Raw genomic sequence first — 60,948 nt, forward strand, 5'->3', positions numbered from 1 at the left:
CATTGGTGCAGGAGCCGTACTCTGTAGGCGGAAATCTGCCAGGCCTGACAGGAAGAAAGGTCTTTATGGGAGAACACCCCCAGGCAGCGATTATAGTCTGGAATGAATCCTTAGACATTCTGGTATGTGGCCACCTCTCGGGTAAATATCATATTGTGGTGCAGTTGACTGGGGCTGCACGAGAAGAGATATACCTGGTCTCCTCCTACTTTAAGTTCTCAGACGATGTCCAAGTTCACCTGGACCACTGGGACAGGATACTTAGAAGTATCGGAAATAAGCGAGTAATACTATGTGCAGATGCCAATGCTAAATCAGAGTTGTGGCACTCACCTGTAGTAGATCGGAATGGAGAGGAGGTAGACAGGTTTCTCTTGGTACATGGTTTGCATATCGTAAACCAGCCGGGTAGGATGGCCACATATGTCTCGGCCCAAGGAAGCGAGACATTTATTGATATTACAGCATGCACGGAACGTGCCTGGGGAGTGATTACAAATTGGGAGGTAACAGACCATACCTCAAGCGATCATAGAATGATTCAATTCTATGTAGACCTTCTTCCTACTAATATTGCTACTGTCACTGTCCCTAGGACCTGTTACATTCATAAGGACACAAATTGGAAACAATTTGATGAAGTACTCCTGCAGAAGGTGCAGGAATATCAGGAGAGGCTTGAATCTGACTCAGTCGATGTGAGAGCACAAGCAATTACAAAGATAATACAGGAGACTTGTGAAGCTGTGCTGAGGAAACGCAAAAATAACCGCGTTGGAAATCCCTGGTGGACGAGCGAACTCGAAGATGCACGTAAACGATTGAGGGCAGCTAGGTGTCGGCTGTCCTCTCTGCAAGGAGCAGATCGTGAGGAGGGTTCGCGGCGGTATCGTCAGCTCCGCCATGAATATAACCACCGAGTAAGGGAAGTCAGACTGGAGTCATGGAGAAGTTTTGTGGAAACTGAAGGTAACAAGGACCCCTGGGGAATAGTGTACAGAATAGCTGCTCAGAGACGGCGAGTGGCCAGTGCGATGCATGGATTGAACATAGGCAACCAGTTCAGCACGGATATAGTGGAGAGTTCTGTCGAGATGATGGGAATGCTTCTCCCTGATGACTCCCTTGTCGGAGAGAGCAACTCGCATGCGCACACCAGAATGAACATCTTAGAACCATACCATGCGGAGGACACTCCTCCCTTTAACAGGGAAGAGCTTACGGATGCAGTCAATAGTATGAAAAACAAAAAAGCCCCTGGTCACGATAAAATAACGGCAGAAATACTTAAGAGAGTCTACCCCAGGATTTCAGAACAACTATTGCAGTTATACAATAAATCCCTCGAGGAGGGAAAATTTCCGAAGACCTGGAAAAAGGGCATCCTTAGAGCCCTATATAAAGGTGATGGGAAGGACCCGGCTAATGCGAAATCTTACCGGCCTCTCACACTACTGCCAGTCCTGGGGAAAGTTCTCGAAAAGTTAGTTAACAGGAGGCTTACCAACCACCTTGATCAAGTGGGGGGATTGCACATCCGTCAGTACGGCTTTCGATCGGGTGTTGGAACGGAAACCGCTCTGCATGACCTCCTCAGCAGTGTGGGGCGATGTACGGAAAAATACCTGATGGGGATTTTCCTGGACATCGCCAGTGCCTTTGACACTGCGTGGTGGCCGGGGGTCCTCAGCCGGCTGAGAGAGCTGGAGTGTCCTCAGAACCTCTACTCCTTGTTGTGTGACTACTTTCGCAACCGCATAGCTGTGGTGGAATTGCGGAATGCGGAAGTAGAAAAGACCTTGTCAAAGGGCTGCCCCCAGGGCTCCGTGCTTGGACCCTTGTTGTGGAACATACTGTTCGATGGATTCCTCCGGACTCGGCTGCCTGAGGGTTGCGAGATCTTTGGGTATGCTGATGATGGACTTATTCTCGTCTCAGGTTGTTCCAGGGCTGCTCTAGAGTGGCGGTGTAATGAGATCTTGGTGCAGATTTCATCCTGGGCTGACTCGGTGAAACTTCGGTTCTCATCGGGAAAGTCCAGATGTATGATGCTAAAGGGCAAGTTTAGCGGAGCCTGGGCTCACTACCCACAAGTGAGCCTTGGGGGTGAGCGCCTAAAATTTACCACCACTCATAAGTATCTGGGAGTCTTACTGGATGATCGGCTCTTATTTGCTAAGCATTTAGAGTACGTTTCCCAAAAGGCTGTGGTGATGTTTCATCGCCTCCGAGGATTGTCCCCGACCAACCGGGGCCTATCGTCGCCCACGCTGGCATGTCTGTATAGGGGGGTGTTCATCCCAATCATGACTTACGGTGCAGTTGCATGGTGGCATCGTTCAGGACTGGTACACATGAGGAGGAAACTGCAGTCGGCGCAGCGTGCTGCCCTTCTCGCGGTTACCGGGGCCTACCGTACCGTATCCAATGACGCTCTGCAGGTTCTCGCTGGGGTGATCCCACTGGATCTGCTTGTGGCTGAAAAAGGGCAGCTTGCTGCCCTGAAAGCTGCGGGCACCCTCAGGCCGGAGGACCACATAAGGCTCAGAGAAGGGACCATGGGGCAGTGGCAGCGCAAGTGGGAAGCAAGTGAAAAAGGTAGGCATACCTATGAGATCTTCCCGAATGTACAAGATCGAATTCAGTGCAAACATATAGAACTGACGCGGGCCACGGTTCAACTTCTAACTGGGCATGGTAACTTCAAGGCCAAACTACACCAATTTGGTCTAGCAGAGAATCCGCTGTGTGGGCACTGCCACACAGTGGATGATGTCAGGCATGTGCTGCATGATTGTGAAAAAGTTGAGGATCTTCGAGAACAGCTGAAGTTCCACCTGGGTCTGATTGGGTGTGACTACGACCTTGCAAATGTGGTGGCACGGAAAGAGAGTTGGGTTCTCTTCCGTGAATTTGCTCGGAGAGTCATAGTGAGACTTCAAGTGGCAGACGAAACTGAGCCACTGGCTCCGTGAGCATTCTCCCTTGCAACTGTCAGCGGAGTAGTATTCAACTACTACTGAGGTACTTGGACTATGTACTCCTGGATAAAGCACGCACAGGATTATTGACTACCTACTGGTTAGTCAGGGCCCTAATGGGACCTGGCCCCAGTGGATGGTCCTCAAATTATGGCAAAACCTGGATGGCTGATGGGTAGCAGGCGCTGAAGCATGTCTGGTAATTTGTATAGGGGTGTATAATAATATATAATCTAAATAAGGAATATAATCAATATATATAACATGTAATGGATACATAATCAATATATGGCATATAAAGGACATGTAATGGACTTATATATATATATACTATGGTGTTGGTTTTGCTGGACTGTGAATGCGCCTGACTTGAACCCTTACCTGCATATTGCCCCATGTGGGGATTTCAGTCTACAGGTTCCTAAGAAGCCACTATGGGTTCCATAGTGGTGGAGGGGACATGTTTTCTGGATCTGATAGTTCAGTAGGAAGGGGCCCTGGACTATACAGATATGTAAGCAGACTCCCAATCTACCCTTAAAGGGCGCACATTTGGGAGGGGCGGAAGGCGGGTGCGTTGGCCTTCGGGCCTCCGAAAACATGTTCTTCCTGTCTTTATTGAGTACTAGCTAATGCTCGGCGTGCGTTGCAATGCCTCAATCGATTATTGTTATTTTTTTGTATTTTTTTTTAAGTAGGTACACATATACAAAGCACCTACCTCTCTTTCTAATTCTTTATATCCCTCTCTTTATGTACATCTCTCTATATAGCTCTATATCTCCCTATAGATCTCTCTATAACTCTCCTTTATATACCTATATATATAGTGTGACGTGTCTATATATATAGACATGTCACACTATAAAAATGAAGACATTACAAATCTGTTTTTACCTATCTATATTATTAATCTGTCACAAGTGTGACATGTGTATAAAAAACACGCGGGTGTTTGAATGAAACGTTTTTTTTCAAAACTTCAAAGCAATCGGTGAAGAACTTTCGGAGATTTAAGATTTTGAAAGAACGGATAATTTATAGTTTTATTTGTATAGATTAAAACATGGTAAAGAAGCATTATACGTAGAGACTAGCATATCTCGTGAATTCGTTTGGCGTCGGGTTATAATTCAAAGCCCTAACCAACTTTTGCTTTTTCTGTTGGTTGATTTCTGAGCGAGAAACCTTTTGATCCTGTTAATCTGCGCTAACTGATTCGCTTACTTCTGTCCTTGCTGGTCATAGTTCGTGAAGGGGCGTGAAGAAGCGTGTGCAGATAACTGCGGTCCAAACATGAACACAGTGGAAGAATATGAAGGGTTTGCCTTCAAGCTTGCGACCAAATGAATCCATGAAATTTCTTTAGCTCTAGCTAGATACCTGGAAATTTCGCGGATTCGTCTGGCCTCGGGGTATAATTCAAAATCATTGGTGTGCCTAACACATGTTTGCTTTCCCATTTATTGATTTCTTAGCAATAACTTTTTTTATTCTTGTTGATTTGCGCTACCTGATTCGTTTACTTCTCTCCTAGCTGGACATCGTTGGCTCACGGTCGTAGAGGGTCGTGTCCAAATAACTGCGGTCCAATCATGAACACAGTGCGATAATGCGAAGGTTTGCATTCTAACTTGCAACTTGATGAAGGCACGGAATTTCCGTATCTCTAACCATATGCAAATATCGGAATAATGTGCGTTATTTCCTGGTACCAGAATAGGTTCCGCACGCTCGTACACAAATAAGTCTGTGTCTTTTGTCCACTGGCTGCTGCAACTTTGTCCCTCCCGGCCGGATTGCATGCGATTGGGTCGTTTGAATTGTGTAATGTTATTTATTGTTCGCCTGTCTTTGGAGGTGAGTAAAAAAAACTACAGGTAGTTCAATGTTGACGCAATTCAAGTGTATTATGATATGCAGAGCAGCCCCTCTTCAAATAATAACGCGAATTTTTCAATTCTCCAACAAAACATGGAAACATGCTAGAAGAGTTGGAATGAGTTTTCACAAATCAAGGAGCAAATAGCTGCAGTTGCAATTTTGTTACTGATCCTTGCAAAGAAAGTGTTCATTTTTTAAAAATAAATTATTTTTTTAATGTATCTTATTTAATGACAACATGGATCCTTCTTCACCATGAAAGAGGTGTAATTCCGAACAAGGTCCCACCTTTATTTTTGAGCTGGATACGTCTTTGCTTCCGTTGCTCAGAACCTGGTTAGGCTAGAATTAGTAATTTAGAATAAAAAAAAATTTTTCGCGAAAACAATTTGACCGCAATAAGATATACCCGTACGAGCGTTTTCTTCCTTGTAATTTTTTTCCGTCTGCAAGCCACTCAGAGGACGAGTTTACTCCCGCACTGAATGGCTGTAATTAGTGTACTGACAGTACTGAAAGAAACTCATCCAATCACGAAACACAGGCAATGCTACATTGTTTTAATTCTCAGCTAGTCTCAAAATAGGCCAAACAAATAATTGAATCCTCAAATACCATCAACTCTTTAATCATTCCGAAGCTTTGATGTTCGAGGAAAAATATTCGAAGAAAAATATACAACTTATGGGGAATTCAACAATTTGAACACCAACAACTCTATCCAGTTGGCGAGGCTTGTACTATTTTAATCTAAAAGAACATTTCTTTAAGAATATTTGTTCATCACTTCAGGAAACATACGTGTGACAAAAAATATTTGTTTATATTAATTGGTAGAACATCAAATTTCTGTTGATTTTTTTTGCTCGTTAATTATTAGCTATTGACGAAGAAGGTCTTGTGGTTCGGAGACGTCTAGCCTATAGGTCTGACAATGTACATAACCTAGTCTCGTGGTCCAAAGACACTTGGCCTATACATATAGCATTGTACACGGGGCGACGGAAGACTACCATACTGGAAAACTACCATAATGACTGTATTCCGCCTGGCCTCTTCGAAAAAGGCGGAAAAGTACCATAACGGAAAACTGCCATAATTTCAAAGGACTAGGTGGAATTCTGCCATATTTTCTTATACACTCCATGGAATGAGTACAGCTGCTTTTCTCTCGAAGTACAGTACCGGTCAAAAGTTTAAGACCACTGTGTAAAATAATAAAATAGCACATAGAACCTAAAGTTTTGCCGAGAAATATATATATATATATTTTAAATATTCTTTTACATATAAGTAAAGAACACCTACAGCTGCGACGATACGCTATGTTTAGTTTAGGTGTCATTAATTTTTAAAGATTTTCTTGTAACTACAAAATTACCCCATTTTGTGACATACAACAATTTTTGTGTCCTATACTGTTAAAGTTACATCTACATGGAATTTTTTGTTTTCACAATAAAGTGTGGTTGTCAGTTTGATTAAATAAAAAAAAATCCAAAGAAAAGCCAGGCACATTTACTGAAAAAAAAAAAAAACAATTAAAAAAAGAGCACTCTTTTACATGATTTTTAAAAATTCACAACTTAACTATCGAGTGAGCTTCAGAAGCCTACTTTCTTCCTGCACGGAGAAACCGTAAAAATATTGCCATGAATCATCAGGAGCCCACAGAGAAAACTAATGCACTTTTCTTAAATCAAGATAAGCAAATCACAATAAAAAATAAAACATTAAAAATAAAATAAATACAAAAAATAATAATAATTTCTGGTTTGTGCTAGAACTCTATTCCTGCTGAAGAAAGAAGTTCACAAGCTGGCAGAAGCTGTTTGTCTATTATGGTGTTCTATAACAGGTTAAAAACTTTCAGTGTCAAAGTTAAGTAAATATTTTGCACCGTATAAAAATAGTAAACTAGCTTAATGTTGCTGGGTTTTTGTTTGATTACAAATAATTAATTTAAATTTTATATGTTTTTTTTCTCTGAGTAGCAGTATAAATAACTCCACGTTAATCAATGTATAAAGACCGCACTATTAACAAGACCAAAGACTACCGTTAAAAAAAATCTAGTACAGCGCGTATCAATCGATGGAGGGAACAAGTTTGTATTCGACCGGTCCGCGCGCGTATATGACGTCACAGTTTTCACTACGGCTGGAGGAACTTTCACTGTGCGGGGAGCGGGTGCGGACGATAACGGTAACATTTCGAGCAGGACTTACACTGCTAGTGCTTGCGTACTAGATCCACAACTTTTAATAGATTATTGGTGTGTTTTAGCACGGTTATCCAAGCATCTAGTACATTTCTTAAAGTGAAAAACACTGTACGAGAGCAAATCTTACATCTTTTAACAATTCTAGGTAAACCTGTTCTATGCCTCCAATTTTGGCAGCAGCAACTGTGCGAATATTTTTTTTTACAATAACAATACAAAAAAATAATTACGAAATAAACCTAAATGTGGACAATATTTACAGAAAAATAAATTAAAACATTCACCAACTACAGGTTCCTCTGTTTCAGAACTAATTAAAATAGCAAGTATTCAAAAAATATGTTTTTCTCATGAGTTAGAACCCTGTAAACATTAAATAAATGAGAGTTTGTAGGTTTAATGTCAGTTATTTTAAATACTATAAAATTACTATTTTAAATATTAAAGATTACATACCGAATTAATTAACGTGTCATGTGCAAGAATTACATTTGGGATTTGGAACATTGTTTTCTTTGATACTGCAAGCAGATCATAGACGTTTACAATACGTAAGATGAGTTTTGACTTTTTACTTTTAACCTGTTGTTGGTTTAGTATCTTTACATTTGGAGTTATTTATAAGAGCGTAGCAATATCAAAAAATTGTTCAACTAGTGTAAAACAATATCTAGTCATTATTCCCTGCTAAAGTTGGCCCTACAAGGCCCCTACAAGGAGGAAACAAGGTCGCGTTCACTGCAAATCAATTCCACGTGATATGCGTGCGAGAACTTTGTATGATTTCTAGGGGTGGAACCAACCATTTGAAAAATGGAAAGCGCGAAAAGGGGGGGGGGGGGGCATAGGCATAGGTACCTATCTCGCTTAATTGTATGTATATACATAGCGGTGAGGTCAAATCCCATTTTTATCGAATCAAAATCTCGAATTTGAATCATAAAGAGTACCTCGAATTCTTTACCCCTCCATTGAAACAGAATTTAGGCCTCGTAAAACTTTATTTATACATCCTACCCTTTCCAGAAATTATTAATAAAAAAAATCAGATACCGTTACCATACCCGCAAACGAAAGAAAGAATTGAAATCAAACAGCAAGCAAATTAGTTCTATAAACCAATTCCTCCCCAAATCACACCCATTAAATTATGCGTACGCTTCTATTCACAAATTAAGTTTTCTTAATCATTACATCATTACAAATCGTAACTTTATTTACATAGTATATATAGTATAAGTACAAATCTTGGGGAACGATAACAGGATAAGTATAAAAAAAAATCTAATAAACCTTGTTGACTACTAAGAGTTGTCGGTGTTGAATTTGTGATTTTAACGCATTTTTGCCAAAAAATTTTCCCTTTCAAGTCTCATATTTTTCAAATACAGGTGATTAGATGCTATTTGGTTGATCAAGGATTCGACTGGCCTACCCATAATATACATATTTTTGCCACCAGGGCTATTTCATAATTAAGTTTCTATTATATCCTTATACTAGTAGCCATGAAAGTTAGCAAGGGATTATCAATAATAAACGATGGCTAGTGATTATTACTGATTTCACTTTAAATTTTAAAAAAAAATTTATCCAATCTCTAGAATGAAACTGATGTCACTCATTGGTCAAAACCGCGGCTATTATGTCGTTTAAGAAACATATGTTCCTATTTTATAGAATATTTGCGATTTAGACTTTTTTTAGATTTTCTTTAGCGAATTTTTTCTTGTGTGGTTGAGAATAAATTTATTCATTTTATTAAAATCTATTGTCTTCTCTAAACAATCCAGTTACTTTTGTGACTTTTTTTTAAGCTGTCTGAAATATATGCAAGATGCAATTATTAAATCAATTATGTTTACACATTTTCATGATCAAGTAATAGTTTAAAAGCAGTTGTCTCTTCGGGAAATAAATAAAACCATATTATAATAGGAAATTAATGGAAATGTAACATACCCTTTTACATTATTTAGTTAAAATAATTTGAATAATTATATAAGTTATATATTAAGTGCATTTCCTCGTGTAATTTCATTGAATACACAGGATTTTTTGTTTTAATACCAATACAGCACACAAATGTTGTATGCACATTGCCTACAAGTCGCATTGTAAAATTTTAATGTTGCTACAATATGCTGCAACGAGCAGGCAACGTGCAGGCAACGTGCGCTGACTTTTGCTGGACTAGCTTAATGTCCTAGGACAACAATGTTCCAGATTCACATTACATGCCCGCTCCAAGCAACACATTGCCCGCACATTCCTTCCAGACACAATGTTGCTCAAATTTTCCAGGCAACCAGACGCAAGTCGTTCCGGAGGTCTGGGGAAAATGGAATGCCCCCACCCCCCATGTGTAAGGGAGTCCGGGGTCCAACCCGATAAATTTAAGAAGTATTAGCATTCAATTGTTAGTTTTTAAGCTTTTTGAAACTCTTTTCACCACAAATCACAAAATAATTGCTAACATTATCTATTTACGGCAAAATATTCATTGTTAGTTACTTTAATTAATAGCCAAACCATTATGTACACACAACTCAAGAGTATAGGTACATATTTTAATTGAGTGTTCTGCCTGATCATTTATGTAAGTTTGTAAATTATTGATATTTCTACTTAAAAATGGGGTGGCTAAATACTGGGTTGGACAACTCTGGGGTGGCAACTGCAACCACATGTCACCCCCGAATTACGCCTATGTAGGCAACATGTTGCGCACATATTCCAGGAATCACTTACTCGCACGTTGCTCACATGTTCCAGGCAACACATCCGCATGTTCCAAGCAGCAATTTGCTCTCACATGCTAAGCAGGAGCATATAAAATAACCAAATGACAAGAAAATGTCACCTTTAAAACTTTCAGGTATCGTGCATGTAACATGCTGAAATACTAAAGCAACTACATCGCACTAGCAATGTTACAGTATTGTGTTGAGTGACACAAACAAAATGTCACAATTATAACTTCAGGCAACATACATGTGATGTGTTGAAAGACACCTACAACAATGCCATACGATTTTTTTCCTAACCTAACTAAAAACTAATTGTATTTGGGAGGGGTCTGGGTTAGGGTGGAGACTAAGAATGTCTCAGGCGAAGCCTATGCGCTTTACTCATGCTGGGTTTAAGGTATGCAGGAGAGGTAGCATGCATCATGTGCTAGGAGGAGATTGGCCAGCCATGGCTGCGATTGGTGTCATAACTAACTCCCCTCACTTCTTAACTCTAGTCTAAAATTAAGATAAGCTGGGCCCATTTAAAACCTGCACAGACACAAGGGAAACCCTAGGCACTGCGGATGCAAAATTTCATGCATTAACTTCAAGCAGGTTGGTTACAGGAAACAGAAGAATGGTTCAGAAAGAGGAGTTGGGCAGAGCAGAAAGAGTCTATCATGCGGGTGTTGGACACTTGGACTTTATGTCCGCACTGGGTTCGGGGGCGACTAGGTGTCGTTTCCCGACATGATGCCACCCAGCCTTGCAACTTTTGAAATGTTACTTGAGTAGTACATGAGTGACTGATACAAATCAACAAAGTAGTTATAAGCACTTGGTACCAAAATTTCAAAATCAGTCAGTTCTTAGTTACATCAGGCAAGATTATAATGCCTCCAGTTTTCGATAGCCTGAGCCGATACCGAGGCTAGTATTTTCCCCGCAAAATGTCACAATTCCGCATACAAATACCTATATAAAACCGTTGAGAGCTACCTATCGGTGACACACAAACTAATGAAATTCCAGATGTGCACACTGCATAACGTCATAGGCGTGCGCAGGACTTTAGTAGTGGTGGTGCCAGATTACACAACAGCCCTATCATTCACGGACCCGGAAAAATTTGGATTTGAAAGCGCAAAATGGTGCTATTTAAGGTGTTTACGAACAAAAACATTAAATCCACAGATGAAAAATTTTTAACATTTTTTATGACAAATTATGGCTTTGAACGTTTTAATCGCACCTGGCTTGTTTCCGTGTGTATAGTTGGTTTGATTGATAATTGATATACTGATAGCGTTATGAGCACATATCTGTAACTCGACACGATTGGAAAACATATTTTTTTGAAATAATACGGAGTTTTGTAAGTATGTATTATTTCTGCTTGTAAAAAACAAAATAACGTTAACCCTAATGGTGGTGCCAAGGCACCTGTGGCACCTACCGTGCGCACGCCTATGCATAATGTTACAGCAACTGCCATGGAATGTGCCGAGTGACACAAACACAATGTCACATTAACAACTTGGAGGCCAGTATTTAAAAAAAAAAGTTTTGTCAACCATTTTCGTATATATTTGCACAGTGTGCAGTAACACAAACTTGCTCTACAACTATATTCATAGCACAGATTGCATCAAAGGTAGCATCTTGCTGTTTTTATTTTCAACCGATTGAAATGGCAGTAAGAATAGGACAAGTGACCGTAGATACTCGCCAGAAGGTTTATTTATAATAGGAAACCAATTATCTAATTTAAATCACAAGTAAAATAACAAAAGCCAAACTCAAGTTTCCCAACATTTATGTTATTTCATAGACATTTACTAGTCATTGTTGTGTACCATTTATTAAATTAATTTGTTTAGGGTAATATTATTTAATTAGTAAAGTTTATTAGCGTTTTGCTTACTGTACTGACCTGCAGTGTTAGCAACTGATAAAAAATATATTTAGGGCCCAAATAATGCCATATTGGTTTCAATAATTTAAGCATAAATAATATATTATCATTTAAAATTTAAAATATACCTCTTTAAAAACAGAAATTACACGTTAAGTTTTATGGAGTACATTTTATAGTGTATATGATAGTATTATTGCAAATATTAAAGTTTTAGTCAGATATAACTTTTTTTTAGTCTTCTCCAAGAATAATTAAATACTAAACACCAATGACAACACAAGAAAAACTATTTGAAATAGTCAATACTTCTAAAGTTAAGCATTCCATTAAATTACATTACATTATTAAACAAAGCAGATTTGTTATGGCCAAAAACTATTTAAACGAAAATGGCGTTTTTGGTTACTATCTCTTAATTTATGGCTAAATTCCTGATCCTTTTTATTTATAGTTTTTTATTGTTGGCAACTGGCAACACTGTTGTATATAAACAGAACACAGTCTGTTGTCGGCTTGTTTTTAAAATTAGTTTTCGATTTAAGTACTTTTAAATGTGGAATCATGCGAGTGATCGTGGTAGAAATGTAAAATGAAGCATTTCAGAACTTATAACAGTTTTGATTTTTATCTTTTCTTTAGTTGATCTGTTGAATTAACTTGTAATGTCTTTAATGAGAGGGTTAAGAAATGTATGCTTGTCTGCACATCGGAGGTATTGTTTGGAGGAATTGTACAGATTCCGTTTTTCATCCTGTAACTTCAGTGTTTGTAACGTACAACGAAGAGGGAAGAAAGATGAAAACAGTTTGTCAACTGTTTTTATTCCTATCCCTGTCAAACCTAACCCCGACGATATCAACGTGGGCCAAGAACTCACCGGATCTGTGAATAAAGCTGATTTGTTGAAACTTCTAAACAAGTTTTATCAGAAACGAGAAATTAAATTGTTAGCTCAAGAAAATGGATTGGATAGTAAGAATTTCTCTATTTATATGTATGTTGCGAATATATAGTTAATCATAATAAAATTTAAAATTTTGAAATGTTTTGGAATATTACTGGTTCCATAAAATCCCGTTAAGTATTTTTTAATTCCGCTGACATAAATGTATCAAGTATTTACACAATTTTACAGTATTTTAATTGAAGCTAACCTAACCAAGTGTACACACAATTTAAGGCCGGGTTACATTTGCATCTGTACACGCGCGGCACATACGCACAATTTAATAGTAAACAAAGAGCAGCTACTACATTTGCAAATAGCACATGCATAGAAAGTTGTCAAACTGTCAAAACTGCTAACTCTTGTCTGTTTTGTGTGCTGATTTTTCTGTGCATGACCAGTCAGCATACAATATGTCATAGATAAACACTATGTCAGTGGCATAGCGATTCTTTTGATTTGTGCATTCCAAAATAAGTGAGACTAATTTAAATGTGTTATTTATTTATAAGACAAAGCGTTTTAGTTAATCTTTTCTAGTCCCAAACTAAACGGCAAAATTATTTAAATGCTTGAATTTAGTTAATCAATTGCTTCATATAATAATAGAAGACAAATTTCAAACATTTGAAAATGTAAATTTACATAAAATAAATGAGGGGACCTTTGGAATTTTTCAAACCGCTCTGCCATTCGCGAATATAGCTTCTAATTATGTGCTAAGTATGTGGGACGGTGCTATTTTAATGCTGTTTGCATGCTATTGTGAATTATTTATGTGTTATTTAGAATTACGTAGTGCCAGTGTCTAGTCACACTAGATTAGTATGTGGTCCACTGTTCATGCCTTGGTGAACAAAAATTGGGACACAATTGGGCCACCATTACCCTAAATAATTCACTCATTTCTTTGCTGTGACAGCAGATGATAAAGGTATAAATACTTGACAGAATATAACCAGGTGCAGTAGAACACACCAGATTGAAAGGCCATGATAAAACTTTGCTTTATATCACATTCAAGTTTGATATCATTAAGTCCTTGAATGGCACAGGACGTTATTGAAACTTGTAATGCAAGTGCATTCAACCATATTGTAATGCAAGTATTTTAATGCTCTGATTCATTCAAAAAATGTGTCAGACATGTTATAGATTAAATATTTTAAATGAGAGTTCTCTTTTTTATTTAAATGGCTTTATTGTTTCTGCAGAAAATTGTGCATGTCCCAAAAACTATGACATTAATTTTGAGAAATAATTTTAAGTCATGTTTGGTCAAATAAAAAGAAATAGAAACTTATAATTTGTAATTATAATAATATAACAACAAATTTCTGATCAAAAAACTATGGTACTGCAGTTACATTTTGGGGGAATAAATTTTTAAAATACCAAGTATCATTCTTCTGGAAAATTTTATATATATTTCTTAATAAAATATATTTATAAACACTTAAATTTCTTGAATAGTGTGTGAAATTGATTTCAAATAATATTTCCAATTTCAGTTATTGAAGTGCATTAACAGGTGTCAATAGATTAAATTCAATGGATTTGATTTCAAAAAATGTTAGACAATGTGGAGAAGGCTGAAGACTTGAAATGCAGGGTTGGAAAAAAACTGGCTTTTTTTTAATACCCAATCAATGTGGGTTTTATCAATAAAACCTGATTTTTTTTCACATTGCCTGTTATTTCCTTTCAAAAAGTCTGCATTTTGGAGCACTGTATTCTGAAAATAATTTTTTAAACAATAAACATGTGATTATTAAGCTTATTGATAACTTTTGTTTAGTTTTTGTAACTCAATAACACAATAACTATTTATCTTGTACCTGTATGAATTTTTAAGGGATTGGTTAGTTATAATAAGCTGAAATCAGTCTGTATTTTGTACTTGTGTGCATTTGTTATGTAAGTACATACTTTGTTTGTGTTATTTATGTTAAATTTTAATAAAACATGTCAATTTTTGTGATGGAATTTTTATTTATATTAATATTGGAAAAAAAAACCAAATGTGGGTAATGATCTGGGTTTTACTGATAACACCCAGCCATGTCAGGTACTTGGTTGCCAACCCTGGGGTGCACGATGCCGCAGGTTATCTCCTGCACCAAGCGTACGTCAGCTTCCGCCGGTACTGCCTGGAGGCCGAGGTGCTGCCGGTGGACCTCCACGTGGTGGTCAGCGACATCCTGCAAGGGGCGGGGCACGTCGACGACATCTTCCCCTACTTCCTGCGCCACGCCAAGCAGATATTCCCGCACCTCGAGTGCATGGACGACCTGAAGAAGATCAGCGACTTGAGGACGCCTGCCAACTGGTGAGCGCAGGCCTAGCTACAAGATCTCTCAAACTTATAGGAGCCAGTAAACACACGCACACGCACACGTTGCAGTGTTGTCTAGTTGTAAATAGATACGCATGTTGCCGAACGTTTGGGGGCATAAGGCCGCTGGATTCACATTGAGTGAGCCTCCGAAGTATGACTGTACAAAGTAATTAAATTAATCTATTTGTTACGTTATGCACCACAGATGAAATATACACGCTTGTTTAAATACGGCCCCGGTTTCATGAAGCCATGCATTTCTGTACAACACGATTTGCTGATGTTTCGAAAACCATTAACTGGTAATACTATCTTGGTATCTTGGCAGAAGTGAGTCGCCAGCGAGGAAGAGATTTGGGTATCTTGGTGACCTGGTACCTGGGTTTGTAGAGTCCTGGGTTGATGGTTTTGTAACTGTTAGTGGTAGAGTTGTGGTAACGTACTGTTAGACTGTATGGTATGGTTTAAACGTCTTGCGAGCTGTGCTACACAGTTCAATGGAAACGCGTTGCTCGGAATGGAACCGGCAAAGACAAATGGCAGGTGGAGCCCTACGGAGCCAACTGGTGGTGACTTGGCATGGCACGGTTACAAATCAACTGTTCTAAAAACATGTCAAACTAGTACATAGCTGACTCTTGTTTACTAGCGTAGCGTACATCTAAGGGATGTTAAGTTTACAAGTTTAGCTATTAATAACTAAACTCAGATAAAAAAAAGCAACAACAATAAACAAATTCATGCCTAAACTAAGCAGCTATAACTTTTACCGAGTTACAAGTCTATCAAGTCTACCACACAATGGAAACTTTTACTTTATAACAACTTAAGAATACAAGAGCTGATTTTTTTTTCAGTTGTTGGTGACAAGACTTTAACCTTTTGAAACAGGCCCCAGGTGCAGAATAATTGCAGCTTGTTATGTGGGGTGAACACAGAGCAGAGTGGGAAGGAACCAGTTGCGACACTGCGGAGCACGTTTCTGCCATGCAGGTACCCCGCCGCTCGGGCCATCACCAGGAAGATAGTGTTCCACGCCGGGCCGACCAACAGCGGTAAGACGTACCACGCGCTGGAGAGGTTCCTGGCGGCCAAGTCCGGGGTGTACTGCGGGCCCCTGAAGCTGCTCGCCTCGGAGGTCTTCAACAAAGCCAACGACAGGGTAGGCACTGGCAGTCAAACAGCTTCGTAACTTGTACAAAGGTTTTTACAAACAAAATCACAAAAAAAATTTTGAAGAAAAATTGAAATATTATGCTCTGGGTGTTTGCAGATCACAAAAGACATGAAAGAACTCCCAAACTAATTAGTAAATATGCTGAAATTAAGAAAACTTTAACTTCCTGCATTTTTTTTCTAACTTGTATTTTCTTTTTCGACAGCTCATTTGTGTTTATAGTCGCACATTAAAAATAAATAGTTGAAGACTGTCGACTTAAATCAGGTGGTTTTTAGCTCTCTAACATAACAATTAGCATGTTCCTATAAAAAATATTATACACATATTTCACAGATCAATTTAGTATATTACATACAAACAATGATCCTGTTTTATAGGATGTGTCTGAAGTATACCAACAAACTTCAGCTGTAGATTCACTGTGACAAAATAAATTGTAAACATATAAACTGCTTTAGAGTTCTAAACCACCACAAATTTTGTCGTCGCCACATTATTTCATTAAAAAATGGGGGGGAGGGGGGTGCCACATTTATTTTTTTTCACACACTTTTGTGATGCTAAATTATTTAATTGAAATAATTGGCGGTTGTAAGTAACCTCTTTAATATTTCTGCTCATACAGCTTGTACCCAAATTAGTTGCCTGCAACGAATGTAATGTGAGCACTATAATTTAAGATTTGTATCCCTAGTCATGATTTGTTCCTGTCTAAGGACAACTTACATTTATGTGTATGCTACGCTCAGTTCTGTAAATCCCTTGCCCTAGTGCCCATTTATGCTCATGAGTGTCAGTATTTACCTTTAAGCTTTATAGTTCTGTCCACCGCGTACATACTTTTATAGTTATGTTAATGATAAAGTTTGAGAAAATTAAACATAATATATGCTCTTTCTTGTAGTTTACAGCTTAGTGGTCTTGTAATTTGTAAGTATATTGTGTAATAAAGCTAGTTTTGTTATCCTTTGAGTCCATGGTTTGGTTAAAAATTATTTAATCTTTATCAGTTTTACTCCTCCGCCGTCTGCTAGTAAAAAAAAACCTAACCCCAAATTTTGTTTTTGCTAGCAAGATTTGACGTATGTTGGGAGTGGGTTTGCACCAGTACTTTTCCAAAAAGTCCTGAAAATTTTCTGAAATTGTCTTACTAGGTGTTTGTTGATGATACCTTAATGTAGCTTATTTCATCAGTTTTCTTTCACACTAATTTCAAGTTTGGTTTGGTGGAGTTTTTACAAACTGCTGATTATGCTAACTGTTGGGTCCACACATCAACTACCCGTCAATGTGTCCTCCCTCTATAACAATTAACCGCAAAACACATAGTTAACCGTGCAATAAATAAAACATTACGATCCCGATCGTTACATTGCATTTACTCGCAATTACATTACACATCTTTTCTGTTGTTACAATGATCACACTTAACAAACATAGACACCATTTTGAGTGGCTGATATATTACTAAAACAGAAAACATTTAACTCCTTAATTCAAAGTTGTGTCCAATACAAAAACATTCAGCAATACAGTATCCAACAATATCCAACACTAACTGTATTGAAATTAATGGTATGCGTGCTTTACAAATGAAAATTACATATTATAGTTCTAAGTTATAGCAGGCCTTTGTGATCAGTGATTTCAATCACCATATTAAAAAATAATAATTTTCATGGTGTGATACCATACGTTTGTTTTAATAATTGAATATAAGGATGACAATGTACAGTAGGTAAATAGTTTAACATATTCATTTGGATGAAACTATTGATAATGCTCCATAGCATAGAAACAATCTCTCTTTTGTCAGCTGCTTTAGTGAGATTTTTTATAAAATAAAAACTGCTGGATACTATAGTTTGGAGCCTGGGTCAGTTAGAAACCCATCTAAATTGCTTAGTGTTTCCCCATACATCAAAACAAGCATCAGTATTGACCTAGTGACTTGTCTGTATATGTCAGTCGTGTGTGTGATGTTCGCAGTATTGTTTGTTTGGAAGGGAACACCATGTGACCTGGTGACAGGAGAGGAGAGGCGGTTTGCCAGCAAGGATGGCACTCCAGCGAATCATGTGTCTTGTACGGTTGAGATGACATCAGTGAATGTTCCTTGTAAGTACTTACTTGATTGCCTTATAGTTATAAATACATTGCCCTGAGATTGAATGGCTCTAATTTGTTGGCTGTACTTAGTATTATACCTTAAAGTTTTTTTTTTTAGACCTGTGCAAATATAAGTTGTTTTTTTTTTTTTTTTACTTTGAATCGTATTCAAATACAAATATAAAATTATTCTCTAATGGAAATTATATCAAATTAGACTAGTACTAGTACAAGTAGGAAATAAAAGTTTATTGAATATTTTAAATAATATTTGGATGGTTATATTTTAACAAATGCTTGTACTGGTTTTTGTGCTGCAACACCAGATATTTCAAATATGGGACAATTTCAAGTTCACAGGTAGAACTAGCGGCCCGTAGGTCATGCCTGATTTATTGTATGTGTGATTGCCAACACTTAATATTTGTCTCATTTGCTAATGAAGAGCATCTAATGTCACATTATTTATTAGTTGTATCAAAATACAAAATCGTAACTACAAATTATTATAATAAGTATGCTTTTTGATTTTGAGGGATTGTTATGTAGTGTTTAAAAATGCTTATTATTTGCATGTTTTAAAAAACTGTTAAATATCCGAAAATGGGTTTGTTTGCATTAACCATCCAGCTGAGAAAATAATTTCTCTAGTGAATGAGCATGAAGAAGTTATCCAAGAAATTATTGTATCTATGAATATGTTTTTACAAATGGCAGATGATCTAGAAATGAAGATGTTTACCTAATAAATAAGTGATCACAATTTTCAATAAACCTGCTTGAATTTAGATTTATAAACAAATATTACATTCTTGAACTTAATTATAAAAAAAAGTTTATTGATTTATTCATGTGAGGCCAGTAATTCTAAATTTTAATTGTAGTATCAGGTAAAGGTGGTGATATTGGGGTATCGGTAGTGGTATTGGAAAAGGAGGTATCAGAACAACCCTAGTAGGTATATAGTGTATGTAGTGTATATATTGTGACAAACGTTCAAAATAAGATTTAATAATTTGCAATGCTTGTGTAGTAAATTGTATTGGTATTACCCAAAAACAAAAATAATGTTGAGTAAATTGTGAGGAATGATTTGATAAACAAACCTTAGTTATTCACAGTAGGTCCCAGTGGAATGTAGCTAGGTGGCGAAGTGATAAGACACAAGACTTGCATTCCAGACGACAAGGGTTCAAATTCTGGCCTGGCTATTCTAATTTATGTTTCCCATAGTTTCTCCGTGATCATCTGGTTATCATTCTCTAATCTAGTTTTCGTGACCGGCATGCTTCGTGATATTGCCATGTCTCTGTGAGACAACCAAGCTACTGGCATTCCAGATAACTTCAAAATATAAGCCTAATTAAATTGATTTTTGAGTTTCTGTGAAGTAAAACTCCAGCTTTATGTTTTCTAGCATATTGTACTACCAATTTTTTAAGTAAAATAATCATTTGAATTTTTTTTTTTTTGTTTTAATTGAAAAAGGCATGAACAATTATTTTGGTACAAAAATGAAATAGTGTTATTTGTAGGTATTTGTACATTAGAAAATGTAGGTTCTTAATCATTTAGATTGTAAATATTTAGTTATTGTTTCACAATAATAGATGCTAATTTATAAAAATATTGATGTTAATTTCGGAGTAAAAAACAAGATGCTAATATTTCTAGCCCCTACCAATGTCCGTAGTCTTTGTGTTACTGTCTTTAATGAGTGACCTTGCTGTCCACAAGTCGCTAAGTCCAAGAATCTAAATAAGTCTACCAGTTGACGAAGGTGTTCAGTTGGCTGTACTGCGGGCGAGGGCTAACGCAGTGCATGACTCGTGTGCGCGCAGATGAAGTGGCGGTGATCGACGAGATACAGATGATGCGGGACGCCGGCCGGGGCTGGGCCTGGACCAGAGCCCTCCTCGGGGTCGTCGCGGAGGAGATCCACCTCTGCGGGGAGGAGGGGGCGGTCGACCTCGTGCATTCCCTCATGACCACCACTGGCGAGGACGTCGAGGTACTCACCTAGTTGCTATCCCAGTTCTAGTCTGTGTTCACAAGCCAAGTACACGAGAACATCGTCGATCCCGCTTGACGGGCACTGGCTAAGCCGGACGGGATTCACAATGTACTGTGGTTTTTTTTATGCTGTACAACCGGTAGATTTTTAATTTTTATATTTTGTTAATCTTACATCAGTTAGTGGGTTAAAAACTTATGTCAACATACACACTAGTATTAAAACTAATGAAGCTCTAGGAAAAGTAGTATTTATGAAGAAAAAATATACACTTTTATAGTTTTGCTCATATAAAACTTGTAGTACATGCATTTTAAGGCAAAATTCAGTTTAGTTCCGGTAATCTGGACAGGGTCCGGTCTTATGTAGTTCGGATTAGCAGTACTCTACTGTACGTCACATTAAAATAATTCTGAGTTTCAAGTTCATACATGCTTTCAAATTCCTATCAGATGTTTTACATTTAATAACAGTTTAGTGTAAAATTCTTTAATGAAGCACCAAAATTAAAGGCTTGTTTCAATTTAATTGTAATAATTAATAAACGTAGGGACAAGATTATATGGTGAATTGCGATAGAACTGAAATAACACCCCAAAGCATATCAAAGCAACATATAACACTGAAATGCAAGTTAATACACAGAAATAAAACAAATCTTGAAATCAGTCGGCAGTTTGATAGCTCTTAATTCAGATTACAAACAAAATTATCTTTGGTTATGGTAAATTTATTGAATGTAATTTATTTAGCACGAGTTTTTAACGAAATTTTTTAACTGTGTGGATTGTAAAAAATTAATATTATATTGTTTGATCTTGCATTGCTTTTTAGTAACACATTTTTACATTAATGATGACTTATTTTTCAAACACCAAAATATTTGCAGATGTATGCTTTTTATTAATGATTTTATCATATGAGTGCATCATTTGTAAGTCATAATGTAACTATTTTGGTGAAATAAGTATTAAGAAATATATTAACTTAATATTTGCTGAATAATACACTATTTTTATGAATAAAAGACAATGTATAAAATTAAAAATGATATCACGAGAATCTCCTCTTTTAAAAACAAAGTTATCCTAAAAATAAAACCACAAAATCTTGTCGCTACTAATTGATAATAAGATGTCACTGTAATATATTGTCGCGGGTTGAAATTTTGCAGGGTTGTTGAAATCAAATTTAGGGACTTTACTGACGGGACTCTGGGCTGGCTGCTCTGTTCACTAGTCAGCGCAAGTGGCGTGACCATGTAATTGGGGCACGGGGCCGGCGCGGCGCGCTGCGGGCTTGCAGAATTTTGTTTGTTTGTTTGGCCGCGCGCTGGCGCAGCCACGGGCCGCAGTTACTGGGGCGCGCTGTCGTAACAAGCCGCGCGGTGTGGCCTGCACATCGGGGTAGAGGGGGGGTAGTCTTCCCAGATGTTCTAGTTAGTTGTTTAGTAAATTTGACTTCAATAACGAGCTTTTGTTATGCTAGGCGCGGCAGGGCGCGCGAATTTAAGCGCAAGTGATTGGTGACTCGGGGCTCACTCAGGCGGAGGCTATGCGTCTCACCTGTGGTCACGAGTTGTTAGTTCGTTCGTGATGTAGGAATTCAAGCTTTCGGGCGGAAGCTATGGCCGACGCCAGAGGCCACGAGTCGTTTAATTTAAGTTAGGTCATAATGTAGTCATCTTCAAGCTTTCGGGCGGAGGCAATGGTCGACGCCAGAGGCCACGAGTCGTTTAATTTAAGTTAGGTCATAATGTAGTCGTCAAGCTTTCGGGCGGAGGCTATGGCCCTCGTCAGGGGTCACGCGTCATAGTTTTTAAAATGTAATGTTCGTTCGGGATTTCAAGGGCAGGAGAGGCCCCTACGTTATTTTTTTAAAGTAATCGATCAAGAAAGGCTTTTCGGAAAATGTGAGTATGGACTTATCTTTGTTTTAATTTTAAGTATTAATTATGATTTGAGGTATTCGGAAGGACTAGGGAAGTGTTGAGTGAAGTTCTCTCATTCTCTCTCTTGTAAGGTCGTTCAATCGTTAAGGAAGTAAAGAGATTATTGTTTTAAATTGTAATCCCGCTATTTAAATGTTCTTTAAAATGATGTTGAGTATTTGACTTTAAGAATAAAATAATTTTAATTAAGTATTATGTTATTTTGCAAAATCTCCTTAGTTCAGCTCTCACCAGACATCCTGTACGGGATGACGAACCTATGATCCTAGGTACAGTAAAGTATTTTATGAAGTTAAGACTAGTTGATGCCAAGCGAGTTGTTTCTATGTAAAGAGCTACGATTCTCGCCCCCCCCCCCTCTGAAGGTGGATCGTGACAGAAATGGTGGAGGCGCCGGGTAGGTTCTATTTCTGGAGAGAGAGAGAGGTAGATTTTTATGTTTATTATTAAGTTAGTTTCAGCTTCTGATAGCAGGTTATTAAGAGTTTACTTGAGGAGAGGATTACGGAATTTTAGTCTATAGTGGAGGAAGTCTTTGAGATTTTTTTTTTTGACGTAACAGATGTTTATTTGAGGATACTTGTAAGGATAAAGTTTATAGTGATAAGTTGTTTTAAGTCGTTGAATTTATTGTAGATTTATATCGGGGATTATTACGTGAGGAGAATACGTTATAAGTTAAATGCTTATTAGAGATAATGCAAGTGGTTTAATTTAATTGAAGTTCATTTTAAGATTGTAGGTTAAGAGAATTATAATTTAAAATAAAGTTTTTTGTCGTAAATAGGAATTATTTTCAAGTGAAGTTTGTTTTGTTTTCGTGCGCGTAGGAGACGAGACGTACGAATTAAATCAGTCGAGGGAAGGATAAACGTTAGAAAGGAATTAAAGAGAAAACGAGAGTTTATGTAAAAGAGAGTTATAGAATTTATAGTGATGTTTTGTTTTAATTAGAAAAATGTTGAGAGTTGTTTCAGAACGACACGTCAGTGGACGTGGCAGAGTGAACACGTGACGGGGAGGTGCTGAGACCTAGCGGAGAACGGAGGAACCGCAAGCGAGGGTTGGCGCACCTGATGGAATTCGGTGACGTCACGGGCTCATACGGAGACGTGGACAGGCCGTGACCTTGTTTTGATCAGCTGTACAGTAACTTAGCGATAAGAAAATAGACTATTGGTTAAATAAATTTAAATTTAAGTGTGTTTTAGAAGAAGAGGAACTTTCAGTATGTAAGTAATTTAATTTAAGAAGTGTATGATGTATAGGCTAGAAGTGTTTCGTTGTAAGTTGTTTATGTTTTTGTTAGTTAAATTCTACCTCGGTTTTAAAAATATTTTTTTGGGATTTGTAAACATTATTAAGGAGGTACACTATAAAATCGATAAGCATTGAGAAAACTGGGAAGGCTAGATTTTGTGTGTAGAGGGAATTTACTCCAAAAGAACAGAGAGACAAAATTAATGTTTTCATTAGGGCGAGGGACCCTAAGGTGAGGCGTTGTGTCCCTGGGAAGAAAGGGAATTGTAGCGCAGACCATAGGAGATGGGCTGACTACGGAATTAAGGGTCAGGAGAATCCTGAGAGTTGTGAGTAGTTTGGGGCAGGAGTTCCCCATGGTAGTACCGAAGTGGCTATCCTGTATGGGATAGGGTACCATTTCAATGAAGTTTGTTGGTGGGGTTAGAGCCCCCTGTGTAGTGGGCCTATAGCAGATAGGCACTACAGTGAAATTTTTGGTTATTTTGTGAGGTAAATTCCCTGGAGGTTAAGTAAGATTGGATTCAGTTAGGAAGGAGGGAAATGAGAAACATTGCTGTAGAGAGTTAGTGTACTTGCCTAATGTGAAATTGAATTTTAATAAATTAATTAATGAGAAAGTTTTTTCTGGTCAAATAATAATGGAAGGGAATTAATTAATTTTTTTGAGTAAGGTGTTTTAAGTAATGAAATAAAATAAGGTGAAGTAATTTGAATAATTGGGGAGGAGTTTCTTTAAGAGTTTAGATAATTGTTTTTGAATTTATTGAGATATTCAGCCAGTGAAGTTTGAGTGTGAGAGATACAGTGAGATTTTAAGGAAATCGGTTGTTTATTAATTAGGACAAATGAGATTTTATGATTAAGAGTCAGTAAGCATAGTTAAAATTTACGACATGATATTTGTTGACAGTTTACAGTTATTAAGGAGAAAACAGAGTAATCTATTTATTTTTATTTTAATGGTTTGAAGATAAGATTATGAATTTTTTTTGGAAGTTTCTTTGGCATGTTGGAATAATTTTTTTTGATTTTTAGAATTTACAGAGAAAATTTAATTGATTTACATTAGTTTGGAAGTATGGAGGTTTATTGTTCGATTAGCCCTAACTTGATGGTCGGATCCCAAAAGAATGCCGTAAAACCGATAGCCAATTGAGAGGAATGCTGTAGGCGCTTGTGTAGAGAGGGGTTGTGGGAAAACTCCTTGGGACTGATGGCAGATCAGGGGCCCTAAATAGTGTGTGATGCTGTAAAACCAGTGCAGAGAAAGCCTGGTATGCTTAAATTTTTGGGCACAGGTTATGTAAACCTGGGGTTCCATGGGATTTAGTCATGTTAGCTGCTGTGAGACATTAAGATTTCCAGGCTCCATAGTAAATTCAATGTAAATTTTTGTTTTCTTAAAATAATAAATTTGTTTTTAATTTATTTGAGATATTTGATTTGTAACAGTGAATACAGACCCCGAGGAATAAGAGTTGTCATGCTGTGAGAGGAGAAGGTGGTAGGCCTAAAAGGGTACAGGCACCACAGAGGTTATGTGCATTGCATAATTTAAATATAAGGAAACTTGAGAATTTGAAATTTTGTTGTTGGTTTGTACACCCATAAGAAGAGTATAGGCAGAATTTTTATTGTTATGAGATGTCTAATTTAATTGAAAAGAAGAAAGTTTAAAGATGCAAGGTAACATTATTATTGTAATAATTGAAAGAGATTAAGAGGTAGAGAGAAATAGGCAGTTTTTGTTTGTAAGTACTAAAGTTTACATATAGAAATTTAGTAACTAAGAATGAATAATAAGTTAAGTCTAGTGTAAAAGTTTTTTTTTAAGTTTGTTAAGTTAAGAGTCACAAGTAAATTTTTTTTTAGAGAGAATGTCTTTGATAGGAAGTATTAGAAACTTATGGGAATTTTAGGGTAACATAAATAATGTAGGTAATGAATAATAAATAGATGGTAGGTCTTAAGTTAGGATTAACATTTGAAGCAGAATTTAATTAAGAAGAAGGAAAATAAATAGGCCTAATGAAAAGAACAAAAAAGGATTTTATGGTAAAGCATTTTTTTTAAGTAATAAACAATGAATAATAATGTTGTTTCAGGGTAATGTGTACTAATAATACAATTTTTTTTTTAGGACCAAAGAACAGGAATTATGTAATTTAAATTAACATGTATTTTTGAAACTGTTACAGATTTCTTAAGATGAGCTGAGCAGCAGTCCAGTTTACAAGATGACAAGAGTTCGAGAGACAAGATACAAGATCACTGAAACAAGAGCCAAGACTGAAGATTCAAGAGAAGAGAAAGCTGGCAGCCATGGACTTACAAGTGGAGATTAATAAGGTCATGTAAAGTTTTATTTTTTTTTATGGAAGACAGTAACTGGAGTTTTTTTTTGTTATAAACATTATTTACAGAACTTTTTAGGTTATAGTAATGTAATGGAACTAGTGAGTTGTGGTAGCTGTCAAAAAGAACTAATACCTTAAGTTTAATTTTTAAAGTTAATTTTCTTAATTTACAGAGGGATTAGTAGTTTTTTTTAAACCTTATTTAGGTTGGAATTTAAATACAATAGCTTATTATAAATGTGTACGAACAGTTCAAGTTCACAGTACTGATAGGTAGGTCAGATGATCTTATTGATTTTGATGATTTGTTGTTTTGAGTTGATTTTTAAGTGTTGTGAATTAGACAATGAAATAGTTCTGAAAACTTAAATTATTTCAAGCTAAGAAATAGTAAAGTTAATTGTAACTCAAAGGACACCAGAATTTAATTTTTTTTTAATTAGTAATGTTTGAAAATTTTATACTTTACAAGAAAGGTTATAAACAAACAGATCGGATGGAACAAGGATGCAGTAAATCACAATTTCATTTAGAATTATTGATTTGCTTTTGAGGTTATGAAGGAAAAGTAGCTATAATTTAAAAATTTGAATAAAAATGGTTTTTTTTTATTTGTTTGAAATAGAAAGTTTAAAAGTTAATTAGTCATGATCTAGGTGGGTGATGGGGTGGGAATTGGCCACTCTTTTTCCCTATAACCTCCCTAACATGGCCTTCTATTACATCTAACAGAAGAAAAAAAAAGAAGAAAAATGAAGAATTATTAGTTAGAATGTTTCTTTCATGAAGATACCTGATGAACTTTTACTGTTTGGAAGAATAGAAGCAAGGTTAGTCAGATATTTTTACTCAGAAGAAGAAGAAGATAAAGCAGTTTTATGACTCGACAAGCCAGAGATTGGTGTTTCCCCTCTGCGCTTCTATTGACTACGTTGTTTACTCTCATGGGATAGCTGGTTCGGCACCATGGAGAGAGATTGGTGGGCATTGTGGTTGCCCCCAGAAGAAAAGAAGAGTAGAAGAGGTTATGGGTGGGTCATGTGAACTGACCTTCAACCCAGTTACTTCGTGGGGACTATTTGCTGTATAGAGAAGATCAAGACTCAAGAGTTAGGGAAAATCATTGGAGGTCATGTTTCCCTTCCTTAAGTTTTTCCTATCAAATTATTTGCCTGATTAGATTATGCTAAGGGTGGGATACTTTATGTTAGCAGTTGAATTAATTAATTTTATTTTTTTGTGTGTTTGCATCCTTGCCCATCGATTGCAGTTTAGTAGTTAGTTTTGTATTTGTCAGGCGTGATGGTAATGCCTGTTGATGATGTTTCAGAATTGTAATCTGTTCGTGATGAGGATGGCACAACTCCGAAGCAGATGTGGGGAGAAGTTGTGAGCTGCCCTGGAAGCCAGTCCAGTAGCTGTTGGAGTTGAGTGGTGTTTGCTGATGGCCAGCCCAGGGAGCTACTCTTCTCGACAACACTGACTTCGAGGAGTTGCACCAACCTTCACGAGATAAGAGTTTAATTAATTGAAACACTGTAAGGACACTTAATTTTTTTTGAAGAACGAAAGAAGTATGGTAATAAACGGAAACCGAAAAAAAAAAAATAATAATAATTATCAAGAATTTGCACATTGTTTAACGAATACTGAGAAACTAAGAACAGTAATTTAATTTGTAAAGAGAGCTTCACTAACAGAACAATTTTTTTAGAATTGAGAACTCGAGCCTCTGAAGGTTCCTGTGAGAACAAACCAGATAAAAGTTTTACATTTAATTTTATGAATACTTGTTGTTTTAAAATAAATCTTATGCAGAATCTAGATGTATGTTCAGACAGCAAGGAACTAAGAAAATTATTATTTTTGTGAAATGAGGAATTTATAGTTATGGTTTAATGGAAAAAGACAATTTGTAATTTTGAGGTAGCTCGATGGGGCTCGAGCTCTGTGAGGGGAGGGTTATGTCGCGGGTTGAAATTTTGCAGGGTTGTTGAAATCAAATTTAGGGACTTTACTGACGGGACTCTGGGCTGGCTGCTCTGTTCACTAGTCAGCGCAAGTGGCGTGACCATGTAATTGGGGCACGGGGCCGGCGCGGCGCGCTGCGGGCTTGCAGAATTTTGTTTGTTTGTTTGGCCGCGCGCTGGCGCAGCCACGGGCCGCAGTTACTGGGGCGCGCTGTCGTAACAAGCCGCGCGGTGTGGCCTGCACATCGGGGTAGAGGGGGGGTAGTCTTCCCAGATGTTCTAGTTAGTTGTTTAGTAAATTTGACTTCAATAACGAGCTTTTGTTATGCTAGGCGCGGCAGGGCGCGCGAATTTAAGCGCAAGTGATTGGTGACTCGGGGCTCACTCAGGCGGAGGCTATGCGTCTCACCTGTGGTCACGAGTTGTTAGTTCGTTCGTGATGTAGGAATTCAGGCTCACTCAGGCGGAGGCTATGCGTCTCACCTGTGGTCACGAGTTGTTAGTTCGTTCGTGATGTAGGAATTCAAGCTTTCGGGCGGAAGCTATGGCCGACGCCAGAGGCCACGAGTCGTTTAATTTAAGTTAGGTCATAATGTAGTCATCTTCAAGCTTTCGGGCGGAGGCAATGGTCGACGCCAGAGGCCACGAGTCGTTTAATTTAAGTTAGGTCATAATGTAGTCGTCAAGCTTTCGGGCGGAGGCTATGGCCCTCGTCAGGGGTCACGCGTCATAGTTTTTAAAATGTAATGTTCGTTCGGGATTTCAAGGGCAGGAGAGGCCCCTACGTTATTTTTTTAAAGTAATCGATCAAGAAAGGCTTTTCGGAAAATGTGAGTATGGACTTATCTTTGTTTTAATTTTAAGTATTAATTATGATTTGAGGTATTCGGAAGGACTAGGGAAGTGTTGAGTGAAGTTCTCTCATTCTCTCTCTTGTAAGGTCGTTCAATCGTTAAGGAAGTAAAGAGATTATTGTTTTAAATTGTAATCCCGCTATTTAAATGTTCTTTAAAATGATGTTGAGTATTTGACTTTAAGAATAAAATAATTTTAATTAAGTATTATGTTATTTTGCAAAATCTCCTTAGTTCAGCTCTCACCAGACATCCTGTACGGGATGACGAACCTATGATCCTAGGTACAGTAAAGTATTTTATGAAGTTAAGACTAGTTGATGCCAAGCGAGTTGTTTCTATGTAAAGAGCTACGATTCTCGCCCCCCCCCCCTCTGAAGGTGGATCGTGACAATATATATTTTTTAGCTTCATATGTCATGTATGTCTTGTTGTTTTTTCCTTCTCAATATATTATCAGTTATATTGAAAGGTCTTTAATCCGGCATTCTATGGTTCCACACATTCTGTTATCTGACACCAATTGATTTGTTTGTTTTGAGATTTTTTCTGGGAGGATTCTTGCTCTTTATTGTGGCCACCAGGAATTTTTTATTTAACTAAGAGTTTATCATTACTGTCGTTTTTCATTTTAGTACAGTGTTTCCTGGTTTCCAGCATTTTATATTTCACTTTTTCACGTTTAGTATTACCTAAAAAATCTATAATGATGTTCTATTACGTGGCTAAATCACTAACTCTCAATTTAAGCATGGCTGTGTTCCTATATATGTGGGATTTAAGTCCGTTCACTGTGGTTGTTTTTTTTATGGGGTTATTTCAATGAAGTTGGTAGGGGATGTAGACATTGGAAACAGTCCTATTACAGGCTTTCCAGATTCTGAAAAATCAATGCAAATCAGGGAAAAGTCAGGGAAGTTGAAGATGAAGTCAGAGAATTCACTTGGAATCCTGTTAAAGTCATGGAAAAATCCCCAGTGACGGTAATTTGAGAGGAAAAATCATGCTCCAGTCAGTCTGCCATCACATCGGACTGTGAATGAAATCTTTTTTTTCTTCTTCTCGGATTGTGTTTTAGTGTATAGTCATACAGACTATAAATAACAGTCTTTTATATTTTATACAAGGTTCTGTTTTAACTAGGCCAGCTATGGGGACGGTGGAGGCGTGGGTTTTTGTTAATTTCTTTCAGAAAATTGCCAAACAGGTAAATTATTTATTAAAAAAAAAATAACTAGGGAAATTTGTAATTTTAGTTATTGAAAATCATGATAAAGTTAAAGGAAATATTATTTCATATTCGTGTGGATGCCCTGACCTGACCTGCAGCATTGCTGGCAAGCGACACTGTGTGTACGCGTGTGTGCGGTGTGCAGGTGCGCCGGTACCGCCGCCTGACGGAACTGGCGGTGGAGGACCGGGCCCTGGGCTCCCTGGACGCAGTGCGGCCCGGCGACTGCATCGTCTGCTTCAGCAAGAACGACATTTACAGCGTGTCGCGCGGCGTCGAGGCGCGCGGGCAGGAGGTAGCCGTGATCTACGGCGGCCTGCCGCCGGGCACCAAGCTGGCTCAGGCGCACAAGTTCAACGACCCCACCAACCCGTGCAAAGTGATGGTGGCCACCGACGCCATCGGCATGGGCCTCAACCTGTGAGTCCTGCCGCAGACCTTTTGCGTCTGAATAAAAACATCTACATACGTGTTCAAGCCTCGGACCTGGGTTTGCCTGCCACTGTGCCGTAGCACACTAGTGTGCCAGGTAGCCTCTAAAGGTGCGCCACGAGATTTTGGTAAATAAAGATATAATATATATCAAAACTTTATGTAAATAGTATTTTATAACAAATATTTAACAAAAACGTTAATTTAAACATAAATAACAAAATATTAAAAAACCCAGAACAAAAAAAATATGTAGATTTTATTGCTTGATTGATTTAGTTACCCATTTGAATATTAGATCTTGTCCAAGATTAATTTTTAAAATAATATACAGGAGGTCACAATTTTAGACAGATAATTAGAGACCAGAAAAAAGGGTGGTATTTTTTTTCTTAAAAGCTGTGTTATTTTTCACAAAATTTGCAACGTTAAGCAAGGTTATTTTATTTTAATTTGCACTTTTATTTGGAGGCCTTTAATTAAAAAATTAAACCATACCTTGCTTAATGCTTAAAAATAATTTTTCAGAAATTCTATTTCATAATTTTTTTATTTTACTACATTTAATACTAAAGGTGCATAAAAATTCAAACTATAATTGTTAAATTTAGTCATCAAAAGACTCCATTATTTTCTTTCAGGTTCTGCCATCTGTCTGTGAAGACTTAGTTGTAACTAAGTAACCATTCACTGTCAACATTGTTTATAGGTCTACAAACAGCATGCAGGACTGCTAGTGCAAACTGATTGTAATTTTTATACGAGTCAACTAGGATAACTCTACCTCATGACGACATACACCCAGCAGAATCCAGGCGCACAAACACCAAGCCCCTCTTTGACAGCATACTCCACTTGCAGCCATGCCAGCTCATGCCTTTTTTACACTGGCCTAACGTCGTTGCGGTCCAATAACCTCAGGACTGTATTACATTTAGGGTAGGTTGACGCTTACACAGTTCATTACATCCACCATAAACGTCAGTATAGAAGAGAGCTGACTCATCGCACCAGTGTAACCAGTCCTCTATTCCTACGCGACACTATTACTGACTCAGAATGACCTTGACACTTAAACTTCACAGCACTAGAGGGGTGAACATTTTATCGGAGCTAAACATGCAAAGGTCTTTCCTACTATTTTCCATCACCAACAAACTACAGTTGTGGACAGCATCAAAACTAAATTGTCTCGTAAGTCACTGTCCACACACCCAAAGTAAATTTTAACGAGAGCACCAAGACGTGTGGTCATTGTGGGGCAAGATGTGGGCTTCTTCGGCTCCCCACACAGCAGTCCAGTATTAGGCCGATCGTCTGTCGCTACCTATCGGCCTGGCACAAGTGCATTCTGAACACATAATACACTTCTTGCCTCGCTGCCCGCCAGAGCATGAGTCCTCAGGCGTGTCGCTCCGTGCCGAGCACTCCACTTGACTTCCAGAGCTGCAAGTGGCCGTTTCCTGAAACACACACAAACCCAAAGAGGCATTAGATACTCCATTTCTCTACGTAATGTTTAGACCAGTATTTTCATTGTAAAATAAAACTAAAAAAGCAATAATTAAACAAACGAACAGTTCATACGGATCCCAAAAAAATATTTAAACAGAAGTACTTATAAACAATGTATAATGCCTAAACCAGTTTTATCATAATAAAATAAACCTAAAAAACTAAAATTTGAAAAAGCAATTTTTTATTAAACGAACAGTATGTACAGTCCCAAAAATAATATAAACAGAAGTACTTACAAATGATAACCAGGACCAAAAATAATAATGAGGTACAGAATCGCCTCGGATATTAAAAAGTTTTTAGAAATTATTATTAAAAAGTCGTGAATGAGATGTGAAATATTGTCGCGGGTTGAAATTTTGCAGGGTTGTTGAAATCAAATTTAGGGACTTTACTGACGGGACTCTGGGCTGGCTGCTCTGTTCACTCGTCAGCGCAAGTGGCGTGACCATGTAATTGGGGCACGGGGCCGGCGCGGCGCGCTGCGGGCTTGCAGAATTTTGTTTGTTTGTTTGGCCGCACGCTGGCGCAGCCACGGGCCGCAGTTACTGGGGCGCGCTGTCGTAACAAGCCGCGCGGTGTGGCCTGCACATTGGGGTAGAGGGGGGGTAGTCTTCCCAGATGTTCTAGTTAGTTGTTTAGTAAATTTGACTTCAATAACGAGCTTTTGTTATGGTAGGCGCGGCAGGGCGCGCGAATTTAAGCGCAAGTGATTGGTGACTCGGGGCTCACTCAGGCGGAGGCTATGCGTCTCACCTGTGGTCACGAGTTGTTAGTTCGTTCGTGATGTAGGAATTCAAGCTTTCGGGCGGAAGCTATGGTCGACGCCAGAGGCCACGAGTCGTTTAATTTAAGTTAGGTCATAATGTAGTCGTCAAGCTTTCGGGCGGAGGCTATGGCCCTCGTCAGGGGTCACGCGTCATAGTTTTTAAAATGTAATGTTCGTTCGGGATTTCAAGGGCAGGAGAGGCCCCTAAGTTATTTTTTTTAAAGTAATCGATCAAGAAAGGCTTTTCGGAAAATGTGAGTATGGACTTATCTTTGTTTTAATTTTAAGTATTAATTATGATTTGAGGTATTCGGAAGGACTAGGGAAGTGTTTAGTGAAGTTCTCTCATTCTCTCTCTTGTAAGGTCGTTCAATCGTTAAGGAAGTAAAGAGATTATTGTTTTAAATTGTAATCCCGCTATTTAAATGTTCTTTAAAATGATGTTGAGTATTTGACTTTAAGAATAAAATAATTTTAATTAAGTATTATGTTATTTTGCAAAATCTCCTTAGTTCAGCTCTCACCAGACATCCTGTACGGGATGACGAACCTATGATCCTAGGTACAGTAAAGTATTTTATGAAGTTAAGACTAGTTGATGCCAAGCGAGTTGTTTCTATGTAAAGAGCTACGATGCTCGCCCCCCCTCTGAAGGTGGATCGTGACAGAAATGGCGGTGGCACCGGCTAGGTGCACGTGACAGAAATGGTGGAGGCGCCGGGTAGGTTCTATTTCTGGAGAGAGAGAGAGGTAGATTTTTATGTTTATTATTAAGTTAGTTTCAGCTTCTGATAGCAGGTTACTAAGAGTTTACTTGAGGAGAGGATTACGGAATTTTAGTCTATAGTGGAGGAAGTCTTTGAGATTTTTTTTTTGACGTAACAGATGTTTATTTGAGGATACTTGTAAGGATAAAGTTTATAGTGATAAGTTGTTTTAAGTCGTTGAATTTATTGTAGATTTATATCGGGGATTATTACGTGAGGAGAATACGTTATAAGTTAAATGCTTATTAGAGATAATGCAAGTGGTTTAATTTAATTGAAGTTCATTTTAAGATTGTAGGTTAAGAGAATTATAATTTAAAATAAAGTTTTTTGTCGTAAATAGGAATTATTTTCAAGAGAAGTTTGTTTTGTTTTCGTGCGCGTAGGAGACGAGACGTACGAATTAAATCAGTCGAGGGAAGGATAAACGTTAGAAAGGAATTAAAGAGAAAACGAGAGTTTATGTAAAAGAGAGTTATAGAATTTATAGTGATGTTTTGTTTTAATTAGAAAAATGTTGAGAGTTGTTTCAGAACGACACGTCAGTGGACGTGGCAGAGTGAACACGTGACGGGGAGGTGCTGAGACCTAGCGGAGAACGGAGGAACCGCAAGCGAGGGTTGGCGCACCTGATGGAATTCGGTGACGTCACGGGCTCATACGGAGACGTGGACAGGCCGTGACCTTGTTTTGATCAGCTGTACGGTAACTTAGCGATAAGAAAATAGACTATTGGTTAAATAAATTTAAATTTAAGTGTGTTTTAGAAGAAGAGGAACTTTCAGTATGTAAGTAATTTATTTTAAGAAGTGTATGATGTATAGGCTAGAAGTGTTTCGTTGTAAGTTGTTTATGTTTTTGTTAGTTAAATACTACCTCGGTTTTAAAAATATTTTTTTGGGATTTGTAAACATTATTAAGGAGGTACACTATAAAATCGATAAGCATTGAGAAAACTGGGAAGGCTAGATTTTGTGTGTAGAGGGAATTTACTCCAAAAGAACAGAGAGACAAAATTAATGTTTTCATTAGGGCGAGGGACCCTAAGGTGAGGCGTTGTGTCCCTGGGAAGAAAGGGAATTGTAGCGCAGACCATAGGAGATGGGCTGACTACGGAATTAAGGGTCAGGAGAATCCTGAGAGTTGTGAGTAGTTTGGGGCAGGAGTTCCCCATGGTAGTACCGAAGTGGCTATCCTGTATGGGATAGGGTACCATTTCAATGAAGTTTGTTGGTGGGGTTAGAGCCCCCTGTGTAGTGGGCCTATAGCAGATAGGCACTACAGTGAATTTGGTTATTTTGTGAGGTAAATTCCCTGGAGGTTAAGTAAGATTGGATTCAGTTAGGAAGGAGGGAAATGAGAAACATTGCTGTAGAGAGTTAGTGTACTTGCCTAATGTGAAATTGAATTTTACTAAATTAATTTAGGAGAAAGTTTTGTTCGGTAAATAAATAATAATGGAAGATAGCTAGATAATTAATTAATTTTTTTTGAGTAAGGTGTTTTAAGTAATGAAATAAAATAAGGTGAAGTAATTTGAATAATTGGGGAGGAGTTTCTTTAAGAGTTTAGATAATTGTTTTTGAATTTATTGAGATATTCAGCCAGTGAAGTTTGAGTGTGAGAGATACAGTGAGATTTTAAGGAAATCGGTTGTTTATTAATTAGGACAAATGAGATTTTATGATTAAGAGTCAGTAAGCATAGTTAAAATTTACGACATGATATTTGTTGATAGTTTACAGTTATTAAGGAGAAAACAGAGTAATCTATTTATTTTTATTTTAATGGTTTGAAGATAAGATTATGAATTTTTTTTTGGAAGTTTCTTTGGCATGTTGGAATAATTTTTTTTGATTTTTAGAATTTACAGAGAAAATTTAATTGATTTACATTAGTTTGGAAGTATGGAGGTTTAGTGTTCGATTAGCCCTAACTTGATGGTCGGATCCCAAAAGAATGCCGTAAAACCGATAGCCAATTGAGAGGAATGCGGTAGGCGCTTGTGTAGAGAGGGGTTGTGGGAAAACTCCTTGGGACTGATGGCAGATCAGGGGCCCTAAATAGTGTGTGATGCTGTAAAACCAGTGCAGAGAAAGCCTGGTATGCTTAAATTTTTGGGCACAGGTTATGTAAACCTGGGGTTCCATGGGATTTAGTCATGTTAGCTGCTGTGAGACATTAAGATTTCCAGGCTCCATAGTAAATTCAATGTAAATTTTTGTTTTCTTAAAATAATAAATTTGTTTTTAATTTATTTGAGATATTTGATTTGGAACAGTGAATACAGACCCCGAGGAATAAGAGTTATGCTGTGAGAGGAGAAGGTGGTAGGCCTAAAGGGTACAGGCACCACAGAGGTTATTTGTATTGCATAATTTAAATATAAGGAAACTTGAGAATTTGAAATTTTGTTGTTGGTTTGTACACCCATAAGAAGAGTATAGGCAGAATTTTTATTGTTATGAGATGTCTAATTTAATTGAAAAGAAGAAAGTTTAAAGATGCAAGGTAACATTATTATTGTAATAATTGAAAGAGATTAAGAGGTAGAGAGAAATAGGCAGTTTTTGTTTGTAAGTACTAAAGTTTACATATAGAAATTTAGTAACTAAGAATGAATAATAAGTTAAGTCTAGTGTAAAAGTTTTTTTTAAGTTTGTTAAGTTAAGAGTCACAAGTAAATTTTTTTTTAGAGAGAATGTCTTTGATAGGAAGTATTAGAAACTTATGGGAATTTTAGGGTAACATAAATAATGTAGGTAATGAATAATAAATAGATGGTAGGTCTTAAGTTAGGATTAACATTTGAAGCAGAATTTAATTAAGAAGAAGGAAAATAAATAGGCCTAATGAAAAGAACAAAAAAGGATTTTATGGTAAAGCATTTTTTTTAAGTAATAAACAATGAATAATAATGTTGTTTCAGGGTAATGTGTACTAATAATACAATTTTTTTTAGGACCAAAGAACAGGAATTATGTAATTTAAATTAACATGTATTTTTGAAACTGTTACAGATTCCTTAAGATGAGCTGAGCAGCAGTCCAGTTTACAAGATGACAAGAGTTCGAGAGACAAGATACAAGATCACTGAAACAAGAGCCAAGACTGAAGATTCAAGAGAAGAGAAAGCTGGCAGCCATGGACTTACAAGTGGAGATTAATAAGGTCATGTAAAGTTTTATTTTTTTTTATGGAAGACAGTAACTGGAGTTTTTTTTGTTATAAACATTATTTACAGAACTTTTTAGGTTATAGTAATGTAATGGAACTAGTGAGTTGTGGTAGCTGTCAAAAAGAACTAATACCTTAAGTTTAATTTTTAAAGTTAATTTTCTTAATTTACAGAGGGATTAGTAGTTTTTTTTAAACCTTATTTAGGTTGGAATTTAAATACAATAGCTTATTATAAATGTGTACGAACAGTTCAAGTTCACCGTACTGATAGGTAGGTCAGATGATCTTATTGATTTTGATGATTTGTTGTTTTGAGTTGATTTTTAGGTGTTGTGAATTAGACAATGAAATAGTTTTGAAAACTTAAATTATTTCAAGCTAAGAAATAGTAAAGTTAATTGTAACTCAAAGGACACCAGAATTTAATTTTTTTTTTGAATTAGTAATGTTTGAAAATTTTATACTTTACAAGAAAGGTTATAAACAAACAGATCGGATGGAACAAGGATGCAGTAAATCACAATTTCATTTAGAATTATTGATTAGCTTTTGAGGTTATGAAGTAAAAGTAATTATAGTTTAAAAGTTTGAATAAAAAAAAATGTTTTTTTTTTATTTGTTTGAAATAGAACGTTTAAAAGTTAATTAGTCATGATCTAGGTGGGTGATGGGGTGGGAATTGGCCACTCTTTTTCCCTATAACCTCCCTAACATGGCCTTCTATTACAACTAACAGAAATAAAGAAGAAGAAAAATGAAGAATTATTAGTTAGAATGTTTCTTTCATGAAGATACCTGATGAACTTTTACTGTTTGGAAGAATAGAAGCAAGGTTAGTCAGATATTTTTACTCAGAAGAAGAAGAAGATAAAGCAGTTTTATGACTCGACAAGCCAGAGATTGGTGTTTCCCCTCTGCGCTTCTATTGACTACGTTGTTTACTCTCATGGGATAGCTGGTTCGGCACCATGGAGAGAGATTGGTGGGCATTGTGGTTGCCCCCAGAAGAAAAGAAGAGTAGAAGAGGTTATGGGTGGGTCATGTGAACTGACCTTCAACCCAGTTACTTCGTGGGGACTATTTGCTGTATAGAGAAGATCAAGACTCAAGAGTTAGGGAAAATTATTGGAGGTCATGTTTCCCTTCCTTAAGTTTTTCCTATCAAATTATTTGCCTGATTAGATTATGCTAAGGGTGGGATACTTTATGTTAGCAGTTGAATTAATTAATTTTATTTTTTTGTGTGTTTGCATCCTTGCCCATCGATTGCAGTTTAGTAGTTAGTTTTGTATTTGTCAGGCGTGATGGTAATGCCTGTTGATGATGTTTCAGAATTGTAATCTGTTCGTGATGAGGATGGCACAACTCCGAAGCAGATGTGGGGAGAAGTTGTGAGCTGCCCTGGAAGCCAGTCCAGTAGCTGTTGGAGTTGAGTGGTGTTTGCTGATGGCCAGCCCAGGGAGCTACTCTTCTCGACAACACTGACTTCGAGGAGTTGCACCAACCTTCACGAGATAAGAGTTTAATTAATTGAAACACTGTAAGGACACTTAATTTTTTTTGAAGAACGAAAGAAGTATGGTAATAAACGGAAACCGAAAAAAAAAAAATAATAATAATTATCAAGAATTTGCACATTGTTTAACGAATACTGAGAAACTAAGAACAGTAATTTAATTTGTAAAGAGAGCTTCACTAACAGAACAATTTTTTTAGAATTGAGAACTCGAGCCTCTGAAGGTTCCTGTGAGAACAAACCAGATAAAAGTTTTACATTTAATTTTATGAATACTTGTTTTAAAATAAATCTTATGCAGAATCTAGATGTATGTTCAGACAGCAAGGAACTAAGAAAATTATTATTTTTGTGAAATGAGGAATTTATAGTTATGGTTTAATGGAAAAAGACAATTTGTAATTTTGAGGTAGCTCGATGGGGCTCGAGCTCTGTGAGGGGAGGGTTATGTCGCGGGTTGAAATTTTGCAGGGTTGTTGAAATCAAATTTAGGGACTTTACTGACGGGACTCTGGGCTGGCTGCTCTGTTCACTCGTCAGCGCAAGTGGCGTGACCATGTAATTGGGGCACGGGGCCGGCGCGGCGCGCTGCGGGCTTGCAGAATTTTGTTTGTTTGTTTGGCCGCACGCTGGCGCAGCCACGGGCCGCAGTTACTGGGGCGCGCTGTCGTAACAAGCCGCGCGGTGTGGCCTGCACATTGGGGTAGAGGGGGGGTAGTCTTCCCAGATGTTCTAGTTAGTTGTTTAGTAAATTTGACTTCAATAACGAGCTTTTGTTATGGTAGGCGCGGCAGGGCGCGCGAATTTAAGCGCAAGTGATTGGTGACTCGGGGCTCACTCAGGCGGAGGCTATGCGTCTCACCTGTGGTCACGAGTTGTTAGTTCGTTCGTGATGTAGGAATTCAGGCTCACTCAGGCGGAGGCTATGCGTCTCACCTGTGGTCACGAGTTGTTAGTTCGTTCGTGATGTAGGAATTCAAGCTTTCGGGCGGAAGCTATGGTCGACGCCAGAGGCCACGAGTCGTTTAATTTAAGTTAGGTCATAATGTAGTCGTCAAGCTTTCGGGCGGAGGCTATGGCCCTCGTCAGGGGTCACGCGTCATAGTTTTTAAAATGTAATGTTCGTTCGGGATTTCAAGGGCAGGAGAGGCCCCTAAGTTATTTTTTTTAAAGTAATCGATCAAGAAAGGCTTTTCGGAAAATGTGAGTATGGACTTATCTTTGTTTTAATTTTAAGTATTAATTATGATTTGAGGTATTCGGAAGGACTAGGGAAGTGTTTAGTGAAGTTCTCTCATTCTCTCTCTTGTAAGGTCGTTCAATCGTTAAGGAAGTAAAGAGATTATTGTTTTAAATTGTAATCCCGCTATTTAAATGTTCTTTAAAATGATGTTGAGTATTTGACTTTAAGAATAAAATAATTTTAATTAAGTATTATGTTATTTTGCAAAATCTCCTTAGTTCAGCTCTCACCAGACATCCTGTACGGGATGACGAACCTATGATCCTAGGTACAGTAAAGTATTTTATGAAGTTAAGACTAGTTGATGCCAAGCGAGTTGTTTCTATGTAAAGAGCTACGATGCTCGCCCCCCCTCTGAAGGTGGATCGTGACAGAAATGGCGGTGGCACCGGCTAGGTGCACGTGACAATATAATATAGTTTGGAAAATAATCAGTACTTGAAGAATTTTAGAGTACTATCTTGGTGGTGACGTGTAAATTGTGTTTCTTCAGGAGCATAAGGCGAGTGGTGTTCCACTCGCTCATCAAGCCGGTGGTCAATGAAAAGGGGGAGAAGGAGATGGACACGATATCTGTCTCACAAGCACTTCAGATAGCCGGGCGCGCCGGCAGATATGGCACCCAGTTTGACAAGGTCAGTAGAACCCAACAGGTACCGTATTTTGTAGTTAAATCAGAAATTGGAAAATATGGAAAATAGGGAAATCATACTACTTGCAGTGAGTCTTTGTCTGGCACATTGGGGACAATGGCAATGCCGGATTGGATCTAGTGATTTAGCCAGATTTTTGAACGTCAGTATAATTGTATCAAGAATACAACATAATAGTAATGTACAGCACAATGGTATTAGAAACATGTTGTTAAAAGCTGTTGTAGAAAGAAAACATGCAAATTGAGTTGATCTTAAAAAAAATAATACTATTACGGATATGTACCCGTGAAATGTGTTGGAAAACACGCCACAATGTACTGAAATGAAAACTGACATTAACAATAAACTCTTAAGTGAACTAATAATGCTGGCAGCACAGTAACATGACCAGGCAAGGTTGCCAAGGCCAACATATGAAATAGGTATGTATGTACACCCGAAATATATGAACAACACATCCTGTTTTTATTGAGTTGCAACAATAGTTTTATATAGGTAAACTTAACCGCAAACTGTTATGATTTATTTTAATTTTCTTCCTTTTTTGAAAAAAATTTATATTATATGCCAAAATAATGTGATTAAATTTTATACAAATAATCAATACTACAAACCCATATTGAATGACAAGTTTCCTGAAGAATCACTTTGAAAAGAAGGAGGTATGTCTATAACAATGAAGGAAACATTTTTTAACAGTTATAAGACGAGGCTTCAGTGTACAAATATTGGGTGAAAAATATCAGGTTAAGCAAGGAATTAGAATAAAATTTCTAGGCCCTTGTAACCCGGTTAAATGAGATGAAAATAAACTTACTGTAGAAAAAATACTAAAACATCATTTACTTTATTATTTATTACTGCAACCTAAACCTAAACAAACCTCAAGTCACTTGGCTTCAAAGATGTTTATTTTTTATTGTTTGCAAAAAAATTATTTAATCTGGATATGTATTAGTGCACTGAAGAATCTTAATTTGTTGCACAAATTAACATATTCTTTCAATCCAATGATAGACTGATACAAAACAATTTAAAATGCATATAAATACAGCAACACTTGTTACAACCAAATGGCATGGATTTTGCTGAATGTATCAAATATTTATTACCAGGCATATTGCTAGATATTATCGTAATATTAGGAAACTAAAAAAATAGTTTATGTTTGAGGTTATCAGAAAATTGTATACCAAAAACAAAACCATTGAGGAAAAAAAACCATAATTTATCCTTTATGAAAGTAATTTTAAATTGCCTATTCTCTTAGCAAAGATTTCAAAATAGATTTTGTTTTAATTCTTGAATCACTATAGATTTTTTCCTTGGGTTCTACTTTCTTTACTTAAATATAATTTGGTATTTAAGAAGATGTTATTTTTTTTTTTTCTCAATCATACCAGACTGCCCTTTCCCTCAGATTGCCAGACCCACCAACTGGCCAGATAGTCATGGACTGCTATTCAATATATTCATGGTCGACCCAGTAAAGTTAATAGCATCTGCCACCCGCGTGACGCACTCAATCGCAGAAGGCACTGTTCGGCAGCCCTAGGAGAGCCCACAGAGCAGCCGCGGAACTGCCGGCCTCCCCACAGGTGCCAGGCTCATCCAGGCCCACAAACTACGAGAGCAATTTCTTACTCCTCATGGAACTACAGCGCAAGGTGCAAGCGTCACATGTAGATAACGCATAGCAGTGCTGTATATCGTATTGCGTCTCCTTCCACACACCAAACAAAAGAGGCGCCCGGGAAGATGATATGTCTGTGATAACGACTACTAGCGCTCTCCAGCGGGACAGAATCACAACCGTGACCTTGAACCGAGCACTTAAGCTCCATGGTTGGTTAACCTGCTGTTGCGTATTGGACGTGTGAGTATGTTTTTGTGATAAAGATGTTGCAAGGATTAAATTAACTTGATGCAATGATTAACATGAGTTCTGTTTTTTGCGTATTTTTTTTCTTTGGTTTTTGTTTTGAATGGAAGTTTATTCTAAACTGTCCATGAGAAGAAACATTTTAATTTAGCTTGTGAAGTAATGTAATTTACTATTCTATCAAGAGATATTTAGTGCAGATACTCATTACTTAATGGTATTTGGAATGTATTACATATTACATGTAATACATACATGAAGATTTTCATGAATTTTTTGGCAAATACTAGACTTAAACAATTAAGCTCTGAGAGACTGGAAACTGTGCTGTAGTATGTCTTCGAGTTTGCATTTATGTCTGCTGGGCAACAAACTGTCTAGTACTTGGAGGTACACCCAATTAAATCAGAATGACCACCTTAATTATAATGAAATGTATATAGTCACCTTGTTGTGACTGTGCTTGTTTAGTTAAATTTGAATATTTAATTAATAATTTTAAATAGAGCTCAAATTCACTTATTTTTATTCTCTTTTAACGTTTTAAATAATAATTTTAGTTTTTATTTTCTTTGATTATGAGACTCACTTCTACCCCTATGCATGCTTGCTGTAGTAAAAATAATTTTTGCTTCTGATAAATCAACAATAAACCTATGTAACATTATTGGACCTGTTTATCAGCATTTCCAGACTGATCACTGATGTATACACGACAGTTTTGGTAAACTAGCTACTAAATTGTGTTCAATAGTTACCTATTTAGTATGTTATGCCAATATCTGTTATTCTATGTTTGTTCACTGTAACCTATTGTTATTGTTAAGCTGTAGAACATCTGAGTAACTACAGAAGGTACTGTTTGAGGTCATTTTCAGTTCTTCCTTTGATCTTGGGAATCTAAGAGTATTGAAACACTAACTAGATTCATGATAGATAAGTGGTGCTCATTTTCATGTTAAAAAGCTGACTAGTTGAAAACAGTTCTAGGTTACTAAACAAGCTTAACATCATACTTGAGCAATTTTCATTAAATAAATTAATGACACTGGGTTAAATATTTGAAAAATTCTGAGAAACATTTGCCTACAATATTACTTTTCCATACTATTTCTCCTATAGCAATATTATTGGCTTTTCAATGCACAGTGCAGTTGGGTTGGAAATGTATGAGAAACATCTGGATCACGCCCAAGTGTTTTTTAACATGTAAAACCCTATCCCGCATGGATGGCTGGGTCTTCAGGTAGTCGGGACCTTGAATGGTGAAGTGTGTGTTTTGTTTCCACTGTGTCTGCACCGCTTGATGTAACTTGAGCACAGCGCCAGTAGATAGCCATGGTTGTGTTTGTCGCAGGGCTTTGTGACGACCTTCAAGTCGGAGGACCTGCCCACTCTACGCCATCTGCTCTCGCAGGTTCCGGAAGTGATCACGAAAGCCGGTCTCCACCCCACCGCGGACCAGATCGAGCTGTATGCGTATCACCTTCCCAACTCCACCCTATCTAACCTCATGGTGAGTGCAACTTTAAGTTGCAGTTGGAATTCTGCAGAAACATTTTTTTTCTATATGCCAGAAAATAAAAAAAAAGGAAATTATAAGTACTACTTATAGTGTATTACGTGGCGTACTAATAAGCGAGAATAAAACTTTATTTACAAGAACATGTATATAAATCTCTACTTTGGAGGTAAAGAACACCATGACCATTTGTACATTTTTCACTCTACATATTGGTAGAGTGAACTCATACCATTATGTCCGGGGTGCAATTTTTATATACAAAAAACCTCCAGCCACTTCAGTAAAACCGTTAGAAGTTTCTCAAGGTACGTATAAATTTAGACTTATTAACAAGAAAAAATTTTTTAGTGGTGTTAAATTATATTTATTTATAGGTCGAGTGTTAAAGTTTTTAATTTTACTATGCAGGAAAACTCTGTAACAGATTTTTTTAAGAGAGTTTTACTGCACTTCCCAAAAAAAAAAATTATCATCTTGAAAATGTTATTTTTGTCTAATAAAGAAATTTAAGAATAATGTTTCAAAATTTATGAAGCATTTTCCACTTCTAACGAAGAAACCTGAAAATAAATGAAGTTCAAACAAATTGATAACTTGATTTCCTAAAAAGAAACAATCTGGCACTTTAACCATGCATAGTTTGCTAGTCTCGGTAGTGTTTAAAAAATGCATGTGTTTGTGTATACAGTTTCTGAACGATGTTCGGTTGCGTTGCCAGGACATATTCGTGAGCTTGTCGACGGTGGACGACTCGCTGTACTTCATGTGCAACGTGGAAGACTTCAAGTTCCTGGCCGACATGATCCAGCATGTGCAGCTGCCCCTGAGGGCGCGCTACGTGTTCTGCTGCGCGCCCATCAACAGGAAGATGCCCTTCGTCTGCACTATGTTCCTCAAGGTGTGCCGGCACCTAGTGATGGGCGATATGTAGAGACCTGCAAAATTCGCGGTTTCTATGGACTTCAGGATAGACTGCACATTCCCCTGTACACTCGGGCAAATAACGTTAAGTTCATTGGCTGCCGACTTGTAAGTCGTCTCAGCTGGCTTGTCTGTGATTCGATCCTTCTTTGGTTGAGGGTTTATTACTGGTTGAGATTCGTCCAGATGAACAGTAAGCCAATAGCAAAATTATCTAAGAGGTATATGTGTTTGAATTCTAGCCTATCACCAAATGAATCCGCGAATTTTGCAGGTCTCTAGCGATATGGATACTGGTCCAATCGCAGATACCCCTCTTTAAAAGATCCGATAACTCATACATAGAGACAAGATTTTATGGTTTTATTTTCAAGCTTGTTTTGTTTTTTTAAAACAGGAGTTTTCGGTTTTATTGTTTTTTATTTTTTATGAATTCTGTTTATTCGTAATGATAGCATATTTTTGAACACATGTGACACACAAATGTTTTATAATACTTATTTCACCAACAGTGCCATTTTGACTGAAAGATGATGCACTCTGAACAAAAAAAATAAATCTGTCAGTACTTGTTTGAAAAATGTACCTACGTCGAAATGTTAAATTGAATTTCTAATAACAGTTGCAGGGGCAATTACCGTATTTACTCGAATAATCGTCGCACCTATTGTTTGAGTTAATGAATTTGGTATTTAAGATTCTCCTCATAATCGTCGCACCCAAATTTATTGACTGCGACTGAGGCGCGAGGCGCGAATGGAACAGCCATAAACACAATGGAACAGCCTGCTTTCACGTGGCGTGTGGCGCTTCTCATTGGTCCAACCTTGAGCGGCATGTCCTAATTGGCCGTGTGGGAGGAAGGAATGTGTGTGGAAGATAGATGCTGTGATGCCATTGTTTATCTCGTTTGCATTGGAGTTGAAAGTACCGGTAATTGCAGAGTTTGAGAAAGTTCATTTTGTGAAAATATGGGTAAATACAATTTGTATACTGCTGCTTTCAAGTTGCGCGTAATCACATTTGCAGAAGAGCACGGAAATCGGGCCGCGGAAAGAGAATTTTCAGTAAGTGAAAAACTTGTTCGTCACTGGCGAAAATAAAAAGACATGACGACGTGACGACAGCGGCGACTAAGATGACGTTGACGTCCCGGCAAATGAATTTGATGCATCAGAATTTAGTTCAGACAATGAATAGATAAACTTGGTTAGTGTTCAGACTGAATGTGTTTTATAAATGTATTTTGTTTATTGTTTTTTTTGCAATCATGTTTATACTATATTTTTATTTTGCCAAACTTCTTGTAACCAAAAGTTGTTTTGTTTATTTTGCACGTATTGTAAATAAATATTACGTATAGGTACCATGTACCTAGATATTAACTTCTTTAATTTAGCATTTTCAAGCGATTTACAAAAAAATTTTACTTAAAAAATTTTTTTTTTTCAATTTTTCCTCACATAATGATCGCACCTCAATTTTTCTCCTTAAAATTTGGTAAAATTGCTGCGACGATTATGGGAGTAAATACGGTACGTATATAAATTAGTACATACACAATTAATAAATGGAACTGATGTAACACTTAACACACCTTGTACAGCAAAAAGCTGAGTGGCATAATTTATGACTGGGATAATCTTTTATCTGGAAATTTTTGAATTGAAAATATGCAATAATAAGTGAACAGTTAGCGACCACCATATAAATAATTTCCCAAAAATTCAAAACTATTCTGTGATTTGTTATCTGTAACCATTCATGTAAAATATTAATTGCCATTGCTTGAATCCATTTGTGAATATTTATTTATAACTTTAACATTGTCTTAAAAAATATTTGAAAGAAAAATTTTCCCCCATTTTTATTATTCACCTTTAATGTTTGTATTCTAGAATATTTTAAATTTTTATCTTTGTAATGGAATTGATTGAAACTCTAAAACTAATATTAGCACAGGCCTAGCACAGAGGCTTATGGCAATGGGACCTTCGAGTTTATTTTGAGCTCTATGAACACTAATAGACTGTGAAAAGAAAGGAATGAAAAGTGGGGAAAGCACATTTACAGTACAGAAATGGATAATGCAGTACTTTTATCACACATCAAGGATTTCTCTAACAAAATTAAATTGGTGCCATTCACACCCTACTTCAATGAAATATTTTAATTTACTGTATTAAACTAGTAATTAATCATGTGAAATAAAGAATTTGAACATTTAAAGAAAGATTTTTTATAACATCTCCTGACTTGATCTGTACCTTGAACAGCTTCAGTAGGCTAATGCTTGTGTATTGACTCATGTGTTGCAGTTTGCACGTCAGTATAGCAGGAACCAGGCGCTGACGTTTGACTGGCTGTGTCGCAGCATCGGCTGGCCTTTCACCTCTCCCAAGACCATCATAGATCTCGTCCACCTGGAGGCTGTTTTTGATGTTTTGGACCTTTACCTCTGGCTTAGGTTAGCTTAGCGGTGTAACCTAAGGGCCTTGCTTGCCGTGAGTAGAGGCAAGATTTTATGGTTTTATTTTTAGTCCAGTTTCATTTTTTAAAACAGTGGATTTCGGTGTTGTTTTTATTTTTATGAAAGCTGTTTTGTAATAATTATTCGACCAAAATGGAGGTAAAATTTATATGCTGAATTTTTATGTTAAAATTTAAAAAAAAAAAAATTTAATAAATTGGTTTAAAACAGATACATTCAAAACAAAAAAAAATAGAGTGAACATTTATGGTTTAAAATTGATTCAATAAGAGACGTGGAATAAAACAAAGTAAAAAAATGACAAATGCACTTTTGTATGACATTCCTTGAATTTCAAACATTAAAATATTCTTTTTATTGTAATTTAAGTTAAATTTTGGTTATCTGCTACTTAATTCCATGTTATAACCTGCATTTTGGTACTTTATGGTGTATTAACTTGCATTATGCTTTTCAGTGTTACCTATATCAGTTTTATCTCAATTCACCATATAATCTTTTCCTTAGCCGTGAGTTGTTATTGCAATTCGGACAGACTGAAGGAAGTGCTGAGGGCAGTACAGGCTATTGCTCTGTGTGCACTAATGAATAGTGCCACAATTTCATGGTTTTATATTTTGACCAATTTTCCTGTAAAATTTTAAGATTCTGTTGTTATCTTTTTTATTAAATTAATTTTGAACTTGTCACAAATGTTGCATAAATACATATAGAACAATGACTCAATTTCGTTTTACCTACGAGTGGTAACCCAAAAAAAAAAATGAATTTTTGTCAAAATATTTATTTATTTTTTTTACAAAATTACTTCGGTACCTTTAGAGTACTCTCCATTAGATGTGATACACTTGTCAAATCTTTTTTCCCACTATTTGAAGCACCTCTGGAATTCATCAACTTTGATACTCTCCAGTGCCCTAGTAGGGGGATAAAAAAAATTATGTGGCTTTAATTTCTGTCTGTTTTTGAAATATTTTAACATTTTTGAAATTTACTTTTTGTCACAGTTGAAATATTAGAATACTTTGAATAAGAATACAAAATAAATTCAAATTTGGAAGCACAATTTCTTTATGGATTTTATTCTAGTGTATAAAATACTGATTGTTTTTATTTACTTAACTGTTAAGTTTTTTTAGCAATTTCCCCCCCCCCCCCCCCAATTTTTTTCCCTAGTATATTTGAAAAAAAGCCATACATTAGAAACCAAATACATTTCTTTTTATATTTCATAATTGGTGTAGTTTCATTAAAAATAAATCCGTAAAATAAACATTTACAAATTAAATTTTTCATTTTAAATGACAAAATAGTTAATTGTGATGAATTTCATTGCTTTTTGAGTTTATGTTTTGCAGTGTATTAACTTCCATTGTGGTATTATTTCGGGGTGAAGCTATTGACCACTTAATCCTGTCTCTACCTATGAGACTTTAGGGAATGAACCTAGAAGTGTATCGTCAGCATGGGGTAATTAGAGTTCATTGCACATGCCTTGTGTGCTTTGAGAGGAAATAAGAAATGGGAGAGATCTACATATAGTGATAAATTTTATGGAAAAGCCCTTACGGTGGGGTCTCACAAGCAACGTTGATTTTCTCGTAATTACTGTTAGTTAAGAATAATTTTCCATAAATTTAACACTATACCTCTCTTGCATGTCTTCTGTCACAAATATTTTCAAGAGATTTTCACTAAGAGTGATATAATAACTGTAAGAAGACACATAAGAGATTAAAAAAAAAACTACATGAACTTGTGTGACTCTTTACACCCATTAAATAACACATAGGAAATATCTCTTATAATGTTAGTGACAGAGCAACAAATGCAACAGACGTACAGTCAAACTTCTCTGAAACGACCCCTCACGGTTCCCAGGAATAGGGTCGTAATAGACGGGGGGTCGTAATAGATGTTTTCCGAAATTTTCAGTTCATTTCAAACAAACACACACCCCTCCTCCTCTCCTTCACCCAACAAAACCGCTACTTGCTAAGAAACCAGCCGTACCATGGCAGGATGCTGCCCGATTTTCTTCGGATTTTCGGCAATTTTTTCACGGTTCCTCGAAATCTGGTTGTAATAGAGAGGTGGTCGCAATAAATGGGGTCGCAACAAAAAGGTTTTACTGTATAGTGTTAAATTTACATAAATAGCACGAATAGTAAAGAAGATAAAATGAAAAAAAAAAGTCAGCACGCCTCCTTAATGATAGTGAAGACAAGAAAATGTAAATGACCAACGTGGCATGCGATGCAGAGCGTGTGACTGTTTGCCGAGGGCGGCGGTGTGGTTCCAGCTACAGGTTCATGGACCTGTTCCTGGACGCCGCGCTGGTGCGGGACATGCAGCGCGAGCTGGACGCAATCATCCAGGAGGGGGTGTTCCAGCTGACAAGGCTGCTGCGCAACTCCGAGACGGGCGCGAGCTCCGGCGCGGTCGCCGCCGACGACGACGACCGCTTCACGTTGCAGCACCGGCGACAGGCCTACCTGCGAGGTGCGGCATCGCCTTGCGCTGGACCTGGGTTTGAATTCCCTTTCCAAGTCCCTCCGTGCAAATGTCTGTGACTAGGGACAAGACTACCGTATAAACCCACGTACCACCCGCAACTTTTTTAAAAAAATCAGGTTCGAAAAAGTAGGGTGCGGGTGTTACATGGCTCTTGGGCCATTTTTGCACGGTGACTAAATAACGCCGGCGCGACTGGAGGTTGCTGCGTGACAAGAGGGGTAGGGGAAAAGGATGGGAAGGAAGCAGCAGACAGTAAAGGTCACATTCCTCACAGCGTTGTCACGCTGCAGCTTCGCTGGTTACAAATGCGCGCTCCCACGCGCTGTCCTATCCTCATTTGCAAAGTACCCAATGGTTTTACACGTGTGTTGGCTGCAAGTATTGTAATGAATCGTAAAAAGTTGCGTTCTTTCACAGTTGTGGAAAAATCAAAAATAATCAGTGAAGCGGAAGAAATCAGTAACCGTGCTGCTGGGCGAAAATATGATGTTGACGAATCATGTGTGAGGGATTGAAGGAAAAGTAAAGACAAACTGCTTTCGACCAGTGGCGATAGACGTGCGTTCCGTGGTGCGGTAGCAAAGTTACCGGAGATAGAGGAAAAACTCCACGACTACGTACAGCTGTGAGGAAGTTTAAGTCCGTTCTTGGCCGACGGCTGTGACATCATGTTATTCTTTTGTTAATTTTATTGTCTGTGTGATTTTGTCCGTCACTTTTATTTAAGCCTAAATAAATGCAGTATTTGTGTTAACCAATTTATATTTTTATGTAGAATATGCCACATTTAGGCACAAGGTTTTTTATTATGCATGTAATAAAAATAGTTTTTATTATGCGTGGCTAGGACTCACGTGCTTTATCGTTTATTTGTTTGAACAAGGTCATTGCCCAGCGCACGATAATGGACGCGGAAGATTGTAACTGTAAACAGCTGGGAGCTGGGCACGGTCACGCGCACACACGGCGTGTTGTTATCGATCGCGTGCGCCGATGCCACGTTCTACTCGCGCGATGTTGCCACATTGCAGTTGCCTGCCTTCTGTGCACTTTTAACACAAATGCTGAGGCTGTAATAAGTAGCATAGTACTTTTTTGGTAATTCTTTACGATTTGTTACTGTTTGAAAGGAAAAGAAATCACGACTAAATTATTTTTTTTCCATGCAGATTTGCAATAAAAACATTTTTTCCCACCATGGCATTCTAAAAATAAGGGTGCGGGTCTTACCCGGGGGCGGGTGGTACGTGGATTTATACGGTATATGGTTTTATTTTAAAGCAGAATATTTCAGCTTTATTGTTTTTAATTTTATACTTTGTCTTTATTTATAAAACTAGTGATTATTTAAACAAGAATGAAACTGAAATATTTATTAATAGTTATGTCACTAAAATAGTTTCATTTTATCTTAAACATTATTATTCAATAAAATCATTAGTATCAAATTACTAAGCATGTCTAAAACAGAAAACTACTAATATAATTAAAAATTAGTTGGCAAATTTTTGTGGTTTTGAATAAAGTGCCATGTCAATAATGTAAAAACAATGTAACTAAAAAGAAAAGCAACACTAAACTTAAAATAAGTTTATTCACTCCATTATTTTAATACATTTTGTTACAAAATTTATGCTAAATAAATTACATTAAATGAATTCTGTGGCTTGGTTCTAAAAGGGCCAATGTCAAAAATAACACTTCCGAGATACATATTAAGCTCTGAATATATGGTTTATTCTTAAAATATTAATGGCAAAGAAACTATGCACACAAATGTTATGATACTTCCCCAATACAATTTGAAGTCCATGACGAGTATAGTACACCAAGTCCAACTTCTCTAGACACATTAACCAAAAAAAAAAATTAATGACATTGGCCCTTATTTTGTTCAAAATGGGTTAAAATTGCTGACATTGTCCTTGAAAAAGCACACAAAATAAATACATAATTAGAACCTTTAACTACTATTTGTATTTAGACATATTAATTAGATGAAATAATTTCAGTTCTTACCAATTTAAGAGGACTCTTGAACATAATCAGTCTATGCACATTAACATATGAATAATTTCACTAATTAATATTCTTCTCCACCATGTATATTCTCTCACATTATGCTCAGTAAAAAACAGAAATAAATACATGTATTACATTGTAGCCCAATAAAACAACAAACAAAATAAGCACATCCATTGTATCCGCAAGGTTTTGGTTCGTATTAAACAGGTATAACTTTCACTTTATTCAGTGTCTGCTTCATTTTCTTCACTGTCATCCAGGAGATAGCCACCAGTAAGCTCAGAGGATGGTGTGAGTCCCTTCAGGAATGGCTCATAAAATTGACGACTGTTGGGATGAATGTAAGGTAAGAGAGACTTCAAATAATTTACCTTCTCTACTGGATGTGGTAATGGCATACTTTAAATAGGACTTAAGGTTGGAAGCGAATTCCTTTTATTGTGCCTTCGTGACAGATCAAGTGTCTTGAATTGTTCATCATCTTGGAAAGAATATTTGAACTTGATTGTATCGGAACATGAAGAATCATATCTCATCCACTTTATTCTCAACCAAGAAATTTTTTCTCCTTCGGTATCAACCTTCCGGTGAACATAATGATTGTCAAGCAATTCCTTGAAGTTAAAAAAGTCTTTCTGCTCCAGTTCAACATCTGTTATAGGTGGATGTCGTCGTACCATTTGAATTAGGTTTGCCCAGTCTCTTGGAAGTTCTACATTTACTGTTGTGTTTTTCTTTGTTTTCTCAATTGCCGCATGTATCGTATCAGCTTCCATATGAGTATGGCCAGGCTCTAGGAATTTATGATTGATGATCAGTGTTCTACCTTGATTGTTTACAGTTTTCACATGAGTCAGTAAAATTACGGCCACGTAAATGTTGCGATTTTGGCCAGGACAGGAATCGCTATACATATTCACTTCTTCAATTGCATCAGGTATACTCTGCAGATACTTGTATAAACAGGATGAAATTTCCTGTCCACCTCTTGCTGCAATAGTTTTATCCCAGATTAAACAAGTAGCAAATTTCTGGCGACCTGTCTCATATATTGTTATGTTAAATGTCCAGAGTTGTCGTTTATAAAATGCTACTCCACTCACTGAAAGTGGGGTAGGGAGGCATTTCTGAAGATAAAATGACATTGTTATGCAGTTACTGTTACATTTACTTACCAATTTGTCTTTCCTTTTTTCTTCATAGGATGATTCTGCCAGCTGCAAGTGTATCTTCTTTTCTTTCTCAGCTTGTTCCAGAACAACATCCTTACTGGATTTAAGAAGTAACTCATACCGATCACATTTACCACATGTGTCATTTTTCGGCTTGAAATTCTGCTTTCAACAATTATCTATATCGATAACTGTCAAATGTTGCCAACATACTAATTATTTTTAATTTTCATGATTATGTCAACATGTTATTTCCAGCAACAGCATATAAAATAAAGTAAATACAGTCAAACTTCTCTGAAACGACCCCTCACGGTTCCCAGGAATAGGGTCGTAATAGAGGGGGGGGGGGGGGGTCGTAATAGATGTTTTCTGAAATTTTCAGTTCATTTCAACCCCCCTCCCCTCCCCTTCCCAAACCACTACTCGCTAAGAAACCAGCTGTACAATGGCAGGATGCTGTCACTCACAATGCTAGACGGCTTTGCTTTAAACCCACTTCAACTTTCATGACAAGTCCGTCGCCCTATAGGCCACCTCTAAAGAAAATATTTGTTAGTTTACATGTACGTTTTCTGCTTTTCGTAGTTAAATACACTAGAACGCCGATGTCACAAACCCCGGATTTAACTAAGCAGTGATTTTACGAATACATTCTCGGGAACCGTCAAAAAATTGGACATTTTGACCAAAATGTGAAAATCAGAAAAAAAATTGAAAAAAAGAAAGAAATGAAAGATCATTAAAATCTGTTAATTTTAACACACAGCGTATTTTTGTGTCGGCTTTAATACTTCCAATAATGTTCATGTACGATTAACAAAAAAATAATGGGACATTTCCTTTAAAAATATGGCAGCGGTTGGTTCTGCAACACGAGTGGGCGCACACGAAGCTCGCCCGGCTGGCTGGCGGCAGCGGCTTCATGACGCATAAGCTCACCCCTCCCTCCCCTCTCGTTAACATTCTTCAAGGCTAGCTCATCCCTCCCAGACACACAAACCATCTAGTGTCCTCCCTTATAACACCCCAACTTCGCTCCCCTTTGAGAAACCTTCAGTGAGAAAATGCTCATTTCACCCTCCCTTCTCCCGTAAAATTGGGCTATTATGAGGGAGGGGTAAGATCGTTGTAAATATTTTCGGACCCCTCCCTCCCCACCAAAACACGCCCAAAAAAAAAGTATGTCAAAATATGTCACTTTTCACACCAAGTTCGAGTTTAGTCATGTCTGGCAAGGAATTTACAAGCTTTCAAACTTAAATTTAAATGTATTTTAATAGCAGAAAAGGAATATACCGAATAAAATCAAGCTGCTGTCACCAAAAAAAGCATAAAACGGCCCAATGCGTGGTCGCTGCGTTATTGCTCGCGCGAGAGGAGAGACGTGGAATGTTAGAAGAAAGATAAATATTGGGGAGATAGATGGCAGCCAGTGTGTTTTCCTGTGTGGGGAATAAGTGGCGTGGCCTTTTTTTTTTTTTTTTCTGGGAGAAGCGACCTTTTTCTATCAACCCACGGGAAAAGATAATTGCTTGAGCTGTCAAATAAACATTGCTGCTGCAGTTAAAACAAGTCGAGGCGGGCGTGCATCCAGTCGGTCGCTGTGTGTATCTACTCGAAAAACATAACATCTCAATTCATTACAAGATTCCTTATAACCTACACGTATTGCCGGATGTTTTCAGCCTGATCCATGCAAGTTCTTTAGCCACGTTTTGAATGAAAACAACTGGCGGGCCAGTGTTGTGCCCTGTTTTGCGGACACACAAAGCTTTTATCAATTTGCTGACAGTTTTAATATATTTTTACTCTCCTCGTTAAAATGAAGCAGATAACGTGATTGTTAACAAGTACAAGCAGCATCCGAGATCGGCCGCAGCGCACGGTACGGGGAGAGGGCGAGCAAGGGCGAGCGAGCGGCCGACTACCATGTTCACACGCTGCGGCCGGAGGGTTTTTCCTGCATTGTATTAATAGTAATTAATATATAATGGTATTTTATGTATTAAGTCATAATACACAAAATCGGGGGGGGGGGGGGGGGGGAAAGAAAAAACCTGCATAAGTCATCAACAATAGTTCACAAATTTAAGTCAGAAAATATACCAAATCGGACTTCAAAAATTAAGCAAACATTGTCAACCGATAGTAATCAAAATCAAGAGAAATCCAGCAGGTAGCTTTGCCTTAACTGCGTACCACACTAGACACTCGCAAAAAGCTAAACATAAACACGTTGCCACAAAAACCTTTATCTGCACCCTACCGGCAAAGGGACGTGGAATGGGGATTGTCAAGCGTTGACAGCGGTCGACAGGAAGTGGTATCTATTTTTAGATATGTGCTGCCTACGGCAGTACAGCACTCGGCAAGAGAAACGCAGTGACACGCTACTCACCACAAAAAACGTATTTTCTGTGTGCCGGAAGTTAGGCATTTCGACACCTTTTTTAATTTGTTATTTAAATTTTTAAATTAATTTTGGAAATTTTATTTTTTTAAATTTATTTGGTTGCTAAAGGGGTGATTTACTCTTTGTTAGGCCCGTGTACGCCACGTGTTTAAACTTTGTGCCAGTGGACCGAAGCCCCTTTCTCAGGGGCCTATCTGATATTTTGCTAGTCTAATGTGGACGTGGGCAGCCTGGTTGAAATTCCTCTCGTCTGCAGTCACGTCCCGGGTTTGTAATTTTAATTCCCTGCATGACCAAAATTGCATAGAGCAGCTTGTGGGCTGCAAGCTGCTACTTCTTACAGGCTTGCTGAGATTAGCGAGTCTCGTCACGAACCAGTATCCAGTGGACCTCTGTTCCCAGCTTAGTGGCTTATTCTGTCCCCCCTTCCTCTCTCTCCACCTCAACTTAGTTCTGAGAAATCAAGCTAGGAGCAGTGACCTGACGTGAACTTAGCCAAGACGATGGCCTAATTCAAGGACATTCTCCCTGGTCTTACAGAGACGTACACGACATCTAGCGGCAGAAAAAGTAACCTCGGGCCTGGTCGCCAGCGTGCAGAGCACACCCTCGTGACACCTGGTGGCAAGTCAGCTCACCGCCTCAGTTAGTTCCCCTTTACGCCTCTAGAAAGCAGCGCCGCGGCACCGTAAGGCACTATGCTTTCTTCTCGCGGCCTGTAGAAGTCGATTGTTTGTAGCCTTCTCTTCTGGCCGGTAGAGAGCGCATGTCGTGTTCTTGTCACGACCGCCTCGGACTCCTTCGCATGTTTTCGGCCCTGAGCCGAACCTTCTCCCTCCTTTTTCCTAGGGCCGAGCGCCCGATTTAATTAGAAGCTTTGCCCGCCATCGCGGGGACTTAGTTCTCTGACCTCGGCTACTGACCACGTCTTCTCGGCGTCCTCTGTGCTAAGAGGCTTTTCGCGGCAACGTCGAATTCGTGTGCATAAGAATGTAGTCAGCTTGCACAGTCAGTGGTACAGTAGCCAGTCAGATGTAGTATTTAGAAAAAGTCATGTTTAGTTAAATATTAATATTTTTTTTACTTTCCTAAAAATTTAGTTTCTTCCGCGCATCCGCGAATTCTCGGTGCGCGCCATCCTGATGTTGGCGCGAGACACCTCGCGAGCCCTGATTCCACACCCTGTTTGGTGAGTAATCCAGCCTTTTTTTTCTTCCCCAAATTCCCGTTTGTTGGCCTTTCGCGCTGACTGTGTATGACTGTCTGGACGCAGGTCTAATTCGTTTTGAATTTGACTTGTGTTTCAGACAGGGTCCAAGTTTCTGGGGAGACAAATTGCTCCCCGCTTGATCTTCGGGACCTCCAGCTGATTTTCCCCTTAAGAAGAGTTTTGCTCCCGGTCCGACGTCATCCTGGGAAGACCCGGGTGATATGAGCAATATATTTTCCACCAATAGAATGAACTAAATTCATTAAAAATATACCAGCGAGCAGTGCCTTAAGAACTTAATCCTCAAGAACATGTAGAATCAAGGAAAGTAATAATCTACATAATCATTTGTCGAATCAAATTTTGGTGTAATACTTTAAATTTTTGTTATGTAATCATTTGTTTGTTAAGTTGTAATATGTATTGTTTTAAATAATCCCGGGGCGCCCCCTTAACTGTGTTACTTACTAAGATCTTTATTGTCATGTCGAAATTATGCGAAAACAAAACGCCTTTATTACAATAAACCAGGAAAACCTATAGACCAAGCTACCGATGTAGTGTATTTATTTATAATATACCTTCTTCATTTTAACGATCCACGAACTCCCAAGTTACTAGTGTTCAGGGAGTGTAAATTTTGTCTTGTTCACCGCCTCGTGCCCCCTCTGGTAATTAACTTTAATTTTCTTTATATTTTTCCCAGCAGTTTCCAAGGCCTTTTTATTAAATTTAAATAACATAATTTTTGAGGCACGAGGGGCGTTACATCTGTCCGATTTTCTTTGGATTTTCGGCAATTTTTTCACGTTTCCTCGAAATCGGGTTGTAATAGAGAGGTGGTCGCAATAAATGGGGTCGCAACAAAAAGGTTTTACTGTATCAGTATATGAGGGGTTACAATTGCCAATGTCATGCAAACTAAGCCAAATATCACAGTATTGTTATTGCTATAATGGCCAAAATTGACATTGGCCATTGCTTATTTGGTGCTTCAAAAGACCAATGTCAACATTGGCCCTTGTAGCACACAACGAAGAATTAATTATCGTTGTGACTTTGGCCCCATCATAACCTGTATCTGCCACATGGTAAGTTACAGACATTGGCCATTATAGCACAAAATGCACCACATTTGAAAATGCACATTGGACTTAATAACTCATTATTGCAAAAAATTGATATTAGCCCTTTTAGAACCAAGCCACAGAATTTATCATAGTAAAAGATAAAATGTTTAAATTTGTGTTAATCTTTGTTAAATTGCTAATTGGTTTCATGTTTAGACCTTGTACTGTATTATATTAAATTGAAAATACTCAGGTTAGGGTTTTTTCCCCATAAAATTCATAAATGAGCATATTAGGTTAAAGTATACCAATTAATATGCCCTATTTATCATCCACCATTTTGTTATATGTATGCATAGTAAACAGCTGAAGTTTAAATGGTAAGATCTGCAAAATGGTAATTTTCGATAAGTTGCTAGCAAATGAAAAGTATTCAGTTTGAAAACACTGTGACAAAACCTCTAACAAATCAGAAACATTTTTTTTTGTATCATAACAATATAAAACATCTATTGCCACCAGTTACTACCATGCATTAGATTTCTGTGAATCCTTTTTTTTTTATTCAAATTATATATTTACTTACTTTTTAATACAAATTTTTTGAATGAAATTTAAACACACTTAAAAATATATTTTCAAGCTTCACAGGAGTGCAAAAAAATTAATGAAAATTATAGTAACAATAATAAATATATAAATCATAAAGATTATTTGTTTTGTTGCATATGAAAAGAAAGTACGTGTGTACTATGTTGCAGAAAACAAGTTTAAATTTCTGAATAAATTTTGTTTTAATATTTTTTTTTTTTGTGAATAAGACCCACTATTGTTTTCATCAATAACAAATAATTTTAAAAAATGTATTTGTTTGAAATAACATTTAAAACTCAAAATTTTACAATACTAGCAGACCACTACCATGCATGGGAAACATGCAAACAGTGTAAGTGGTTTGCTCAAAGCTTTCCAGTTTTTTTGCTTCTTCATCACTTTACTTCGCATTAGTAACGTCTAGTATGATGTGACCTTCAGGAAATATGTACCATATTTACCCACAGAAGGGTGTCCCTGCATATAGATCAAGCAAAAGAGAAGACTGCTATTACCTTTGTTTCCCTCCCGTATATTGTATTATACATCTTTTTACCTATCTCCTTGCCGCAAAGAGAGAATAGGCGGAAAATTACACTTTTTCAGTTTCCTGCTATGAAAACTAGCACTCCTGATACCGGTATACTTGTGCGGGGCTGGAGAAATATAAAAGGTGCACTTATAAACACCAATGTCACGGAATGTTCAGTTGAAAGCATGGGAAATATCATGCAAAAACATTAATTATTGGTTACAGTTGCATCATAAACACCTGTAAAGATAGATACGTTAATTGTGTAGAGTGCCAGTTCATGGGATACGTGTTCACGATGAGATGTTAACACTGCCACGTGGCATCATAAACATGCACACACACTTTTGCTCTGTCTTTCTCTGTCCTCTCTCTCTACTCTCTCTCCCTCTCCCCCCTATAGCTGGTTTATTTTGAGATGTTCCTCTTATCTCCAAGCCATCAGCAGCAGCGCAGCACACTTCATTTGCCGGTGCTGTCTGGGCCGACACACAACGTTTAATAACTGCACTGTTCACGGAGCTTCACACGACTGCTGAGACATTTGATTTTAAAAATTATACTTACTCATGGAGTTATATATTTTTTAAACACCAACACAGGTTATTTTTTACGCACATATTCAACAACACAGTGAAAAGTTTTATGTTTATTTTATTTTTTAACCCAAAGAGAAAAAAGTAGCATGAAATCAGCACTTTTTAAACTAAAAAATGTGTGTCTCATACACGGGTAAATATGGTATGCCTTGGCAGCCTGTAAGTTAAGAAAATGTTTACACCAGTCTATAATGCAACACTTATGATTTTTAATGTTATTAGAATCAAAAACATTAATTTTCATTGCACAGGAATCCATTTTTTTTTCTCTCTATAGTATTACAGTCATTAGTAATATGGTTAAACATAATAGAAAACCTAATGAAAATTGCATGTTTTAAAGTTAATCCGTAGTATTTTAACTTCTGATTCATTTTTTAAAAAATCCTTGAATTTTAATAAGTAGGCAGCTTATTTTACTGTCTGTAATTGTTCCATGTTGTGTATAGTAGGATGCTAGGATGTTACTTGAACGTTGCAGACGAGAAGTCCGATATCAGAGGGCCTGTGGGCAGAGGGAAGCTGACGGAGAGATTGCTTGCTCAAGGGTTGCTGACCCCCAACATGCTGCAGGAACTTCGCAAGGAGTGGAAGCAGGTAATGTCCGGCTGCTCCTTTTGTAGTGTGTTACAAGAGATCTTTGAACGTAACTAAGGACATTGTTAAATGAGGAGTCCCTGTACTACGAGGCATATATTTTTTTTAAAGTAACATTTATAATAAAAAAAGTGGACTTTTCTCAACAATTTTTTTTACGTGAAAGCTTGAACTTAATCTACTATTATACATATTTTTCACCAATATTAAGGCACTTATATCAAACAACCAGCTTTAAAATTTCTTCATCATAGAATCCTGCCTCTTGATAACAACCACTGCAGCATATCAGATAACGAATAGATCATAAAACATATGTAGTGTTTCTCTTTATCGTCACCTTTCTACACCAAATGTTCAGTAATGACAAGGTCGCCCATTTCGTTTCACTTCATGAACATTTGTACATCCATTCTTAAAAGCTCTAACCCATTTCCGTACCATTCAATCGGTCATAATGTTTTCTACATAGGCTTCACCGATCTGTGAATTAATTTCAACTGCTTTCATGCCTTTAGCACTAAGAAAATGAATCACAGTGCGTATTTCAGTCAGCGTAATTCTCGATGGATGGAAGGCATTTTAAATACTCGATAAACAAACACAAACATTGTCTAATGTTTCCGTAATGGCGTCTGTGGCTTGCCAATAGATATGGGTACACTGCTCGCAGGTGGGGAATGCCGGCCTCAGCACTGCAGCAGGTGAATTTCAAAACAATACATGTACTTAATAAACACTTGTATTTATATGTACACTTTATTTGCCTCAAATATTTATTTTTAAATAATTAAAAATCTATAGTTGGTTTTGCGAGTACATTTAAATTGTGTAAGTAGAATTCATTATATACGTAATGATAATGATTCAATAAAATTTTACATGTAAATCACCTTATGTTCTAGAGTGATGCTGACGACAGTACAGAGGATTTTACGTCGAAACCAACTACAAAAGATAGAAAAAAAAGGAGAAAGTAATATTTCCATGTTTTTAATACTATAAATAAAATGTTTTGTTTCTATTTCTGTTTTGTTTTGTAGATCAAATGTTGTGATGGCTTGTACTGTCCTTTATTACAGCTGCTTTCATGAAAATAGGGACACCCCCAAACCACGATATATCTCCTTTATCGGCTATTCCTCGAAAGCATCTTCAACCAAGTCAAAACATAAGATATCATTGGGAAAAAAATTAGGATTACTGACAAGCATATAAAATAAACTTTGTTGGCAGAAAATGTTTATGTATTTTGTTTATGAGGCAAAAAGTCAATTTATGCCAACATTAGGCAGATAGTTCATAATCTTACCAAGTTTATACCCTTTTGGTTGCAATACCACTATCATCTTGATGTTTCCATC

At 37.2% G+C, this 60,948-nt stretch overlaps 1 protein-coding gene and 1 long non-coding RNA gene across 2 annotated transcripts; both read left to right on the forward strand.

Moving 5' to 3' along the window:
* The first annotated feature begins 12,211 nt into the window (after positions 1–12,211).
* On the forward strand, positions 12,212–60,608 carry LOC134533820 (ATP-dependent RNA helicase SUV3 homolog, mitochondrial). Its single transcript, XM_063371501.1, has 13 exons — positions 12,212–12,711; positions 14,792–15,014; positions 16,017–16,185; positions 18,210–18,321; positions 20,154–20,323; positions 30,098–30,372; positions 39,871–40,012; positions 43,273–43,431; positions 44,159–44,338; positions 46,680–46,828; positions 49,155–49,354; positions 59,469–59,584; positions 60,490–60,608. The coding sequence occupies exons 1-13, from the start codon at positions 12,402–12,404 to the stop codon at positions 60,562–60,564; spliced, it is 2,280 nt and encodes a 759-aa protein (XP_063227571.1). The 5' UTR covers positions 12,212–12,401; the 3' UTR covers positions 60,565–60,608.
* On the forward strand, positions 51,505–56,510 carry LOC134533822 (uncharacterized). Its single transcript, XR_010075398.1, has 3 exons — positions 51,505–51,740; positions 56,083–56,171; positions 56,290–56,510. It is a non-coding gene; the product is annotated as an uncharacterized LOC134533822 (long non-coding RNA).
* Positions 60,609–60,948: the final 340 nt, after the last annotated feature.

The sequence above is a fragment of the Bacillus rossius genome, chromosome 7 (genome assembly GCF_032445375.1).
Source record: "Bacillus rossius redtenbacheri isolate Brsri chromosome 7, Brsri_v3, whole genome shotgun sequence".
Classification (NCBI taxonomy): Eukaryota; Metazoa; Arthropoda; class Insecta; order Phasmatodea; family Bacillidae; genus Bacillus; species Bacillus rossius.

Bases quoted from the DNA above. Each gene is read 5' to 3' on its own strand.
- LOC134533820 (XM_063371501.1), top strand. From the start codon at position 12,402: ATGTCTTTAATGAGAGGGTTAAGAAATGTATGCTTGTCTGCACATCGG. The intron at 20,324-30,097 runs GTACTCACCTAG...TGCGGTGTGCAG, and splicing joins CCACTGGCGAGGACGTCGAG to GTGCGCCGGTACCGCCGCCT. The intron at 46,829-49,154 runs GTTAGCTTAGCG...GTGTGGTTCCAG, and splicing joins GACCTTTACCTCTGGCTTAG to CTACAGGTTCATGGACCTGT.